General features: G+C 34.1%; 1 pseudogene; it reads right to left on the minus strand.

Annotated features, from left to right (window-relative positions):
• Positions 1-23,831: 23,831 nt before the first annotated feature.
• Positions 23,832-25,241, minus strand: LOC109455164 (putative elongation factor 1-alpha-like 3; annotated as a pseudogene).
• Positions 25,242-72,089: the final 46,848 nt, after the last annotated feature.

Below are 72,089 nucleotides of genomic sequence, written 5' to 3' on the forward strand. Positions count from 1 at the left end.
CACTCCCTTGGGCAGCAGATGTGTAATAAAATTGTTTATTACAAGGAAATGCAATTATTGTAAGAACATGGACTTTTTGGGAAAGATTCTGATAAGACAATTTATACTTCCTTTTTAATTCAACTGATACTGTCATGGGAACTGCACTTTTAGCAGTCATTATCAGATCCAGTTTCTATGGAAATTTTAGGCTGCTACCATGGGATAAAGTCAGTGATGCAAGGGGAACAACATTCTTGATAACAGAGTTTCTTCTCTGAAGACATGACTTGCTTTTTTTCTGAAATGTGACACAACCCACTGACGACTTAAAAATTCCTCCAGAGATATACACAATATGAAGTATCCATACTATAGTTCTCTTCAAAATTACTGTAAAGAAGGGACTTATATACCCAAATAATGATTTCTCAGTTTAAAGATGAAAGAAAAGGAAAATAACATAATAATATTAAGCACATATTGTCTTAACCTGAATTTAACCTTTAAAACCGCACATAATGAATAAGTGTGTTCCTTAAGTGGACTTTCCCTCCTTAAATACCTGAGGTGCCAAAAAAATGTATACACATGACTTGTATTCATCTTTTGTTATTGGTACCATGTTTCCCTGAAAATAAGACCTAGCCAGACAATTAGCTCTAACGCATCTTTTGGAGGAAAAATTATATATAAAACCCGGTATTATATTATATTATATCATATTATATTATAAGACCTGGTATTATAGTATATTATATTATACCCAGTATTATACCTAGTATTATATTACAGTATACTCAGTATTATATTATATTATATTACATTACATTATATTATATTATGTTATATTATATTACAAAGACCGGGTCTTATAGTAAAATAATACGGGGTCTTATATTAATTTTTGCTCCAAAAGACGCATTAGAGCTGATTGTCTGGCTAGGTCTTATTTTGGGGGAAAGAGTATATATTGAGTATGACAACTTTAATACTTTAAAAAGTGTATACATTTTTTTGGCACCCTCTGTATAAGATACATCCTCTCTGGGCAGAGAAACTCTTCCCTGTCTTTATATTTTTCCATATCACTTTGCCAATCTACCCTCACTGTCCAGATACCACAGTATTAAGAATCACAGCTGCTTGCAGACATCTGAGCCTCAATTTTCAAGTGAGCACTGCTTGGAGGGGTTACCAGAAGACAGAAACCATGCATGATGAAGGATGGGTGGAAAGAAGTATTTCCTTATCAAAATATTTGTTGTTCAACTTCAGCTAATACATGTTGGCTACTGAGTAAGTGCATTTTAAACAACTATTTTGAATTATTTTCCATATATTATCTATTTGTATAACCATGATTAATATGCAAATTGAATCAGTTCTTGGGTGTCTGAAAGTTGGTTCCCTGATGATACAAGGAGTCCTGGGGTATTCATAGCAATTGTCTTATAAATGTCCTCATCTATAGATGCCCTCAATAAAAAAAGGAGGAAGAGAGAGCCAAGGTGCTTAGCTGCAGTGGCCCCCAAGGCAAATGGAGTCCTATGGCTCTTGTTGTCCCCTCGGATCTCCATTTTTCTTGGTAGGAGAGGTATTTTTGTGGCAATTTAGTATTAACAAAAGATGTTAGGAAACATGTTTTAAAACACTGCACTGCAAAACACTGTTTTAACCTAGATGATAAATTTACTTGGGTATTTTTTTGGGGGGAGAAGGAGTATAAATGGATATTATGGAAAAGCTAAAACCCTTCAAGCCATCCCTTACTTAGTACAAATACTTCTTTGACCACCACATTCCCATTTTATAAGTTGGATCTCAGCTACATTTTTATCTGATTTTTAAAAATTAAAAATAAACTGTGTATGATTTAATTTTATTATTATGTGATATAAATGAAAAGAGGTGAATTAAACAAATCAATTTCTCATGAACATAACAAGACCTTTTATGTTTTGCTATTGAATCCAATGGAGCTCTTAGCATGCTTCAAATTGACTTGTGTAGTTACTTTCATGCCTGCCTGTCCCAAGAATTCTACTCCTGCAGGTGAGTATTTTTATTCCATTTTCCAATGTGAAGAAGCTCAAGGGAATAGAACTCCTTTGAGCAATTAATTAAAGTGTGGTGATCTCTCTCTTAAGCATTTGCATGGAAGACTGCTACCCAAAGGTGAATGTGCCATCCTGCCACGGGCCAGAGTGGGCTGTTCCACTCCAGTCAGGGGTTCATGAAGACCACGTTTATCATGGTCAAGGCAGATTATAGGACTCTGCCTTGGACTAAGGGAAGTTAGAAATCAAAAGGCTATTTGAATGCAAACACTGAGAGTCAGCAGTCTCTAGGTTTCTCCATCAAATTCTTTAGCTGTTCTTCAGAGGAAAATCAGTCTTAACTGACATTTGTTCTGTTTATTCTCAGACCTATTTTATTGGTTCTGTTCTTTTGGAGTTTTGCAGAACTTAGAGTTTTAGGCTAAAAACCTTCCTCAATTTTTTGTCAGAAGATAAAGCTATATTTGTTACTTAACAGAGTAGCATATGTGCTCTGGAGTTTCGGTTGATGCCATGGTAGAAATAAAGTTTTGTGTTTCTTCCAGCTGTCTTCACTGCCCCTGCCCTACCATATGAACATATATCTTGTTTAGGTTTCTTCTGTCTCCAAAGGGTATAAACAGTACATAGAGTCCAGTTAAAAGATCCTTCTCAATTTCTATCTGAGAAAGGGACAAATATGAATGAACAACAAAACCAGGATACAATCCTCCTGCAACTGCTGCCCAGAATTTAAACCGTAATATTTTTAGATGCTGCTTCATCAAAGCTGAACTGGCCTTGACATACAAACCTCCCTGGGCGTAGTCTTGGGCGGATAAAAAGGCTAATCATGCTGTACTTTTGAAAAGAAAAATGGAAGCTCTACGTAGTGCTAGTCCATGCATCAACACTGTTTTCAGGACAAGTGAAATGTCAAGGCTATAATACCCTCTAGCTATCAATAAAATAAGCCAGATACACAGTGAAGGCAGGGTTTTGAAATATTATTCAATTGGTTTTCCTCATCAGGAAAAACCAAAAAACATACATTTTTTTGCTCCACATTTATCAAAAAGTATACTGAATTAAAAGTAAAAATATGGCAACAATCTGGTATCCTGTCAAATGTAATCTATGTGCAATAGTTCAATCTACCTCACAAAAATGCATTGTACAGAAATTGGAAGGCTCTTTCAGTAAGATACTTGAGTTTTCTTCCTTAAAGTTTATCACTTTGTTTTGTATACTTTCATTATTGAAACAAGAGACACTGTTTAACATGCTCAGCTATTGCTAATCTTATAAATTAACTCCCTGTTCACAAAATGGAGAGCTACTGCAAATTAACGGTATTTTATTTCAATGTTTCCTGTTTTAATTAACTTTTAAAAATTTACATTCATGTGTACTATATAAAATTATGTAAATACAGAGGCATGCGTATATACGCGGTAAACTGCTTTTGACAAATTAATTGAACCCCAAATGTTAGTATTGTTTAAAAGGTGGTAAAATTATGAGTATTTCTTCTTCTTGACCTATGAGCCATGTTTACCACTATCACATTTATTTTTATGTTATTTTAATAAAGAAGAATAATGTGTCTATTGCGGCCCACATACATTTTGAACAGTGTTAATGCTCTATAATTGGAAATTATTTGAAATTATTAATTTTTCAATCAACATTTAATATGGATATTTGAAATTAGCTACTTATATAGATTTTGAGAACACAGTGAGAAATAACACATACATTCCCCCTCCACTGAACTTCAAATTTATTAGGATTAGTATAAAATTTTTTTAATGAAGACTTTTTATAAAGGCTCTCTTATAGTTTAAAAAGTCATTTGAAACCATTAGAAATTGGCACTAAGCAAATATAAAGACTTCAGCATAACTCTGAAGAATCATTCCATATATATTTACAGACATAAACAGCGGATACCAAGAATCAATCTTCATACTGACTGTGGGGAAGAAAATCCTGAAAAGATGTTCACAACGTATCAATGATACTCATACAGCCTCTACATTTACTAATATAACATTAAAAGGAAAAAACCCTGCTAACTTAGAGAATTGATTTATTACTTCTAGTTTCAAAGACACCATGTTAATAAGGTTCATTTAGTAGATCAAACTTTCAATTCCAAGAATTACAGGAGAGAAGACAAATGATGGGGATAGTTTCCTATTCTTCCTTCCTTCCTTCCTTTATTATTTGTTTGTTTGTTTGTTTGTTTGTTTGTTTATTCTCCATTATAAGATCCCCATCCTCTATTCATGATCTGGTGCTGGTATTCAGTAACTTGATTTAGAAAATACTTAAGAATATTACTATAAAACAAAAACAGATCTTATCACATTGAGACTTCTGAGAATAATCAACAACTATATTGCTTTGTGAAAAAATATACAGACCTAGATGTCAGGAAATAATCATGTAAATTAGGGTATTCAGATAAACTCACAAGGTTCATTTTCTTCTTTTACATTAACATGGAGTTCTTCTTATTCCAGAAGTGATGGGTTCTCCAACTAAAAATAGAACCTGTTCAGTTGGAAAGAACCTTAAAGATAATTTTCTCCAGTGCACACTTGCCTATGTTGTAATGAGGAAATTGAAATCCAGAGAGCTGAATGTCATATCTGGCAAAGCCCACCTAGTTTTTATTGTGATAATTTTTCCAGTAGACTTCATTCCTAATACTTGACTATAACATGTACAAGAATATTTAGCATGAACATATTGAAATTTAAGCTGCAAATTCTCTCACTCAAATAGGCTTCCCTCTAAGGATTTGTGTAAAGTGTAGCCATTTTGAATTAGTGAATTTTTAAAAATTGTATACAAAGTGTTTCTCCAAATTATATAAGTTTCAGGTTCCACAAAACTTGGATCTTTGGCTGCTGATAGATAAAGCACGAAGTTTCATATTGTTATAACTTATTAACTCTTTATGGGGGTTGACTAGGGTGAAGTAAATATTCTGGCAAAGTTCCAGCCAATTAAATAAGTCTAGACTGGATCATTAGGGACTTCTCTTTTTTTAAAGTGTCAATTGCATGGCATTCTCATCACTTATCAATCATAGTTTTGTCCTGTTCACAGAAACTCATTTCTCACCACCAGTCCAAAAAAAAAAAAAAAAAAAAAAAAAGCTCTCTAATATCAAAATAACTTCAGGATTCACATATTTCCAAGTTGATTTTAATAAAAACAATAATTTTAATATGTGTGGTAAGATGTAGATAATGAAGCTATATTTTAAGACTAAAGGTCTGTTTCATACTTAGCGATTTTTTTATCATATTGAGACAATATTTTGACTTATGCACAAAGGAGAATAACAGAGAAATTAGTTTTTCCCTCTTATTTCATTTTCTGGGTTTTTTTCACTGTTCATTGTTTACATGGCATAGAATCTAGAGGCCTTTGTTACTAAGGTAATCCTGAAATACTGTTCTATATCCAAGATGAAAATATTTATCTTCTCAACTGCCTATACTTAACATGTAATTTTAGATTCATGATTAATTGTATGAATTAATAATGAAACACTTCAACATTTAGCACATTGTGGCATGATCTATCAGCAAAAACAAAAATAACAAGAAAAATAGTAAATGTTGTTATAGCTTGATATAAATCTACAAGTAGAGAAGATGTCCTGACCACTTGATGAAGGAATATATATATATATATATAGAAATGCTCTCTCTCTCTCTCTCTCTCTCTCTCCATATATATATATACACACACACACACATAATGTTCTAAAGGAATATTACTTGAGGAAATCATTGAGATTTTTTTAAGGGGTTTGTCTAGCCCTTTGAATGCTTGGGAAAATATACCATATCTTAAGCACTGTAAACCAATTAAATCTAATTAGATATTATCAAGTTATCTGTTGCCTAGATGGAAGGATTCTAGAAAAATACACTACTTTTGTGGGAAATTAATATTTTAAGAGAAAAACAAAACTGAATGAAATGAAAAAATCAACTTAATTCCAAAATAAATCCAATATTGCTTTTGGGAAAAACTCAAACCCAATGGTCTGCAGTCACCCATTCCTCAAGACAAGGAGAATGGAACAGATGACTTTTCAGGAATAGTTTTTCAAAGCAGTCTAAGGTTCTTTATTATGTTCATAAATATTCCTGAGGAAGAGCATCTATGCCATTTAATTCTTAACACCCTAAATCCCTTCTTAGAGAGTTCTATAAAAGAACCAGAAATTTTGCAGTAAAGAAATACTTTACTTCTTTTAATCTAGGATTCTCCAAACATTTTTTTTTCCTTGAACTTATTTTCTCTGAACAGTAATGGTATTCAGTCCTACAGAATACAAGAAAAAAGAAATAGAAGGATCTCAAGAATTCTTTTACATTTCACAAAATAGATTCTCAATAAATATTTATTTCATAAAAAAAAAAAAGTCATCAAAATGGCGGCGTGAGGTGAGCATCTGTTAATCTCCGCTGGAATTTACAACTAATCGAACAACTATAACTCCACAAAGGACTCCTTGCACAGTAGACAGGTAAGAAGTAAAGGCCCACTACTGAATTCACCTAAAGGTAGGCAAATTACGCAAGCAGGGGAGGAGGGAAGGGAGAAGTGCAGGAATGGAGCCATGCGGGCGCAAGACGCAGACTTAGCTCAGTGCCCCGAGCTTGCTGTATCCCGGAACTACCGCAGATGCGGGAGAGGGAAGAACTCGGACTGCTAAGGCTCTGTTTATGGCCCACAGGGCTGAGGGGACAGCATATAACACGGTTGAACCCAACGCTCATGACAGAGACCTCGGAGCAAAGACTGATGGAAGAAGGCCAAAAACAGTGGTTTAAGCCCTCACTGCCAGCAGAGAACGAAGCCTTAGGCACTGAGACTAGCCGCCCCCTCCCTACCTTCCCAGAGCTCGCCCAGCCCCCACCTGCCCGGTGCTAGAAGTGGAACGGTAGCAGTGTCAGATCAAAAGAACAGAATATTTGCTGTTCTGAGAACTGTAGACCACAGACACAGAGTTGTAACCCAACTAGTTCTGGCAAAGAGGAGGGAGCTGTGGAAGCAGGACTGGCTGTGGCAAAGGTCTCGGCCACTGCTCTGGGCCAATTCTCACAACTCAACCTGCCCTTGTCCCCACCTATCTGGGCAGATCCCTGCAGGAGTAAACAGAACTGCTGAAAAACACACTCTCCGAATCTGGTGCAGGAACAGCTTGGGAACTTCAAAAGCGCTCCACATCCCCACATGGACACGGTGCCCTATGACCCAGGTGAACTATTAATAGAGGAGAAGCCCGTCTCCCAGGGAATCCCCCCATTGTGTGAGAAGCTGGAATAGTGCAGAGAAAAAATAGTACTACCGTGTGAGAGGGAAAAAAAAAAGGCTGCAGTCGGAGAAAAAATAAAACATTTTACCAACAAGTACTGGAGAACAAAAGAAAGACCTCTTCCTATCAACCTGTTGCAGAAGCCACTCCTGTAGGTGTTTAGGAAGAGAAATAATAAATCAGTAATTGCCATGAATAACCAAGGCAACAAGACAGCTCAGAAAGAAAGTGAAAGGTCTCCAGATAAGGAACTTAAAGATATGGAAGTATGTGACTTAAATGACAGAGAATTCAAGATTCCAGTTCTGAAAAAACTCAACGAGATACAAGAAAACACAGAAAGGCAGTTTAATGAACTCAGAAACACAATCAAAGAACAACATGAGCATTTTACGAAAGAGATTGAAATTTTAAAAAAGAACCAAATAGAATTTCTGGAGATTAAGAACTCAATAGAAGAAATTAAGAATGAAATTGCCAGCTTAGGCAGTAGAGTTGACCAGATGGAGGAAAGAATCAGTGACATCGAAGATAGAAACCTGGAAATGACACGGATGAAAGAAGAGACTTGAGACTTAAAAGAAATGAAAGAACTCTACAAGAACTTTCTGACTACATCAGAAAGAGCAATATAAGAATAATGGGCATACAAGAAGGAGAAGAAAGAGAGAAAGGGAACAGAGAATATATTCACATAAATTGTTGATGAGAACTTCCCAAACTTGTGAACAGAACTGGATCCTCGAATCCAAGAAGCAAATAGAACACCTAATTACCTAGATCCCAACAGGCCTTCTCCAAGGCACATTGTATTGAAGCTGTCTAAAATCAACGACAAAGAAAGAATCCTCAGGGCAGACAAGGAAAAGAAGATGGTAACCGACAAAGGAAAGCCCATTAGATTATCATCAGATTTTTCAGCAGAAACTCTACAAGCCAGGAGGGAGTGGAACCAAATATTCAAACTATTGAAAGAGAAAAATTATGAGTCAAGAATAATATATCCAGTAAAGATATCCTTTAGATATGAAGGAGGAATAAAGACCTTTCCAGACATACAGAAGCTGAGGAAATGTTCTAATACATGACCTGCACTACAAGAAATACTAAAGGAGGTTATTCGACCATCATCAACAGGGACAATATGTGGCAACTGAAACATATAAAGAGGGAGAGAAAGGCCTGAACCGGAATATGGGAATGGAGATAGTAAGCATGCTGAAGAAAATGGAATACTGTAAATATCAAACTTTCTTTTACATAAACTTAAGGGTAACCACTCAAAAACAACCCAGAACTGAAATATATACTGTAATAAAAGAAGAAACAGAGGGAAACATCATAGAATACCACCACACAGAAATAATAGACAACAAAAAGGCAAAGAAACAATGGAGACACAGCCTTACCAGAAAACTAAAGATAGAATGAGAAGAAATCCTCACATATCAATAATCACCCTAAACGTAAATGGACTGAACTCACCAATAAAAAGGCACAGAGTAGCAGATTGGATCAAAAAACTAAACCCAACCATATGCTGTCTCCAAGAGACACATCTCAGCTACAAGGACAAGCATAGACTCAAAGTGAAAGGGTGGAAATTGACACTCCAAGCAAATGGTACCCAGAGAAAATCAGGTGTAGCCATAATGATATCAGATGAAACAGACTTCAGGGTGAAAAAGATAACAAGAGACAAGGATGGACATTTCATAATGGTAAAGGGGACTATATAACAAGAAGACATAACAGTCATCAATATTTATGCCCCCAAACAGGGAGCACCGAAATATACCAAGCAACTACTAACAGAACTAAAGGGAGAAATTGACCAAAACACAATTATACTAGGGGATTTAAATACATCATTGACAGCTATGGATAGATCATCCAATCAGAAAATAAATAACAAAAATAGCAGCCCTAAATGACCCATTAGACAAAATGGACATAATTGACATTAGAGCACTTCATATTTGACATATAGAGCACTTCATCCTAAAACATCAGACTATACATTTTTGTCTAGTGTACATGGAACAATCTCAAGGATAGACCATATATTGGGACATAAAAATAACCTCAGCAAATTTAAGAAGATTGACATCATACCAAGCATATTCTCTGATCATAAGGATTTGAAATTGGATATCAACTGCAAAGGAAAGCAGGAAACACCACAAATACATGGAGATTAAACAACATACTTTTAAAGAATGACTGGGTCAAAGAAGAAATTAGAGGAGAGATCAAAAGATACAAGAAAAAAATGACAATGAAAATACATCCTACCAAATTTTTGGGACACAGCGAAAGCAGTTTTAAGAAGGAAATTTATATCATTACAGGCCTATCTCAAGAAACAAGAAAAATCCCAAATAAATAACCTCATATTACACCTTAAAGAACTAGAAAAAGAAGAACAAATGAAACCCAAGGTCAGCAGAAGAAAGGAAATAATAAAAATCAGAGCAGAACTAAATGAAATAGAGAACAAAAAGACAATAGAAAAAATTAATGTGACAAAGAGCTGGTTCTTTGAAAAGATTAACAAAATTGAAAAACCCTTGGCTAGTCTCACTGAGACAAAAAGTGAGAAGTCACTAATCAGCAAAATCAGAAATGAAAGAGGGGAAGTTATCACAGACACCACAGAAATACAAAGGATCATCCAAGAATACTATGAAGGACTATATGCCACCAAATTCAATAACCTAGAAGAAATGGACAAGTTCGTAGAAACATATAGCCTTCCTAGCCTGAACCATGAAGGACTGGAAAATCTAAACAGACCGATCACTAGTAAGGAAATTGAATCAGTCATCCAATACCTTCCCAAAAGCAAAAGTCCGGGACCAGATGGCTTCACTAGTGAATTCTACGAAACCTTCAAAGAGGATCTAATACTAATCCTGCTCAAACTCTTCCAAAAAATTGCAGAAGAGACACTAACTCATTTTATGAGGCCAGCATTACCCTGATACTAAAACCTAGTAAGGACAACACAAAAAAATAGAACTACAGACCAATATCTCTGATGAATACAGATGCAAAAATCCTAAACAAAATTGTAGCAAATAGAATGTAACAATCCATTGAAAAGATTATTCATCACGGTCAAATGGGGTTTATCCCAGGGGCACAAGGATGGTACAACATCCGCAAATCCATCAATGTGATACATCACATAAACAAAATAAAGGACAAAAATCATACAATTATATCAATTGATGCAGAAAAAGCATTTGACAAGATACAACATCCATTTATGATTAGAACACTTAATAAAATAGGTATAGAAGGAAAATACCTTACCATAATAAAGGCCATATATGACAAACCCTCAGCTAATCTCAATTAACAGTGAAAAACTGAAGCCCTTTACTCTACGTTCAGGAACACGACAGGGCTGTCCCCTATCACCTCTGATTTTCAATATAGTGTTAGAAGTCCTCATCAGAGCAATCAGGCAAGAGAAAGAAATAAAAGGCATCCAAATTGGGAATGAACAAGTCAAACTGTCACTCTTTGCAGATGACATGATGCTATATATTGAAAACCCTAAAGGTTCCACGAAAAAGCTATTAGAAACAATCAACGAATACAGTAAAGTTGCTGGCTACAAAATCAACGTACAAAAGTCCATTGCATTCCTATATACTAACAATGAAATCTCAGACAAAGAAATAAAAAAAACAAAAAACAATTCCTTTTGTAATTGTAGCAAAAAGAATAAAGTACCTAGGAATAAACTTAACCAAGGATGTGAAAGACCTATCTGCTGAAAACTACAAGACATTTATAAAAGAAATTGAAGAAGACACAAAGAAATGGAAAGACATTCCATGTTGATGGATTGGAAGAATCAATATAGTTAACATGGCCATATTACCCAAAGCAATATACAGATTTTATGCAATCCCCATCAAAATCCCAATGGCATTTTTTAAAGAAATAGAACAAAAAATCATCAGATTTGTTTGGAACCACAAAAGGCCCCGAATAGTTAAACCAATCTTAAGAAAAAAGAACAATGCTGGAGGTATCACACTCCCTGACTTTAGCTTGTACTACAGGGCAACAATAATCAAAACAACATGGTATTGGCAGAAAAACAGACACATAGACCAATGGAATAGAATTGAGACTCAGAAATAAAATCACATTAATATGGGCAGATAATTTTTGACAAAGAAGCAAAAAACATGCAATGGAGAAAAGACAGCCTCTTCAATAAATGGTGCTGGGAGAACTGGAAAGCCACGTGCAAAAGAATGAAACAGGACTGCTATGTGTCACCATGTACCAAAATTAATTCAAAACAGATGAAAGACTTAAGCATAAGACCTGAAAAAATAAACTGCATAGAAGAAAACATAGGTACTAAACTTATGGACCTTGGGTTCAAAGAGCATTTCATGAATTTGACTCCAAAGGCAAGGGAAGTAAAAGCTAAAATAAATGTATGAGACTATATCAAACTGAAAAGCTCCTGCACAGCAAAAGAAACCATTGACAAAATAAAGAGGCAACCAACTAAATGGGCAAAGATTTTTGCAAACAGTGCCTCCAATAAGGGGACAATATCCAAAATATACAAGGAACTCATGAAACTCAACAACAAAAAACAAACAACCCAATTGAAAAATGGGCAGACAACCTGAAGAGACATTTCTCCAAAGAGGACATACAGATGGCAAATTGACATATGAAAAAATGCTCAACATCACTAATCATCAGAGAAATGCAAACAAAAACCACAATGAGATATCACCTCACCCCAGTCAGAATGGCTATCATCAACAAGACAAATAGTAACAAGTGTTGGAGAGACTGGAGAAAAAGGAAGCCTCATAACATTGTTGATAGGAATGCAGACTGGTGTAGCTGCTATGGAAGGCAGTGTGGAGGTTCCTCAAAAATTACGAATAGAATTACCATATGACCCAGCAATCCCTCTCCTCGGTATCTACCCAAAAAAATCTGAAAACATTTATCCGTAAAGATACGTGTTCTCCAATGTTCATTGCAGCTTTATTCACGGTGGCCAAGACATGGAAACAACCAAAATGTCCTTCGATAGATGAATAGATAAAGAAGTTGTGGTATATATACACAATGGAATACTATTCGGCAGTAAGAAATGATGAAATAGGACCATTTGTGACAACATGGATGGATCTTGAGAGTATAATTATATGCGAAATAAGTCAGACAGAAAAAGCAGAGAACCATATGATTTCACTGATATGTGGTATATAAACCAAAAACAAGAAAAGAACAAGACAAACAAATGAGAAACAAAAACTCATAGACACAGACATTAGTTTAGTGGTTACCAGAGGGTAAGGGGGTCGGGGGGTGATATATGAGAGTAAAGGGGATCAAATATATGGTGATGGAAGGAGAACTGACTCTGGGTGGTGACCACACAATGGGATTCATGGATGATGTAATACAGAATTGAACACCTGAAATCTATGTAACTTTACTAATAATTGTCACCCCAATAAACTTGAATTAAAATAAAATAAAAATCAATGCCAAATATCCTGTTACAAACCAGCTTATACATTGTAAGAGTCTTTATTTCACTTATATTCTGTGTTCATATTTAACAGGAAAAGTATTGATAACATGGATATATTACATTTTTCTATTCTTTAACCAGGAGAGACACTGACCTTTTATCATTAGTAATAAATATGCACAATGCTAATTATATGTTCTGAAGGTATATTACTAAGAGAATACTAAATCTATCTAAAACCATGAATATTTTCATTATAATGCTCTTAAGGTCTTTTGCCAATTCTTAGATGATGGATTATCTAATCCTGCCCACAAATATTTGAAATTTCTCCAAACAATAAATTCAGAATTCTATGGGGCATATACCCTCATTTTGGAGTCAAATTTAAAGTTATTATGAACGTTTATCTCAGATTCTGGACCAGTGGATTAAAAAAAAATAATAATAATAATCCTTTTGTAATAATTAAATTCCACTTATATTGGATTCTGGCAAATATAAACAACATATTTCTCTGAGGCTCTTGCTCTTGATTTTGAGCTATTTTAAAATAAAAAGAAAGAGGGAGAGACTGATATAAATTGCTAGTGTCGTAAATTCTGCTTTTGACATTCAACAGTTTGTTTAAATGCTCCAAATTTGATAGTTCTGTATTGGATTTCAATGTAATAATGATAATGTAGTGTTATAACATTTATTTCCACGCAGCTCAGATCTCCGCCTTTTTTTTTTTTTTTGATGGACTATCTTTGCCTGTAAGTCAGGATTTTTTTATTTTGCTTTGATTAGGAAACTGAAGCTTAGGCAGGTTATCTTAGACCTAGTGGGTAAAGAAAACAACCACCACTGTAATAACTTAAAGAATGGCAATAAAAGTACAAACTCTGACTACGAATTAAAATGAGAGTATTTAGAATGGTCTGTTTAACTTAAAATGTGACACACATTTTATATTTTGTTAATATCTAAGTTTTGAAATAAGAAATTCATAATTAAGTCACCATTCTAAAGATAAATTATTGAAATTCTGTCCATATGAATTATTGAAGCATGGCTTCCCAAAGTTCAACTGGGCATGAATTTCATTTTCCCCAAAGTACAACACAATATGGTTTGTACAAGGATATTCCTGCAAATGAATAAGGCATCCATCCTGTGAAAACCAAGCCCTTTGAACTTTAGAGAAATATTAAATTATTTCCTATATCTAGTAGATGATAACAGCTACCATTTAATGAGAGCTAACTGTAGACTAGGTACTGTGATAAGATAAAACCTTCCAAATAAGTATTGTTTTATCATCACCATTTTATAGTTGAGGGGAAAGCTATTCAGTTGGGTTAAGTAATTTCAAATTTTAATAATCAATAAATGCCAGAGAATTGCATTTTCTAATTCTGGAGCTCAGATCACCTGACTTACCACAGCCTGGTGCTCACTGTGAAAAGTTCGAGCGGGGCAAAAGAGAGACGGATTGGGCCACCATGGCTATTGGGATGATGATGTGTCATGCGTGGGTACAAATTTGTAGATATGAGAAGCTGATGGAATTTGATGAGACTAGGGGTTACTGCCACCAAGGTCTTTCACAACCCAACCTTAGGCCAGGTCAGGCAAGTTCTCCCTTTCATTCCTGAAACCCACCTGTGGATAATTCTCCATGGGGATGAGGACAGAGTCTCTCTTCTACAGGCCAGTCAGTGGTAACTGCGGCAGTAAAATGGAGGCTAAAACTACTCCCAATCCCACCTCTAACTGAGTTATAACAAGGACAACTCTCAAATGGAAGACCAGTATTTACAGTAGGCTGAATAGGAGGTGGCACAAAGAAAACCTATGCCTAGATGATAGACATTTACACCCCTCACAAACTGATAACCCCAACTGGTCCACTACCCATATGACACCATATGTAGCTATTACCACACCATTGGCTATATTCCCCATGCTGTATTTTGCATCCCATGACTATATATTTTTAATTATAGTTGACATTTAATATTATTACATTGATATTAGTTTCAGGTGTACAGTGTAGTGGTTAGGCATTTATAAAATCTATGAAGTGATCCCCCCCAGCAAGTATAATGTAAAAAAATAAAACAAAACCAACAACCTATGCCTGGATGAATGTCTGACCATCTCAAAATCTCCAGATGCACCATGGGCTCAGACATACCATTTGCCCCTGGCTCAGTGGCCTGAAGTGAATACATTTTAAAAAAAAAGGTCTAACAAAAACACGCCAGATAGACATCCAAGGACTTCTACAAATATTTACTCAATGCTTTTAATCTTCATAATCATCCTATCAAGTAGAAACTATTATTATCCCCATTAATTATCATCCCCAAAGTTTATGAGCTATTAAGTGGCAGAGCCAGAACTCTAATCTTTGGAGTATAGTCCCAACCTATGTTCTTAACCACCATGCAATTCTGCCTTCCTTTCATTGCCTGAACAGTGTCAGCCCATTGATGGCTGTGGCACATTGACTGGTCTGGAAAACATGACAACCAATCTATACAACACAGATTAGACTCACCATACTAACGGCCCAGGTAGATTAATTATTTTAAGTACTGTCTGCTTCACACCGATTAAGATTTTAATGTATTTTGAACAAGTGTATTAGCAGAGGTTGAAAATAAAAGGCCTGACATAAGCAAGCCATAGGAATTCCTGAGGAGGATGAAAATAAAACCCCAGAGATAATCAGAGAAACAATAACCATGGTGTTTAAGAGCATGCACTTGAGGTCAGATTGCCTGGATTCAGATTCTAGTTCCACCTTTCTCTAGCTGTATGGCTTCACAAATTACTTTGACTTTTGGAATATTTGATTCTTCATCTTCAAAAGGAAGGTGAGTAATAATATCCCCCTAGTTGAGTTGCTGTAAACATTAAATGCAAAGCACTTACATGGAATATGACACTTACAAAGGGTTAAATAAGGGTTTACTATTAAACCTATTTCTGCCTTCCTTTCATTGCCTGAGGAAAGGAATTAAATAAATTTAATAGTAAACAAGAGTTTACTATTAAATCTATTTCCATAGAAAAGAAAGAGCAGAACCTGGACAGTACAAGAGAAATACAGACCTCATCATCACAAAGATATTTTCTGTAGTCATACTGGGTCAAGTGGTTCTATCAGTCCTTTAAGGAGAAGCAACTGGAAATCAATACCCATACTCAACTTTGTGCCTTTCTCAGAGTGCTGATTAAAATTATGTCCATGTTAAGTGTTCTCAACTAATTTTTGTCATCTATAGTTATTCCAAAATATGGCCACAAATTTCAACCAATCCAGTGTGTATCCTCTATAGTATGTGATTTTGCCTTTCTCTTTAGAAAGTGAGTCAATTTCCCCACTCTCTGAATCTGATTTGTCCAACAGAATGGAGCAAAAGTGAGGGTACAATACCTCCAATGCTAGATCTTAAGAAGTTTTGCAGCATTCTTCTCTTGGTTTTTTTTTTTTTTTTGGAATGCTGTCCTGAGACCACTATGTAAAGAAGCCAAGCTAGCCTACGAGAGAATTAGACCATGCAAAGAGAATGAAAGGGTCTTAGCCGATAGCAGGTACACCTGCCAGACATGTGAGTGATGCCATGTTATCCTCTCATCCATACCAGTCCTTAGCCAAAGGCAGCTGCGTGAATGATCCCAGCAAATACCATCAGAAGAACCAGTAAGAATTTTGAGATATAATAAATCATTCTTTTAAGCCACTAAGTGGTGGTGGTGGATCGGGCACAAGAACAAGTGATTAAAACAGCATCTTCTTGAAACTCCTGAATTAAAGAATGATTTTTAAAAATTCTGTCATTTCTAAGACTGAATGGACTGTATGTACTGATCCAACCAGATTTTGGAATCTAGATGAAGCAGAACAGACATTTTGAGGAATTGTCTTTGTCTGGTTTATTTCAGTCTGATTTGATGCCCTGGTAAGTATCACTTCTCTCTGAGATCCAGGACGGGCATTTTTCTGCATAGGGCATTAGACATACATCTTCATAATATTTATAGATTAGAGTACAAGTTTGGGAGCTAAATGGTCTAAAATCAACTCCTGACTTACTAGCAAGTGGCCTTAAAATGTGCACTAGCTGAGTGTAAGCAATTATAAGTATTGTATGTGTATGTGTCCAATACTTTGAATAAATAAGACTCATAAAATACAATCACGAAACAACTTAACTTTTATCTACCACTGTCCCCTTAAAAATTTATTTTTCATGGAATTCTTTCCTTGTCCATGAATAAAAACTAATTATAAAACCCACATCTTATTCTTCCTAGGTACACACCTAAATCATACAATTGCCAAATTGTTAGAAAAGAAAATTTAGTCTTATAAAACTAATTGAAGATAGAAAACAATGAATTAAAGATAGAAAACAGGGAAATAAGTATTAAAAATAGAACATATGAAATTAAAGAAGGAAAACCAAAATGAATATATAATAATAATTAATAATGTGTTTCAGTCTTTCATTTAAAGAGAAGACTTGTCATATTGGATTAACGAATAATACTGGACTATATACTTTTATGAAATACTCACTACTGCTAAGTGATACAGAAAGTTTTTGAAAAATAAGTATTAGTCATGACATGCCAGGTAGATAATAGTCAATATTTTAATAATAAAAATATCTGAATAGTTGTCAAAGAAACATCGTATGGCATATAGGACTTTTAAGAACAATGCAGTACACAATAAAATGAACTTTTATACCTTTATATGAAGATAATATAGCACTGAAATGTAGAAAGCAAAGACTGTTAGACAAGTAGAAAAAGACTCCTGAGTCTTATATTCTCAAAATAAGAGCCAAAGTACTAAAAATATAAAGGATTATATCAGTATCTGTCGCTATTATGGCATGGTTCTTGGCAATAGGGAGGCAGACAATAGGTCATGGAGTCTAACAATCAAAGGTTTATTGTCTCATATGAGGAGACAGCTCACATATTCATACAATAGTTAAGTAACATTGACATTGATTTTGAAATAACTGAAATAAACACTGAGAGCTGTAAGAGTTCCAGACAGAAGCACACCATTATGGGAGGGAGCAGAAAAGAAAAGAATCATGAAGAGGTGTAAATGAATTACAGCTTGACCTTGAAATGGAAATATGAGAAGTGTGCTGGGGGAAGATATATTTGAAATAAAATAAGTTTCTGCTTTGGAGGTCATTGCTTTTCATTGTGTTTATTGATTGAATGAATGAATAACCTCAGAAGTTTGCCTAGACTTCAAAAAATGTTACGGTGAATAGTTTATTGACGGTATCAGATTGATGGAAAGAAAGTGTAAAAAGAAAAAAAAATACATGAGGTCTAGTTTAGAAGAGCCTATGTGATGGCTTAGTTTCCTACAGAAACTGTATATCTGTGTGTACATAGAGTAGTACTTAGTAACACAATGACAGCAAAACCCATCCCTAAACAGTATGAACCATAACTGATCAGCTCTGTGGTAGAACAGAGAAAACTCACTCATTTTTATTGTATTACTCTGTAGTATCCAAATGGTTCAAATGTGAACTCTAGTCAAAAATGCTCTGTTGCTCCAGAGAGAAAAATATTAAAACACTAAGTAACGTGATTAATTTATTTGGCAGTGTAAATATTTTAGTTTATTCAGGGATCCCAACTTCCAAATTATTGATTATTAAACATGAATATTAAACAACACACTTCTAGGATATCAGGAACCATGTACAAAATGTTTGCTATTCTACTGTTAGGGTATATGTTGAACAAGTGAATCAATCAAAAGAATTAATTATCCCTTTCAATTATGTCCAGTCACTAACATTTGCTTAGTGAAAAGACAAGCTAGAGATAAAGGATTGCTTCTATGGGTCAAACCTATCTGCTCTGCTGTGGCTGTGGTATTTTCAACTCCTCATTTATTCATTCATTCATAATATTTTTTTCATGTCAGAATGTTTTGGTGAGGATACAGTAGAGAATAGAAAGGTAAAGTCTTTGGCTTCAATAATGTTTGTCTTCATATGAATGCCCCTAACAATCATAGTTCTGATTGGGGAAACAGACTATAAGCAGACAAATATATAATGTGTTAAATCCTAAAGAAAACAAAGAAGAGTAAGAAGGGTGTAGCCTCCTGGGATTTAGCCACAATATGTTTTGCCATCTTAATGACCACCAACTAATTGAAACCACAATTTTGAGTCCACTATTTCATTAATTCAGGAAATGCTCGTTGAGGGCCTAGCCTATGCTATGCACTAGAGAGGAAATAGCGAGCACGATCAGGTTTGTTCTGTGCATTCATGTAGGTTATAGGTGAGTGTGGAAGATGAATAATAACCCAACAATGGCTTTGATCTGTGCAAAAATTAATTAACTGCTACAAAATTTTTTTCAGTCCCTATCCATGTCAATCATGGTGACTCACACCTGTACACTATGTCCTGCAGATGGATAAAAGTGGCTCTGTTGTGCTTAGTGCTGTAACTCTTTAATCAATCACCTAGAATACACAAGACATTCTGAGTACATTGAAAGCAAACCTAACTCATTCCAGTGGCAAAACCTCAACTTAGGTCAGTAATCACACTAAATCTACTGTTACCGCAATAATACAGATCATTTCTTTGACTCGTCCCCTGCTTTAGTGCTTGGAACTTTACTGCTTGGAATAAAAATCAGATGTAGTCACTTCTTTAAAATGCATTGAAAAAAAAGGTATTTCTCATATATTATAAAAAGCTGGTTTAATTCCCCCACCCCTCAAAAAAATCAAAAGCAAAGGAAAAGTAAACATTTCCTTAAAAATCAAAACATATTATGATAACCCATGGCATATGCTGAGTTGTGGCATACCTAAAGTACACATTATGTTTCAAGTAAAATTGTGATTTTAGAAAATAAGATTTTACTAATAAAATTATGTTACCCCTTAAATTTTTTATTCTTGTCATTTGCTAAAATATAAACTAGTGTATATACCTGAGATTTTAGTTAATACACATATTTTAGCAGGTGGACATATGAGGTGTGATCAAACAGTACGGTGAATTTTTAAATAAAAAAATTATTATAGTAAAAGACACATTGCCATTAATCCCGCCCGAGATAATCCCTCTCACTTCAAACACACCTATCTTATTCTTGCCACTATCTGAAGTAGTGCTGGAAGTCTTCTTTCATGAGTGTCTTTAGTTGCACTGTCGTGGCTGCCTCAATGTCCTGAATAATTTTGACTTTGGAAAAGAGCCAGAAGTTGCATGGTGCCAGATTCGGTGAATAAGGTGGGTGAGGAAACACTGTAATGTTTTTGTTTGACAGAAATTGCCATATACCAGAAGCGATGTGTGACACAGAGTATTGTCATGATGGAGGATGATTCATGGCACACTTTAAAACACACCTTCTCTTAACCATAGCTCACACCCGGCTGGCTGCACCGAACAAGTTGAAACTTGTCATACACTGTTAATAAGGTTCAACATGCCACTTCCCATATTGAAGATCCTTGGCTGGATGGCACTTGGCAGCAGCATTCACCGTATTTTGTGATCACAATGGAAAGGCTCCGTGTCACACATGGTTTCTGGTATGGCAATTTCTGTCAAATAAAAACATTACGGTGTGTCCTCATCCACCTTATTCACCAAATCTGGCACCATGAGACTTCTGGCACTTCCCCAAAATCAAAATGACCATGGAAGGTAAACAATGTGAATCGATTCAGGACACTGAGGCAGCCATGACAGTGCAACTAAAGACACTCATTAAAGAGGACTTCCAGAATTGCTTCAGAAAGTGGCACGGATGATGGGATAAGTGTGTTCAAAGCAAGGGGGAATATTTTGAAGGGGATTAATGACAACGTGTCCTTTACCATGACAATTTTTTAAAATTTAAACATGCACTGTATTTCTTTGATCATACCTCATATATGAATTTGAGGAAAGAGAGGTTAGAGTCAAAGAGATGGGCTTTTATTTGGGAAACTGAAGATGATAGAAAAATTTTCAAGTTTACTTAGTGGACCACTGTGGTCCAAATGTTTATGTCCTGCCAAAATTCATATGTTGAAATCCTAAACCCCCAATGTGATGGGGTTTTTGTAGGTGATTAGTTCTTTATCAAAGAGACCTCAGAGCATTCTCTTGTGCCTTCTGCCATGGAGGACACAGAGGAGATACAGTTGTCTAGGAAGCAGACTCTCACCAGACCCCAACTCTGCCAGTGCCCTGATCGTTGACTTCCCAGTCTCCAGAACTATGAGAATTAAATGTTTGTTGCTTACAAGCCACTGCTTTAAGGTATTTTTATTATGTAGCCCACCAAAACTAAAACATAGACAGAATATGCGTGCTCTCTTTTGTTACTGATATGTGGTTAGCTGCTGTTCGCAAGAGATTACCATGTTAAATTTCCAAAAACAGAGATTAGCAAACAATTCCATTTTCATAATTTCAAGAGAAAAGCCATATTCAACTTCAAGGATATTATACCTTAATCTTTTAAAATTACTAGTCCTCCTAATTCATTTACAGTTACAATGTTCTAGGAATATATGCAAGCTATTCAATTACAGATGATTTTTACATAACAAAATTATGATTTTTAAAATTTTACTTTTATTTACTTAAGTTAAATATGTATCATCATTGTAAAATTTAAAAAAATCCAACACCACCAACAAAAAATACACTATATTTCCCTCTGTCTTCCACTTCCAACTTAAGTCTACTTGTGAAGAGGTAACCAATCTTGTGAGAGGTATTCAATCGTTTAATGATTAACATGTTTCTAGACTTTATTCTAGACATATATACCCAGGTACACATGCACAAATATATGATTTGTGTTAGCTTTTCTTGCATATAAATGATAGAAATGTACCATTTTGTAACTTTTCATTTAAATTATGTTTTTGTGATTTATACATAATAATAGATTCTATAGTGATGGGCAATTAGGTAGGCTACAATTTTTCACTTTTATAAGTAATGCTTCAATAAATTTCTTTGCACATGTTAGCTGCTCCCATGATTGAATATTTCTCTTCAGCGAATACCAAGAAGTGGAATTGGTAGATCATAGCTGCAGTATAAATTAGTTCTCCAACATTGTTTTCCAACAAGGTTATACCAATTTATACTACCACCAATGGTACAAAAGAGTCCTTCTTTTGTGCACCCACCTCAATTGATATAATTAAACTGTGAAATTATATACATGTTTAGTGTACCTAATTTTATTTTAATTTGCTTTTCCCAGATTATAAGTGAGCTTGAACAACTCAGTTTATGTCTATTGGCCTTTTATATTTCATCTTTAGTTACTTATTCATTTGTTTGGCCACTCTTGCCATTAGATTATGTATTTTAATTTTTATCTGTAGGTGATCTTCTTTATTTTGAATATAATGATCTATTTTAAATGTTTAAATACTCTTGCCAGTCTGTCAATTATTTTTAACTTTTTGTTTTGGTTATTTTTGTCCCTAAAAAGCTTAAGTTTGTAAGTAGTCAATTTATTAATCATTATCTTTATGACTACCATCTGTTGAGTATTTTAACAAAAGATCTTCCTGCACCAAAATTATATACACAATCTCCCAAAATTTCTTCCGAATATCTTTTTTTTCCCATTAGGTCCAAAATTCACCTAAAATTCATTTTTGGGAATTGTATAGTGAAGATATATAACCACGAATGTATAGCTATATGTTTTCACATAATGTATTGAACTGTCCATGAGATTGTTGCAATGTAGATGCATAACTCCAAATGTATAGCCAATTATTCCTAAACAATCTATTGAAGAGACTAACTTTTGCCTTTATTTGAAAAGCTACAATTCTTTTATAAATATATACATATGCGTATTTATAGACTAGCTAGTCTATTCTATTGATCTATTTGTTTATTTCAGTGATAATTTCCTACCAGCTATAGTTATATTATTTATAGTTATATTATTTCCTCTCAGGGTGTTCTGAACTGGCATTATTTTGGTCCCACTGTGTTATTATGCACATACTCACATATGCTTTTTTTTTCCTTTTTACAGAAAAGTTATAGTAAGTGAAAAGATTTACCAGTTTTGCAGTTTTCCATTGCTTCTTGAGTACCACAGTTATTTGTTTGTTTTATATTTTGCTAGACTGTGTCCCTCTGTAATTAATTCCAGGTGAGTTTATGGGTAATAACATTTCTAAGTTCTTGCAAATATAAACAAATGTCAATATTTCACTCTTACATATGAGTGTGTAATTCTATGAATAATTCTAAGATCAAAATTATTTTCCTTCAATTTTTTGCAAATTTTACTTTATTGGCTTTTTGTATCCCTTTTTGCCAGAAAAAGTATGATATGAATTGAATTTTCATTTCTTTTCTGTTTACTTTTTCTTGTGTAGAATCATTTATGGTTTTCTTTATCAATTAACTTTAGTATTTCACCACATATGTCTGGATGTAGTCTTTTTCATTCATTCTGTTGACCAAATTATCCTTCAGTGTGGGAATCAAAATTCAGGTCAGGGCTGGGTTTTCTTTTTGTATGACTGTTTTGTGTTATACTTTTCTTTATGTCATACTTTTGACTTGTCATATTTTTCTATACCTGTCAATCACATTTTTCCCCTCGATAATGTAGTATGTGGAAATTGAAAGCTCAAAATCCTTTTTTTTTCTCATTAAATTTTGTTTTAATGGGTCTCAAAATTTTGTGATGGATTTTGGTCAAGTTGTTTCCATTAAAAATTACTGATTTTAAAAATAACTTAAAAACTACCACATGAAAAATAAACCCAAGTGGTCTATTTTCCTTTCTTTCTGAAGGTTTTACGAAGCTTTACAATCACTAAGCAGTCTTTTACTACTAACCTTAAATGGCCAATTGAGACAAACAGCTCTGAGACCGTTCTCCCACCACTGATTAAGACTGGACTGGCAGGTATTGGGGATAATATTCATTGAGCCTTCTGAGCTTTCTGGGCAGACTTGTTGACCTTGCCAGCTCCAGCTGCCTTCTTGTCCACTGCTTTGATGACACCCACAGCAACTGGCTGTCTTGTGTCATGAACAGTAAAAAAACCCAGAGGAGGGTAGTCAGAGAAGTTCTCAATACACATGGGCTTGCAAGGAACCATATCTATGGCTGCATCACCAGATTTCAAAACTTCAGGTCATCTTCCAGCTTTTTCCCTGAACGATGATCAACCTTCTTCTTCAGCTCAGCAAAGCAGTGTGAGCCATGTGACAGTCCCGCACAGGTGTGCATCCGGCACTGATTTGGCCTGGATGGTTCAGGATAATCTCCTGAGTCATGAAGCCAGCTGCTTCCATTGGTGAATCATTTTTCGTGGTCACCAACCATACCAGCCACACTGTCACGACGAACATCTTTGACAGAAACATTCTTGACATTAAAGCCCACACTTTCCCCAGGAAGAGCTTCACTCAAAGCTTCATGGTGCATTTCAACAGATTTTACTTCAGTTCTAAGGTTGACTGGAACAAAGGTGGCCACCATGCCAGGTCTGAGAACACCAGTTTCCACTATGACCAATTTTGTAGACATCCTGGAGGGGCAGACCCAAAGGCTTGTCAGTTGGACAAGTTGGTTGCAGGATGCAATCAGAGCTTCAAGCAGCGTGGTTCCACTGGCATTGCCATCTTTATGGGTGACTTTCCACCCCTTGAACCCAGGCATGTTAGCACTTGGCTCCAGCATGTTGTCACTGTTCCAACCAGAAATTGGCACAAATGCGACTGTGTCAGGGTTGTAGCCAATTTTCTTAACGTAGGTGCTGACTCTCTTAATGATTTCCTCATGTTTCTTCTGGCTGTGAGGCGGCTGAGTAGAATCCATTTTAACACCAATGATTAGTTGTTTCACACCCTGTGTGTAAGCCACAGGGGCATGCTCACGGGTCTGCCCATTCTTGGAGACACTTGCTTCACATTCACCAACCCCAGCAGCAACAATCAGGGCTGCGCAGTCAGCCTGAGATGTGCCTGTAATCACGTTTTTGATAAAGTCTCTGTGTCCTGGGGCATCAATGGTGGTCACATAATACTTGCTGGTCTTGAATTTCCACAGGAAGATATCAATAGTGATACCACGCTGATGTTCAGCTTTTAGTTTATCCAAGACCCAGGCATGCTTGAAGAAGTCTTTTCATCTCAGCAGCCTCCTTCTCAAATTTTTTGATGGTTTTTTGGTTGATCCCACCACATTTGTAAACCAGATGACCTGTAGCAGTGGACTTGCCAAATTCTACATGTCCAATGATGATTATGTTGATATGTTTCTCTTCCTTTCCCATTTTGGCTTAGATTTAGTGATGTTTTTCACAACACATGTGTTCTGGCAGCAAACCCATTGTGAAAAACTCAAAATACTTTTTTTATTTAACTTTATTTTTGTCTTTTCAGCTATATTCTGAGAGATTCTCTTAGCTTAATCTTTTACCTTACTAATTCTCCCTTTATTTATGATCATTCTATTAGTCAGCAGATTCATTGATATTTTTATTTCAAAAATCATATTCTTTTATCTGCATGATTCCCGATTCTTTATTTTCAATGCTACAATATTTAAAATGTCTCTAAGAACATTAATTATACTTATTTTAATTATGGTTTTCTTCTTACTCTATTATATCTCTCTCCCTGGGTTTGAGTTCTTCTGCTTATTGAGTTTGGTGCCTCTATATTATGGTGTTAGCATTTTTCAAATGTTAGGTGAATCTTCTGTGTGTATTTGCCTTTATATTTGAGATGACCTGTTACTGATCTGTGGACAATCCAGGAATCTTGTGACAGTGGGAGAGAGTGGAAATTATTCCAGGAAAGGGGCTACTCTACTAGGAATAGGCGCTCCTGATTCTCCTGGACTTTGCCAATCACCCAAGGAATCTCCTCTTGGTGTCTAATACAGTTACAGAAGTATAAAAATTTAAATATATGTACATATATTTCTTTTCCTGTAATTTCCAGTGATTTGTCACAAGTTGGTGTCAGATTGCATATGTGTTCAGGTTATAATTTTTATTTTTTTATTTTTTTTTACTAATCATAGTTAGCTTTTTTTAAAATTTATTTTTTAAATTTATTGGGGTGACAATTGTTAGTAAAATTACATATATTTCAGGTGTACAATTCTGTATTACATCATCTGTAAATCCCATTGTGTGTTCACCACCCAGAGTTAGTTCTCCTTCCATCACGATATATTTGATCCCCCTTACCCTCATCTCCCACCCCCCACCCCCCTTACCCTCTGGTAACCACTAAACTATTGCCTGTGTCTATGAGTTTCTGTTTCTCATTTGTTTGTCTTGTTCTTTTGTTGTTTTTGGTTTATATACCACATATCAGTGAAATCACATGGTTCTCTGCTATCTGTATTCCAATTATGAATTAGGAAAGTTTATAAAACTAATGAGTGAATGTGGGTTAAAATGATAACCTGGTTCAGAAGGTTCAGCAGAGAACCAGGTTATCATTTTAACCCACATTCACTCATTAGTTTTATAAACTTTCCTAATTCATAATTAGAATACAGATATCATAGATTTTAAATGTAAATGTTATATTTAATATATGGAAAATAGTTTCTTGGAATTTAGTATAGAGTTAATAACGTTTGAAAGAGTTTGGTCCATTTTTTTCTACTCAGAATAAGTTATGTATGCCTCCAAATTTCAAGTAACAGTTTTGTTACATTTTTATATTATAAGGATACATGCTTGTTCAAACTTAAATTTGAGGTAACAAAAACTAGGTATTTCAAATTAGATACTTTTTTTTACCTTTATTTTAATGGTTAAGTAAATTACTACCTTCTCATTTTACAAAAACTGTATGTTATTTCAGAGATTATGTTTCTAATCCTAAATAATTTGAGCCTATTTTGGACACATTTTTAAAAATATCTAGAAGACAATTTTAAAATCTTCTCAGTCATTATCTTTGTAAGGCTAGATTCTGTATAATATTTTTTTTTTGTTTTCTTTTCTTTCTATATACTCAAAAATTTCTATAACAATGTACTTATTACTTTCAACACCAACAAAATTATTATTTAAGTATTCACCCCCCATAAACTCTAAGTTTTTAGAACTCCTTAGTACTTACTATGTTCCTCTGCAACATCTGGAAACAGTTATAAAACAGTTTCGCCATTCTCCAGGCCAAGTTGATTTGTTAGCTGTTCTGTCAGAATTGTTAGCAAAGTAAATTGACATCATAGTGGATGCAGCTTAGTGTGCACAGATTTCATCATTTCTCTGTTCTTAGTTTTTATCTGTCTTATTCTTTGGCCATAGTTATCAGATGAAAAACCCCCAGTGCTAGTTGGCTTTGTATCTGAAGCTGAGTCATTAAGCAATAAGAGCAGTGATGAATAACTTTCATCAGAGTCTACTCACAGAGAACTGTAGGTCTCCACTGTGCCGATAGCACTTTGCAGGGTCTACTGCACTGCTCGTGATTCAGGACAAAGACTCTGGTCTTATATTCAAATATGTTTCTTGTACAAAAGAAATTCCCTTCTCTAATGCCATACAGCAAAATGCTAAGAGACTTTGAGATTATAGCTTTTATCTCAACATTCTTTTATATTTGAATTTCTAAGAACATAAAAATTTAAAAATCTTATTATATAGTTAGTGTCTTATTCATCTTCCATATCTCTCCTCTCCGAATCCAATATGCCATCAAGTCCAATTGCCTACTCTCCTGAAATATTATCTAAATCTATTTCATCTTCTCTATTCCTAGTGACACTGCTTTTGTTCAGCATTATATCACATTTCAGTTACCTTAACTATTTCAACAGTCTCTTCAATAATTTCTTTAATTTTAATATCCTTCTCCTTTTACTTTTTATATGTTTTGCAAAAGTTGTATCACTCAAACCACGATGTGATATGGTAATGATCTTAATGTAAATTATGTGACTCATGTGACTCCCCATTTTATGAGGATTAAAACCTCACTACTTGAAAGGAAAGTCAATAATCCCAACAAATTTGCATCCATTTGTTGTTTCTAATCTTTACCTCTCCCTCTTCCCCAAATTGATTTATTCTGTATGGCAACCACAAAGCATAATAGGTCTACCTGCTGGTTCTTAAACATCTTTGATTTTAATGTTTTTACTATCAAAAGTATAATAAAAACATTTTCAAAGGCAATTTTAGTATTTAACCACAACGAAAATATGCTCAAATTAGAAAAAGACTGCAACCATTTTTTTCTATTGTGCAAGAAGACGTTATTATTATTATTATTATTATTATTATTATTTTATCCCCAATATCTTTAAGTAAAATGTCTAGCATAGTTGGAGATTCAGTCCTTACTCAAAACAAGACTTCTATTTCTGGTTATGATTGAATACCTAGTAACAGAAAAGCTCTCCATTTTAAAACAACTACAAATTGGGCTTTTTTTTTTTTTTTAATCTACTACTTAGAGGCATCAGGAAAAAATCAACCCCAAATGAGTGAGGCCAAGATCCTGTAAAGAAGGAAATACATTGAGGTAAAAGCAACATTTCTGTTGATTTGTCCCTCAAGGCATTTGTTGATTTCCCACCTGAGCTGGGTAAGAAATCAAGAAATCAGGCTACAAAATTAAGCAGCACTCATGGCAGTCTCACAGTGTTATGGCCTAAAAATTATAGTGGACCCGAGGGGGAATGGCCTCAGAAACACCCTAGGTTTTCAGCTGACACTCTTGTAAAGCTATGATGTAGAATAAGGACAAACTTTAGTCCTCACAAACTGAAACTCAACCTTAGCCATAAATCAACTCAGTCTCTGAACAGAACAAGGTTACCTGTCCAATGATAACTTCTGCAAGAAAATTTAAGAATATAATATCATCTACAATCTCTTCAATTTTTTTTATATATAATGTCTACCATGCAATCTAACACTACCAGGCATACCAGGAGATAGAAAAAGAATGTACCAAAATACAAATAGATAATAGAAACTATTCCTTAGGCAAACCAGATATTGCTTTAAAACAACTGTGATTAATAGGACCAAGAAAATATATGATCAACTGGACAATTTTACCAAAAACAAGCAAATGGAAACAGAACTATAACACACAGAATCAGATTAATTAATAACCATATGAATTGGCAATCTAACCCAGTATCAAACTTCACTAAATAGTGTCGAGGATAGAAGTGATCCAAAGGCTTAGACAAAGAGAAGAAGCTTCTGGGACATCAATTATGATTCTCACAGGTCCTCCGTTCCTATACAGATTTGAATCTCTGGTTCAGAATAGATGGAACCTCTAAGTGATATTCATGGGTTCCTCACACAATCAGAAGCATTTCAAATTGTATACATTTCCATTTAGTACTCTAGGGAGTTGTATAATTTATGTGACCTTCCGTAGGAAGCCATGTTTCATATTCTGGATTCCATTTTATATAGTTTATTCTTAGCTAGAGAGAGCCAAGTAAGGGCATTTTAGACATGAAGTCTTTTTTGTCTAGTAACTATCATTAGGTCTTTTACATGCATACCCAGTTTATAAGGTTAGACTATGTTACGTTATCTGCTTTCTCTCTTTTCTCCATAGGCATTCCAGTAAAGGAAGTGAATAAATCACAGGACAGATGCTTTACTCCTTCACCCCAATTTTTAAAAATAACAACTGAAATAAAAGCTCAATAGATGCATTTGACACTAAATTAGACACAATAGTGAAGTAGATTCAGAGTCTGGAGAATTACAAAGATGGTCAGCATATATCACATATCCAGACTAAAGATCATAGAGAGAAAAATACAGAGGAGAACAGAAAACAAACAAACATGTGGCACACAATGAAAAGTTCAGAAACACATTTTACTGGTGTCCTGGAAAGAGAGAAGAAATAGAGAATGAACAAAATCCATATTTGAAGGGATATTGGCAGACTCTGATTTGGGGTAGAATGTCATCATTGTAACAATGTGGCTTCATTGCAACAAACTGTCATTCCTGCAAACAATTCAAGGCCTTAAAAAGCTTGGAAACAATAGAACTAAATTGACTAAAATTCCAGAGAGTTGAGAAAAATTTAGAAGTATGTTGAGGAGCAACAGCTCTTTTTCCCTAGGGACATTTATTAATGACAAACATGGGCTACAGTCTGAGGATCAATTCTTTGCCTTAGCCAAGGCAAAGGGCAAACAATAGGAGATTTCAGTGGTTGCATGGGGCTGAAGTAACAAAACTGGAACTGTGAAGTGTCCTCAAATAGTTGGTCTATCTTACCTTCTAAGCATGACAAATTTTGTAATTGCAGAAGACAGGAAGCTAAACAGATAAGCCAAAATCTTCTGAAGGGCAGAATTAAGTTCCCTAAAGTCCTCTATAATTGAGTATAAAACAGCCTAGGAACAAGTGTGAATCAGATATAAACTGAGGCTTACTAAAATTTCATCCAGGTTTTGTGAATAATGCTGCAATGAACATAGGAATAAATATATCTTTACAAATAAATGTTTTCAAATTTTTGGGTAAATATCCAGAGGAGGGATTGCTAGGACATGAAAATAACATATGTGTCCTCCAGGGGATAATTGTATAAAGAAGATGTGATACACATATACAATGGAATACTACTCAGCCATAAGAAAAGATGAAATACTGCCATTTACAATAACATGGGTCCTGAGAGCATCATGCTAAGCGAAATATGTAAGACAGAAAAGGACAAGAACCATATGATTTCACACACATGTGCTATAAAACAGAAAGCAAAAAATGAACAAACTCATAGACACAGACAATAGTATGGAGGTTACCAGAGCAGAACAGGGGTGGGAGGAGGATGAAGAAGGTAAAAGGGGTCAAATATATGGTGACAGAAACACTAAAATTTGGGTGGTGAGCACATAATGCAATATACAGATGATGCATTATAGAATTATACACTTGAAACTTATATAAAGCGACTTATATAAACATATTAAGCAATGCCACACCAATATAATTTTAAAAATTTAAACAAGCTTTGACTTAACTCAGTCCTTGTTGGATTGAATTGGCCTGCTGTAAAACCTCACTCAATATCACAACTTCATACTTTTAGTGGAGGATAAAGTAACTGCTCTCCAGTAGAAGATTTTATCATATAAAGCTCTATATTTCTTTCATACATAATGTCCAGAATCCAATAAAAGAATTATGAGTTATGAGTAGAGGCAAGGCAATGTGGTCATTTACTAAGAGGAAAAAAAGAAACAATAGAAACAGACCCACAAATGATCCATATGTTTCTCATTTTGAAATAACTATGATTAATAAGTTCATGGAAATGGATACAAGATGGATGAAATGAATGAAAGAATGAAAAATTTAAGGAAGAACACTGGAATTTACAAAGAAGATTATTGTAGTATTTAAAAATATAATACCTAAAATTAAAAACTTGATGGATAAGTTTAATAGTATATCAGACACAGCAAAGAACAGGATTAGTGAATTCAGAAACATATCATAATATCCACATGATCACAAAAAGGAAGAATGGCAGGATGTGTATAGCAGAACAGAGTATAGCAGGAATGTGGGATTCAGTCAAATAGCTTAATATATAACTAATTGGAGTTCTAGAAAGAAAGGAAGAAGAAAATGGGACTGAAGCAATGGTGTGGTTGAGAATTCTCCCAAACAGATGGAAGATATCTACCCACAGATTCAAGAAATCTGGCATATTCCAAACAATATAAAAGCAAAGCATAGCAAACATAAACCAATTCTGGTAAAACCGTTAAAAAACACAAATAAAAAGACAGTCTTAAAAACAACTAGAGAAGAAAAGAAAAGGTGTATCACCTTCAAAAGAGCAATAATAAGACTGAGTTAAGCAAACAACAGAAATGAGGAAAGTGAAAAGACATTCCATTGTCTGTTAGTATCGCATCTTTAATATGAGAAAATAGAATAAATGCCAAATAACATTTCTATTCCCAGGGAAAGTATTCTTGAAATATGAAGATAAAATTAACTTAAGACCACAAAAATTAATTTCTTGTTACATGAAAGCCTCTACTAAAAGAAATAAAGAGAGTTCTCAAGGCAGAAGGAAAATGATCCAGTTTGGAAATATGGAAATGGAACATGGAATAAAGAACACAAAAGACAGTAAATGTATAAGTAAATATGACAAATACTGGTCACACAAAATAATGATTATAATAACTTATTGTATTTTAAACATATGTAGAACCAAAACAGGCAAAACAGAGTGCAGAAGGAAGTAAATGAGTTAGTGTTTTCTATGGTTTTGGAATTATTGGTAAAAGGATAAATATAAAGCATTTTAATTGGTTGAAATAGTTATATATGTATGTTGTAACCTCTAGGAAAACCACTAAGAAAATAGTAGATTAATTAATAAGCAACACATTTATAAATGGAAATAAAATATAATTTAAAAATTAAGTATTTCAAAACAGAGCAATTAAAGAAAATAAAAGAATATAATGCAGGTGTATTAAATTTAAAACAATTAGCAAAGACAGTGGTTATAAACTTAAATGATAACAATAAATATACAAATGGATGAAATAATACAAGTAAAAATCTAAGGTCTACAGGATAAAAAAAACTTTAAGTATAAAAACACAGAAATATGAAAATAGAGCATGGAAAACATGTACCAGTTGTATTATCTATTGTTGTATAACAACTCCCAAATTTGGCAGCTTGAAACAACAAACATTTATTATCTCACAGCCTCTGTGGGTTAGGAATATGGGAGAGTTTAGCTGGGTGGTTCTGACTCCAGGTCTCTTATGAGCCTGCAATCAAGGTTGAGCTGGGGCTATCGTCAATCTCAAGGCTCAGTTCAGAGTATCTGCTCATAAGCTCTTCACTGGTCATCTCCACAGGGCCACTTCACAGCATAACTAGCTTCCCCTAGAGCATGTGGTTCTAGAGAGAGAGAGAGACTGCACACCACAGTCTTTTTATAACTTTATATTGTAATCGGCATCCCATCACTTTTGCTGCATTCCATTCCTTAGAAATCACTAAATCCAGTCCACAATCAGGGGCAAAAATTACACGAAGGTATTAATTTTAAAATACTACAGTAGATTCTAATAAATTAAGTACTCATGTTGAATCTCACAGGAGAACCTTACAAGGAGTCTGTGCAGTGACATTATGTTCACACAAATATTAAGATATTATTTGATTTTTTTGCTCTCATTTTGACACATGAGTTTTCAGAGGTGACATGGCATGTGATATCCTCACTTTGATGACTAATGTGATACCTGCTTGTACATTCCCCGTGTTTTACAACTTTCTTAGTTTTAATTTGTGGTAAATATCAAAATACGTAGCCTATATTATCCAAAAGTCTTTGGGATCCTCAGTAATTTTTAAGAATATAAAAAAATCCTGGCATGTGTTTAAGACTAATATTTAGGGTTAAATCACTAAATGAATGTAAAGGAAAAACAACAAAAAATACAAAAAAAATAGACAATAATTTTTAAATGCTTGATCACTCAACAAGTCAAGAATGACAAAAAAATCAATTCATAGAAATATTAAGTTTTTTAATTCCAAATATGTCAGCCGTTACAAGTGTTAAAAATCTCATATAAACATAATGTTAAGTAAAAGAAAGAAAATAGAACCTAAGCTATGGTTCCACTTACAGGAAGCAAAATTCATCTTTTATATTGGAAGCCAGAATAATTTCTGCCATTGGGGTGAGCAACAATTGGCACAGGGCTCTGGAGAAGATTCTGTAGTAACTGTAATATTTAATTTTCTTATTCCTAGTGGTTGACTATATGGGTATATTCACTCTGTAAAATTTCATTAAGCTGCAAACTTTGTTGTATACACTTTTCTGTATCATAATTTTTCATACATAAAATAATTTACTTAAAGAAATAAGAAGGATCCTCGACCTGGTTCACTGCCTCTAACACATGCCCACGGCTATACCTCTGTGCAATGCAAAGCTGTGTTCTTTCAACTGTGGTATTGCTTCAGGTACCAGTTAGGAACTGTTATGTACACTGAGTCAGAAAAAATATTTGAAAAATGAATTATACTTCTAATAAATTTCCTTTAACTTCCATTTAATTTCATCAGCCAAATTCAAATTGCACTCACACCATAGTGTAGTGTAGTGTAGCACAGCCTTACTTAAGTTCCCAAGGCAAATTTGCAGAGAGATTGTCTACTATTTGTTCAAATTTTTATCATCCATTCAAAAGCACTTTTTTATACTAAAATTCGTAGGGATCTCAGTGGTCACTTAGATAGAAAATCTTGCTTTTATAAGAGGAAACTGAGGCCCAGAAAATTTAAGGAAATTGTTTAGGGCCACACATCTAGTCATTTTTCCCCCATGAATTTTTTGATCAACTTGATCCAGTTTCCCTTTATCTGAATTACATAAGCACAGAGTACCTATACCTTTGGAAAGATTTCCATAAGTAGTGGCTTTATATTACTAGATTTTATTGTGGACATTGTATCTGTTTCAATTACTTTATGTGTTCTTTTGGGTCAGTGACTGTGTCTTTTTTTAAAAAATAATTCTGGGGACCTATCATTGTTTTTCCACTCTAATAATTCATAAACATTCATTCATACATACATTCATCCATTCAACAAATATTTGTTGAGTACCTACTACTCATATATATCAAATATATTAAAATGTCTCTCCCCTTACACACTTTAGATCCCAACATAAATTAATTAAGTTAAAAAATCAAATATTGTACGTAGCATGTTATATGGTAATTAATGCTCTGGAGAAAATCAGCCCATGGATTAACCTTCAAATTTTTCATGCTGCTGTGAAATCTCTGGGCTTACAGTGGAGATCCCTTTGAAACTGCTGGAGTGAAAGGTAGTTCAACCCCCGACATCCCCAATCTAGCTTCTTTCACACCATGTGCTTTTATAATTTTTACATAAAACGTTGCCACATAAAATTCCACTTGAAGAAAAGAAAATGACATGGAAACTATTAAATAGAGTATTCACTTTCAAAAACATTTCAGCCTTTCAAAGGGACAAATGGTGTTTCTGGTTATAGACCACTTATCAGTGAAATTCATTTTGTATTTTATATTTCTGTCTATAATTATAGGATGTATATAAACTGGTAAATTTATCGTGTTGAGAAGGATAGTATAACCCTCTTTACTTGACTCTGATGACTGTGGAGTGACTTTTATAAAGATAACAGGGTGCCCTGTGTGCCTCTGTCTATATATAAGTAATTAAGAGAATGCCTGTTCAGTGATGATTTGCTTTTGTACACCACCACACCGGTTAGTCATGTGGAAACAGGTTAGTAGTCTCATGCTGAACCCAACACTTACTTTCATCAGTAGGTGCTAGCTAATTTCAATTAACTTCTCTGTCACTAATTTGAAAGTACCATTAGAGGTATGAAAGAAACATAAAATTTACTTGAAAGAGAACAAATCAAATGTACTTTAAAAAGGGAAGCCATCGGGGTTGAACAGCAACTAGAGACATAAGAGAACATCCTTTTTTAATCTATGTCTAATTGAATCAGAGCTAAGAACAGCTTCAGTGATTGATGATAATGATGTCAGTGATGGTGATGGAGAGGTTAAGTGTCCTCAGCATCTAGAAGTCAGGCAGCACATGCTGCATTAACTCAAAATGGATCGAAGATCTAAATATAGGACCTGAATCAATAAACTGCATAGAAGAAAATATAGGTACTAAACTTATGGACCTTGGGTTCAAAGAGGATTTTATGAATTAGACCTCAAAGGCAAGGGAAGTAAAAGCAAAAATAAATGAATGGGACTATATCAAACTAAAAAGCTTCTGCACAGCAAAAGAGACTATAGACAAAATAAAGAGGCAACCGACTGAATGGGAGAAGATATTGGCAAACAACACTTCCAATAAGCAGCTAATATCCAAAATATATAAAGAACTCTTACACCTGAACTACAAAAAGATAAATAATCCAATTACAAAATGGGCAGACGGCATGAACAGAAACTTCTCTCAAGAAGACATACAAACGGCCAACACACATATGAAAAAATGCTCAGCTTCACCTGCTATTAGGGAAATGCAAATCAAAACCACAATGAGATATCACCTCACACCTGTTCAAATGGCTATTATCAACAAGACAAGTAATAACAAGTGTTGGCGAGGCTGTGGAGTAAAAGAAACCCTCATAACACTGTTGGTGTGAATCTAAATTGGTACAGCTGCTATGGAAAACAGTATCGAGGTTCCTCAAAAAATTAAGAATAGAATTACTATATGGCCCAGCAATCCCTCTCCTGGGTATCTACACAAAAGAATCTGAAAACATTTCTTCGTAAAGATATATGTGTTCTTATGTTCATTGTAGCATTATTTATGGCTGCCAAGACATGGAAATAACCAAAGTGTCCTCCGATAGATGATTGGATAAAGAAGATGTGGTATATATGCACAATGGAATGTTACTCTTCCATAAGAAAAGATGAAATACTGCCATTTGTGACAACATGGATGGAAATTGATACTATTATGCTAAGCGAAATAAGTTGGACAGAAAAAGCCTAGAACCATATGACTTTACTCACGTGGGATATAAAACTGAAAGCAACAAAGAAGCAAGACAAATAAAGAAACAAAACCTCATAGACTCAGACAGTAGTATAGTAGTTACCAGAGGGTAAGGGGAGAAGGGGATGGTATTAATAGTAGACGGTAAAGGGAGTCAAATATATGGTGATGGAAGGAGAACTGACTCTGTGTGATGAACACACAATGTGATCTATAGATGATGTATTACAGAATTGTACACTTGAAACCTATGTAATTTTACTAACCATTGTCACCCCAATAAATTTAATTTTAAAAAAAGAAAGAAAATATCTTTACCATAAGAGATTTTTACCTTCTAAAAATAGATAGGAAAGACTATGACATATGCATGTACACATTCATAAACAATGTACGGGAATATCTTCCTTTTTTGGCAAAGATTGAATTGTTAGAAATAGATAGTGAAAAAGATAAGGACAGATAAAGAAAAAAGAATGTAGTGTATACTTGGAAAACACATTTAGGAATGGGAGGGGATAGTAATTCAAGTACAGATAACAAAAAACATATTTGAATATGTCTTAACTTTTTTATAAAACACTTCTGTCTACCATAAATTAAATAATCAGTTCAGTCCATACATCATTATCCTTTATTTGAATAAAACATGTAAGGATTTTGAATGAGTACTAGGGGAAGCATCAATGTTTTTGCTCTATTTTATGTTTTTTTGAAAAGGTAAATCACCCTTATTTTTCAGAAATGTTAACATAATCTAGTCCAATTCTTAAGTTTCAAAAGAAACTATGCATATGAAAGAGGTACAGATACAGAGATGAGGTTTTTCATTTGAGCTACATTTCATACATAAGCATGAAATATTATTAATTTGAGGTACAGATCTGGAAATCTAAAATTTAATCTGAAAAATATTACCTTTATTTCTAACTTGTTAAAAATTATGATTTCTATATTCCATTTCTGTTAGTGCCAAGAGCACTGATCTGAATTACTAAATATTTCTGAACAATTTCAAAGCTTAAAAACTAGGGGGGGGGCGTTGTGGGGGTGAGGAGACAAGACATAGTAAAAAAAAGGAATTAAATTTAGCAACCATGTTATTGAGATTTGTACTTCAAGGGGATACAGACAGAAGTCAGATAGTTGATTTAAATTTCAAGAAATTGTCAGAAAGATTTTGCTAAAAAGGTATTTGGAAGACACAAGTCTGTTGACCTTTAAATTATTTGGTCAATTCTGTGGATGTGCAATGGATTAAACTTGACCTAGAGCAGTTAGTGTTCCTCAGGTGTGCTCCCCATACCAACAACATTGCATCACCTGGGGACTTGTTGGAAATGCAAATTCTTAGACCCCATCCTATGAATCCAAAAGTCTGAGGTTGAGGCCCAACAATCTGTGCTTTTTCAAGCCCTCAAAGTGATTCTAAACGCATGCTTAATTTTTAGCCTCTATAACAGACTGTGGGCTACAGCTCACTCTAGTAACATAAAAAGTGTCTTGAAGAAACAAGTCCTGCTCTGAATCTTCATGATGTCTCCAGATTCAATCAATTGTATATTCACCTTGCTCTTCAACTGAGAATATTTTCTGGAAAACGGGTTAACTCTGTTTTCTCTATCTTCCATAGTATAATCAAGACCTTAAATGTAATCAATTTTTAAGACTTTAAACAACCAAATCTTCGAATATGTTGGAGGGAGGGGTAAGGCGGTACAAGAATTTTAATAATATTCAGTGATATCTTTGGGGGGAATGTGGCAGAACCTCTTTCTCTGGGTTATGCAAACTAGAATGGTGTTTAGAACTTTGCTTTTCAACTTCTGTCAGTTACCAATACTTTGAAACCCAACACCTCATCAACAAAATGTAATGTTCAAATCAAATAATAACTCATTGAAATGCTCTCACCTTTTATTTTATGAGACTTGGTATTTTTATGAGAAGATTTGCTTAGGTTAACATGCAACCCTTATCAAATTTCCTAGGGCAATGCTGATGGAAAATAGTGGCAAGTTGGGAATTTAGCTTTCTTTAGTGTGTGCTACTATGTATGTAGTGTTATGGCGGAAAATTGGAACTCTGTAGTGTATTCTTGCTTTCCTCAGTTTTTCCAGAGCCTGGTTCCAGGAGATTGAACCAAAATTGTTTTAGCACTTTGATTCATACAGATTGTGTGAAATTCCTTTCCCTTTTGTCCTGTATAATATAGGCTGAGTTATCGATATGATAGCAGGACTACCACTACACTGCCACCATTGATGACAGAGAGAGAACCAAGAAGGGAGATTACTGCAATTACATAGTCAAGGGATTAGTGCAGGTATATAAATAGAAGCTAATTTCTTAATGCATATTTGTAACATTCATAAAGCAAATACATCTAATAGATTTTAACTGTGATTATTTAAGTGACATATTTTCAATGGGTTTTAGAATTAATCTCTAATGAATTAAAGTAATCAATTAAATCTCATGATAATAACGAAGGCTGTGAGGGAATGGTGAGTCATGCATTCTGAAATTACTTTTTAAGCAAAAAAGGCTTTAATATACTGACAAACATATCATGCTGAAATTAACTTGGACCAATCTTGAAAATGTTGAAAAATTAAAGTTTTAACGTTGAATTTTATACATTGAAAGTAGTCATTTCAGATTTTAAGCTAAACAAAGAAACCTCACAGAAATGTAAAATAGAAATGGCAGTCTTAATATTTCCCTTGAGAACAGGAAAGTCTTTTTTCCCAAAAGTTTTGTTTCTTCTTGATTTGACTGTGAATAGGTTAATTAGTAATCAGACATCCACAGAAGCTTTGTTCTTTCACTAATTACATTTTCCTGATCAAGCAACTCTACCAGGGAAAGGCTCTTGCCTCATTATATGAGGCCTTCTCATTTTCTCATCTCTGGGCCTCTGCATTATTGTAAATCACTTGAACTACTTTCTTGGGTGAATCTCTACTGATATTTATAAAACATCCAAATAATGTCACAAGCATCAGTGGAAATTAAATTGTATTTTTTAAAGGACTGAGTAAATTTTAATTTATATAAGAAAATTCTCTGCATGCGTCTGCTAAATAGTTTTTTTCAATTAATGTATACTTGTAAAGGATCATCATATCCTGCCTCAACCTTTTGAAAAAAGAGCTTAGTTTTTATGTGAGGGAAATGTGACCGGCAGCATGAGGTGTTCAAGTTACAGAGTATTTTAGTTCATAAATTTGGGTTCTAATCATATAAACTGCATCTCAATGGTTCATTTAATACAAATCAATATTTAATTAATAACCATTAAGTATATAAATAGCTTTATCTTAAATGATAAAACTACAATACATATTCTACACTCTAGAAACATGTAATTCACATAAAAACATCTCATATACATTGATTGATTAGCAGCATAAATGAAGGAGGAAAGATGTGTTTTAAATAATTTTACTTGAGGGTACTAAATGTATTTTGATCCCCAACAGTTGATGATTATGAGTTATTAACTAACTTCACTCTTACAGTTAATAATGCTAATGCTGATTGAGAGTAAATCTAACCATCATAATAATGACCTGAAAGAAAAGGAAATTTATTATCTATATAGTCCCTACAATATGCCAGACATTAGGTTACAGCATTCCCATAGATATTGTTTAATCTCTACACAGTACTTTGTTCCTATAATTGCTGTACCCATACGATTGGGTAAACAGCTCCCCTTACGTTAAAAGGTCTCTGTAATCTTGACCTACATTACTTTTCAAACTTTTTACCTCATCATGTGCGGCTGCCTCCAGCCTCATTGTCCCACACCACAGTTACAAGTACCGTCATGACTCAACACACGATTTCCCTCCTGGAATCATTACTTAAATACTTCCTAGCCACTCAAAAGGCCACTGCAGTCAATCCTTATCCCAATTAATTGTTTTATACAAATTCATAAGGTGTCTCAGTATTTCTATATAGTGCCTGGTGGTGGTCATTTTCAACACTAGATTTCATTATTTAGCACCAAATAGTAAAAGATGGAATGAAATTATTTTTATTACGTACTTAAAATCAGCTTTCTAAAAAAATTAATAAACTTTCTTAGAGCAGTTTTAGGGTTACAGTAAATTGAGCAGATGGTATGGTACAGAGTTTCCATATACCACTGCTTCACCTCTCTCAGTTTCCCCTATTATTAATATTTTGCATTAGTCCCGTACATTTGTTGCAATTGCTGAACTAATTGATGCATTACTAATATTGATGTGTTATTTTTAACTGAAGTCCACAGTTTACATTAGGATTCTCTCTTTGTGTTGTACAGTACTATTGCTTTTAACAAATGTATAATTCATGTATTCACCATTACAGTGTTATACAGAATTAATTTCATTGCCCTAAAATCCCCTCTACTCCACCTAGTCACCCTCCCCCACTTCCCTGAACCCCTGGTCACCGCTGATTTTTTACTGTCTCTACAATTTTGCCGGTTCCAGAGTGTCATATAGTTGTAATCATGTAATATGCAGTCTTTTCACACTGCCTTCTTTTATTTAGCAATATGCATTTTGTTCAAGTTTCCTCCATGTATTTTTAGGGCTTGATACCTATTTTTTTAAATTTCTGAAATAATATTCCATTGTGTGGGTGAACCACGGTTTACCTATCCATGCACTTAATGAAGGGTGTGTTGGTTTCTTCAAGCTTTTTGGCAATTACAAATAAAGCTGCTATAAACATTTGTGTGTAGTTTGGTTGTGTGGTTATCATGTGGAACTAACTTTTAAACTCACTTGAGTAGATGCCTGGAAGTGCTGGATTCTATGATAAAAAAGAGGATGATTAGTTTTTTAAGAAACTTCCAAACTGTCTTCCAAAGTGGCTGTACAATTTTGCATTCCCACCAGGTGTAAATAAAAGTTCTTTTTGCTCTGAATCCTCACAAGCATTTGGTACTGTCTGTTCTTTGGATTTTAGCCACTATAATAGAAATGTAGTGGTGCCTCATTGTTTTACTTTGCAATCCCCTAGTGAGCAACTTTCCATATGCTTACCTGCCATCTGTACATCTGCTTTAGTGAGGTGTCTAATCAGATCTTATATGCTTATTTAAAAATTGAGTTATTTGTTATATTATTGAGTTTTAAGAGTTTTACGTGTTCTTTGTATATTTTGAACACAAAATCTGTATCAGATTTTTTTTTGGTAAATATTTTCTCCCAGTATGTGGCTGTCTTTTTATTTTCTTAAAAGTGACTTTCACAGAGCAAACCCTTTTTTTTTTTTTTTTTTTAATTTTAATGAAGTCCGACTTATCAATTTTTTTTTTTCATGGATCATACTAATTGCAGCATATCTAAAAACACATCATCAAATTCAAGGTCACCTAGATTTTATCTTATGTTATCTTCCAGTAATTTCACAGTTTTGAATTGACATTTAGGCGTATGATCAATTTTGAGTTACTTTTTGTCAAAGATGTCAGATCTGTGTTTAGATTGCTATTGTTGTTGTTTTACATGTGAATGATGGACGTCCAAGTGACCCAGCATCCTTTGTTTAAAAGACTATCCTTTCTCCATGAAATTGCTATTATTCTTCTGTCAAAAAACAGTTGAGTATATTTGGTGGTTGTCTCTCTAGTCTGCCGTTTTCTTCCATTGATTTGTGTGTCTATTCTTATAGCAATACCATGCTGTCTTGATTATAACAGCTTTATAGTAAATCTTGAAGACAGATAATATCAGCCCTTTGACTTTAGCCTTTCCATATAATCTTTAGAATCAGTTGGTCAATATTCACAAAATAACTTCCCATAATTTTAATTGCAATGGCATTTAATCAGTACATCAAGCTGGAAGGAACTGATGTCTTAACAATGTTGAGTCTTCCTAACCATGAACACGAAATATCTCCCTATTTAATTAGGTCTTTGATTTCTTTCATCAGAGCTCTGTAGTTTTTCACAAATAGATCTTGTACGTATTTTATTAGATTAGTATCTAAACATTTAATTTTTTGGTGCTAATTTAAATGGTATTGTGTCTTTAATATCAAATTCTAATTGTTTATTGCTGGCACATGGGAAAGCAATAGTCTTTTGTACATTAACTTTTTATTCTGCAACCATGCTAGTCACTTATTAGTTCCAGTATTTTTCGTAAATTCTTTGTATTTTCCACATAGACAACCATGTTGTCTGTTCACAGTTTTATTACTTCTAACCCAATCTATATCATTTATGTCCCATCGTGTATTACTGCATTCTCTCACTGAGTTAGTTAGAACATGCAGTTGAATACGAGCAGTGAGAGGAGACATCTTTGTCCTGTTCCCAATCTTAGAGGGAAAACACATATTTTCTCATAATTAAATATAATTTTAGCTGAATGTTTTTGTCTTATTTTTGTAAATGAAACATTCTTTATCAAGTTGAAGACGTTTCTCTATATTCCTAGTTTGCTGAGAGTTTTCAATCATGAATGTACAATATGTTGGGCTTTGTCTAACTTTTATTTTTATTTCTTGCAGCTATTGATGATCATAGGACCTTTTTTGGTCTGTTAATTACACTAATTTTTAATTAATTGATTTTTGAATGTTGAATTAGGCTTGTATTCCTGGTGAAGTCTATCTAACCTTTACAGGAGAAATGATATAAATTTTCTTTCTGAAAATAGATGCAAAAGGAAAACTTCCTAATTCATTTGGGAAACAGAATTAACATCTTAGTCTCATAACCTTAAAACCAAAGCATTCTTCAACTCTCCCATTATTTTCTTGCCAAACTTCAACACTTCATATACCATATTGACAAAGTCACTCAACCCTCTTATATTGAAAGCCAATGCTAAGTCTTTTACTTCTACCTCCAGATGTCTCTGCTTCCATCCCCTTCTTTCCATTCTCATTTCATCTGTGATGGAGAACTAACCCTGGGTGCTGAGCCCACAGTGTGATATATAGATGATGTATTATAGAATTGTACATTTGAAACCTCTGTAATTTTACTAACCATCGTCATCCCAACAAATTTAACTAAAAAAAATATTTTGCAATAGCCACTTGGAGGTCTTCGTCGAGTCTCTTGACTCCTCCAAGTATCCTTCCAGTATCAAAGTAAAAATGCCTTAACGCACAGCTCTAATCATGTCACTTTCTCTTTTAAATGCTTCCACAGAAATAGGAATAAAAACTAGACTCATTTGCCTGATATTCATGGCTTTTTACAAACTAGGCAGGAGTTATATTTCCAGACCCTGCTAATTTCTCTGTCCAAAGAGCTATTTCCCAACCATTCTTTCAAGTCCCAGTTTAATTAATACTACCTTTTCCAGAAAACTTTCTGACAATGAATACATGAATGAATGGATGAATGAATGAATGAATGAATGAATGAATGAATGAATAGCAATAGTGAAAAGTAGTATTTCTATCCTCAAAATATTTTGTCTCCTCTTATGGCACATCTCCCTTTCTTTTGTGAATTAAAATTTTTAAAAATATATTATGTTTTCTAGTAGACTGTGAAATTCTTTGGATAGGTTCACTTCTGCTATGACTAGTAATTGTTAGAAGCAACCAGGGTAATTGTTAGAAGCTCAGTGAATGTAAATGTTGTATGTGCTCACTAGCCTTTTCAATATTACTTCAGGCATAGGATGGGTCCAAACTTTATTTCAGGAGATCTCTCCTACTTCTCCAGCCACATAATTAAAGAAGCAACCTTTCTCCCACCTCAGTTCTGGTTACTTTCTATTCCATTCCCTGTCTTCATTTCCTTCATAGACTTACCCCTACTTGAAATCATCTAATTTGTTTACTAGCTTAAATTCTCTTCCTCTTGCTCTATACTGAGAGCTCCTCGAGCAAGGGTTTTTGTCATGTGTTCCACTGCCATGTGCCCCATTGTCTCATTCAATGCCAAATACATAGCTGCCACTCAGTAACTATTGAATGAATGAATAACTGAATGAATATCTGACTATCTATTCTATTGCATTCTAATTAGAAAATAAAAAAAAACAATAAAAATAAACGACAAAGAAGGCAACCTTTTAAATATGGTGAATAAAAGATGGTTCTGTTACAGGGTGAAGGGTACTGAAGAGCTGATCTTCCTGCACCATGGAAAGTAACTAGTCTGAGCATGGCACACTGCAGTGCTAACCCTTTTCTAAGAGGCCAATAAGCCCTAGAGGTGACATGCTGTGCCATGGCTCCTCTTCATTTTCCCTGCTGGTGTCATCTCTTCTCAGCTTAAGACACAATGTGAGCAGCTACTGTTAGCAAACGAAATCCAGCTGAGGCAAACCTATGGGAAATGGCTTGAAAAAGAAGATGACAGGAATAAGTAGGAATAAGAAACCCCAGGTATATGAGGGAAAGGGTATGAAGGCTGTTTAATTCCCATAAAAGGATTTATTACTGAAATAATATATTGATTCCATTGCCAGAATTGCTATTTCATAAGAAAAACAGAAACAATGCTAGGCAACCTTTATTATCCAATTGACTCTAAACTGCATAGTCTTATTTCCATACAATTCATATCCTAATAAACCAGTGGTCCTCAAATTTTGGTAGCACACCTAGGGAGCTTTCAAAAAATAAGCATATGAATGTGTGTGAGTGTGTGCGGTTATATATGTCCCAGTAATAGGCATACATGGAGTAGACGTATAGTTATTTAGACATATTTAGAACTCAGCAAGTTATATGCAATCGTCATTGTTTGTGGTAATCATGTTCTACAAAGTCATCACAAACCCAGAACAGCCCAGAGGTCAGCCCAGAAGACTGTGTCAACTCCAGAGCAGACATAGTTAAAAAAAAAAAAATATATATATATATATAAGTATATATATATATATATATATAATTCCCAAATAAGGAAAGTGAGTCAGGGAAGGACAGTAATTATAAATTTTCACATTTTTCGATATGGATAGACACTTTTATTTGTTTAGCCCAAATGTGTTTGTTGAAAAAGCATGATTAACTGTAAGCATCCATGTTTTTAATCAGTAGAACTTAGACTTGATAACCCAGAGGGAAGGCTGGTGGACCTGTCTGAAAGAGACATTATCAGAATAAGCTAAATATTTTTATATAGATTATATGCTACATATCCACAAAATAGCAATGTTTATAATATTTCTTTTGTTTATGTTTTAGGATGATTGAGAAAATCTTAATTCATCTGACTTTCTATGAGATGAATATTATGAGATCCTCAAAGTAGAGTTTTGCCATCCACTTGTGCACAATTGTCTGGTAATTTGCAGTTTCTTCATCTGTAATACTGGAGAAAAATCTAAACTAATGTATACATTTTTTTAAAGCATTTAGAAAGATAATGAATATAAATTTTTTAACACAGTACCCAGGGCTACATAAGACTTTTTTTTTTAATTTATATTTTGCAAATGTGCCTTCTGTGCATCTCACAAAGCTGAGATAGGCAGTTCTGGAAAAGCAGAGCAGTTGAGTGTAGAGACAGAGCGTTTGATCCCAAGTTTCCCTAATGTTACCTATTGCAATTTTTTAGAGAATATTAAAAATTAAAGTTATGGCCACTAGAGGAGGTTGCTGTGGCTTCTAGAACTCCTCACATAAAGCAAAATGAAACTAAATATATATATATTTTTTAAATCACTGATATTTCCAACTAACCCTGAATGTTTCCATGGTTCTTTAGAGAAACCGTTGATGAGTTCAAGCATAGCTCATGACTGACTCCAGAAGCTCCTTCTCCTAGGACTGAAATGGCATGGCATTGGCACCAAGAGTTTTGCCATTCTTTCATTTCAAAAGCATTTCACTACCATTGATACCTTCAGCATCTTGAAAGAAAGCAATTACTTTCTCCACCTCTCACCATCAGAACATTTAGTGTCAATAATGTCTCTGAACCTTCAAAAAGAGCTCAGCTTCCAATAAGAAGCTGCCCAGAGCAAGTCCTCGTAGATCTCAGTAGAGAGCAAATGCCCCTTCTCTGGTTTTTGCTTTGAATATCTCCAGTTGTCTGGTTGATCCAGTCTTTCTTAATCCCATTTTTAGGGCTTTGCATGACCCAATAATATTTACTTTTCCAATGCCTTCATTTTAACACTCCATATTGCTTAGTCTCTTATTATACACAAATCCTAAATAAGAGATGCTCCCATAGTCAGTTCCTATGGCAAAGTCCCTGGCCTCCTAAGCAGGAAAAGGTATCCAGATAAAGATGAAAAAAATAGAGAGTAAAAAGGATAAACATCAATGCAGGCTGGAACAAAGTAAAGATCAGAGAAGAGGGGATAGAAAGCATTAGACACAAAGAGTAGAGGACTTACATTTGTTGAGTCTTATATGCTGCCAAAATCAGTGCCAGGTACTTTGTATGTGTGTTGTATATGTGTATATACATTGTGAGTATATATTATCTCCTTCAGCCCTCATAATAGCCCAATAGAAAATATTTTACCTTCTTTTAGATAAACAGAGATTCAAAAAGATTAAAATATCTACCCAAGATTATATATCTACCAAGTTAAAGGACTAGAATTTCAAAACAGACATAACAGATTTTCCACTGAAGTACAATGCTCACACATCATTTTTTCCAATGATACATGTCTTAGGTGGAGTCCCTGAGAAGGAATCTGGGACATTGATTTGGATAAAGGGATTGATGGACGGAGTGCTCTCAGTAGAAAAAGACTGAGGGAGGCAGGATGGGACAAGTGAAGGAACTAAAAAAAGATAGGTTCTTAGCTGGGCTCTAGCTATAGCTTGATTCCATGGACAGGTATGGAGCATTAATTAAGCCAAAGTTGGTTTCACCTTGAGGCAAGGAGGCTGACCTTTTGTAGCCTCATGTCAGTCAGTGCTTGACTGTGGTTTATGAAGAGGGAAGCACTATGAGCAATTAGCAGCAAGTAACCACAGCACCTGAGGGTTGGGTGCACTGACTATAGGGAATTAGGGCACAAACAATGAACTCTCAAGAAGACATACATAGTTGAAAATAGTTCATATAAATACAAGTTCTTACATTTTCCTTCTGAAATATGGATAGAAAATCTCAAAGTGAATTTATCCTAGATAATTCAGAAAATTATATTTGTGAAACCAGGAAATAAATGTCACAATGATTCAACCTTAAAGTGATAGGATAAACCCTTGTAAATTAGAAAATTCTATCTATTTTATTTTATTTTGTTTTACTTTATTTTGTTTTATGGTGGAAGAAACCAAGATTCAAATGGTTTAAATATCTGGGATTGCAGAAAAAATAAGTAGCAAAGCCAAAATTTGAGCCCAATTTACCTGACTCTAAAGTTATTTTTCATTATCATCCACTTATCAGTAAACTATAGGTTTCCATTAAAATAATATACTGAAAAATTAGCTTTCAACTGGCTAAATAAAAATACTGATTTTTCTAGCTAAGATCTTTATTTCAGACCTTGGACCCAAATCATAGCTGATTCATATTATTTGATTTGTTTTCCAAAATGGAATATCAGGACATATATTAACTAAGTGTTTTAAAAAATGCTGAAACTCTGTATTTAAAATAATAGTTAATTTTTTTCTTTCTATATTTGCTAGATAGCAACATTATTAATACTCTAGCTTCAGTGCCCAATTAGGTCTTCAGCTCAATCTTGCTCATTATAAGCAAATAAATTGTTATGAAAGGTAGAATGTGATATGACATATATAGTTTCTTTAGTGAAGAGAATCATCTTCTGGATAGTTAGATTTCAAATGGCCTGGCAAGACAGAAAGTCAATGAAGTACAATAAATAGGCCCAGTGGAAACATTTTCCTTGAATAGCACCATCTAAAACACTCATTCTTCAGATCATGTCAAGATTGGATTAGCCTGGTTAGGAGTCAGATTTTCTAAATGAAAATTTGCAGGTAAAATGCCAAAGTTTCTACCATGCTATTATCCCTTTGAGAAAAATACCAAGCAGACAATTCTCTCTTTTCTGGATACATGCTGGGAGTAGCAGATCATCAAAAAGTTATTGAAGAATAAAAGATAAATATTGTTGTCTCAATCGCAACCCTGCATAGGCTTCTATATTGAATATATTTTCTATTCAAACTTTATAACACTGATATGGAAAGACACTATAGAAAAACAACTCAATAAACCAGTAGATGAACACTTCTACACCTCCCCACCTCATACATGCACTGAAGCCACAGTCCAGTGAGTCCACTACTTACCTATATCTTCAGGCCCCAATAGGTAAGGGCAAGGCCAGAAATATTGATCTATGGGCTTTCTGTACCCCAACATTGTGCTTCAGGAAAGAAATGAACATGGAATGGTATAACCCCAATTTTATGCTGACTTGTTAAGTCTTATAAATTGTTTGATTCTAGATTGTTATTGGTGAGGGTCTGTTTTAAAGAAACTGCGATCAATATTGTGAAATAATCTTCCCAAAGTGAAAGAAACCAGCAGCTTTTCTAAAAGATAAAATGAAAATGTGAGACCTCTGATAATATTTAAATAGAAATTGTATTTATTGCACTACCCCAGGCAAAGTAGAAACAAAAGGTGAGATAAGAACAAGATAATTTCTTTCATGTTTTCACCATCTCTCTCCTCATGCCACATCTATGTCACAATTAGATTTTTATTTTTATTTTTATTTATTTATTTATTTTTTATTAAATTTATTGAGGTGACAACTGTTAGTAAAATTACATAGATTTCAGGTGTACAATTCTGTATTACATCATCTATAAATCCCATTGTGTATTCATCACCCAGAGTCAGTTCTCCTTCCATCACCATATATTCGATCCCCCTTACCCTCATCTCCCACCCCCCACCCCCCACCCCCCTTACCCTCTGGCAACCACCAAACCATTGTCTGTGTCTATGAGTTTCTGTTTCTCACAATTAGATTTTTAGAATCCAGTTCCAAAGCTGCCTTGTCCATGAAGTTCTCCCTAAACTCTTCAGTCTGAAGTAATCTCTCATTACAATATGGGATCCTTATTCCATACTGTCTCTTCTGCTATACAACCAACTTCTTAAAATCTGGGATAATATCTCAATTCATCTTTACATCCCAGCACCCATGCAAATAGGTAATAGTTGCCCTTTCACAGGAATTTGTAGAAGCAAACCATATTACAGAAACAATGCATATAAAGTTTCAATTTGACATATTAGTATATACTCTCTCTTTCAGAGTGGGGTGGAGATCAGTATGATAATGACCAAAAGTTACTGGTAAATGCATAAAACTCCAAAGAATACACTATGGCAGTGATATTATCATTATCACCATTATGCTCCCCATTGAGTCAGAACAATAATTCTAAATATATTATAAAAAGAATCAAGCTGCCCTGAAAAGAGAAGTTTAAAGTATCATTTTTGAAGTAACATTTGATCATCAAGAGACACTGCTATTTAATTATTTCTAATATGCATCTTTTATCATAAAATATAGTAAAGAGATTTCCTTGAAGTAACATCAAGGGACATGCTTACCATCTCAAATTAATTCAATTTTACAGTTGTAGGCTATTTCACAGAGTGCAGCAGCCATTTCTCACACTATTTGATAGAGGAGACTGTACTACAGGAGAATCAGAATTGAGCTAAGTGACAGGACTCCAAATTTCTAGTTCGAGCTTTTAACTAATACACTATAAGTTCGTTTGATTTTACTGCTAAAGGCTTCAGTTCATCCTTTTCTAAAATGAGATCTTTACATCATTTTCAATGTTTAACATCTAAGGTTCTCAATGATTAATTGAAGTATGCTGTGTGTATGAAGCCTGATGTAGTAGAAACACTGGATGGATGGTCAGAAAGAGGTACACAATTTCTATTTTTAAGGAATTTGAAAATATTAGGGGACACAGATAGAACACATACACACACGTACATACACATAAACAAACATATACACACAACGAACTTAAGTGTAAGCAGGGATAAGAGGTTTTAAAGGCATAGTGGATCAATGGTGATTTACTGAAGGTATAGTACAAATGCAAGAGAGTTGGGAATGCAGAGATTAAAGAGTTTGGGTCAATTAATCAAAAATAAGTAAAATACGTAAACTGTGGACTTTGGATAATTATGATGTGTCAGTGTAGGTTCATCAATTGTAACAAATGCACCCCTCTGGTGGTGGGTGTTCCTAACAGGGGAGGCAGTACACGTGTGGGGGCAGGGGTCTATGGAAAATCTTTGTACCTTCCCTCAATTTTGCTATAAACATAAAACTCTAAAAAAAAAAGTCTTCATAAAAACAAACAAGCAGGTAGAATGTGTCTTCAAAAGCTTATCTGAGGAGAAACAGGAGAAGAGTTTGAAAGTTATTTAGGTTTGATACTGAATTTTATCCAATATGCAAAGGTATAAGGATGTGATATTTTGCATTACAGGAAGATTTGACTAAGTACCAACTTCCCTTGTTTATTTAATCATGACTTGTTTTTACTGATGTTTTTCAAAGGTATTGAAAAACATCTCCCACAAAGAGTGCAACAGATACAGACTTTCAGGATAATTTCTGGATTTTTTTATTCATCTTTGTTTTTAATTAAAATTTATTGGGGTGACAATGGTTAGTAGGAACAAGACAAATAAAGAAACAAAAACTATTTTTTTTAAAGATAAAGATTTGGCTCTATCAAACAATTTTTCTTAAAACACAAGCATAATAATTATAATTATTTATTCTTAATTATAAATATATATTAAAATTTTGCAATTACTATAAATTATGGTCATTTAGAAATGTTTATTGGGAAGTCAACATGGTAGTGCAGAAAAAATACTACTCAAGTACTTTATTCTCATCACTTATTTGCTGAGTGACAATGAGAAAATTAAATTTTCTTAGCCTCAGTTTTCTCTCCTAATTATTAATTAATTAATTCATTCATTCATTCACTGTCTTCTTTTCTCTCTTTTGTCTTTCCTTGATTTCTTTCCACAGTTATATTTATAAAATTTCAGGTATCATCTGGAAATACAGAGATAAAAGAGTCATTCATGGCCCTAAGAAAATTATTTGCTGCTTAGAAGAAGAGTAATCAAATTAATAAAGTACGGAAGGTTCATTTGAACTAAAATTTAAGAACAAATAGGAATTAACCAGTTATTCTTATATGCTTTAGTAGAAACGGCTACTGATTACCCTGGACGCACACACAGCAACGGATTCCTAATTAAAGATGGACAAAGAGAGGTGCATCGAGAATTTCAGCAACACCTTTGTGGGAAAAGTAGTATTTGAGATTGAAGTAACAGTAAGAATTAAATAAGCATAGGGTTGAGATTAGGGATGAAAAAATCTCTAAAGATGTGAGGAATATGTGGAATAGTTTTAAAATGAAACTGAGCATGGCATTGCTGGAGTGAAAGGTAAGGATGAGAGATAAGTCTATGACTTATCATTTGCCATATGATCGCTAGAATGATCTTTTTTAAGAGGAAAAATAATTGACTCACTCTAGTATTACCATCCTTCATGAATATTAAGGATTGGAACATTAGAAGGGTGAGACATTAGAAGAAGGCCAGATTATCAGCGCCGGTGTTTGTTAAATAATTTGGATTTTATAGTGATGGTTTGCTTATGGGTGGTTCATGAAGGATTGTAAATACTAGAATGTCAAATATTTTTCCTCTTTAAAAAGATCATTCTAGCGATCATATGGCAAATGACTTGATAGAGGGCTATACTAAAGCCACGGAAATCAGTAACAAAATATACAATAGCTCAATCAAGAGATGATAAGGATATGAGGTCACAGAGTGAGAGTTATGAGATATTGAGAAAACTGAAGAGTAACATTTAGGTATTGTTCCCTGTGACTGTCAACAGAGGAAGGAGAGTCAGGGACGGCTGCCATTCTCTCATTTGGACATTGTATGAGTTGGCTTTGGCTAAATAACAACCACCAAATCTCACTGGCATACAACAATACACAATTATTTCTTGTTCATACGAATGCTGCCATAGCCTGAGCACAACTGGGCTTGACTCTAAAGTACAGATTGGGTCCAAGTCTGTTCTGCATGTCTCTCAACTCCCTTGGACTAACACCTACCTGAATTATCTTCTTATCATGAAATGAGGAAGTCATAAGGAAGTTAGCCCAATGGCTTTTAAGCCTTTCATTGTATCATATATACCACCATTGCATTGGCCAAAGCAAGTCATGTGCTGAAGGGCACAGTCAATGAGTGGTAAAGTAACTGCACCCACCATTAAGCCAAGGCTAGGGTGTGTGTCCATAAATCTAATTCAGGGAAGTGAAGATCAGAGACCAATAATTCAAGTTACCACAAGCCCATGTTGGATGGTAGGGGAGTTCCTAAAATAAAGAATTAAAGATGAAAGAGCATGGTATGGACATAAAAAATAGAATTTGAGTTTGGGCATATTGAGATGCCTCTAGCACTTCAAATCACTGATATTTAGTAGGTAGTTTGGTACACAGATTGGGCTGTTAGGAGAATTAATCTGTGCTGGGAACACAGATGAGAATTGTTGGTACTGATATTCTGAAGACATTGCACACTGAATAATAGAGAGACTTTATGGGAAAGAAGCACAACAATGTAGCAACGAGCAATAGCAGAAGACTCATAAAGGAAAATCAGATAAATGATAGAGATAGAAAACCAAAGGAGATGGTGATATTTTTGTGCTAACAGCTACCCACTATCGGGGGTCCAGGAAGGAAAGGACTCAGAATTCTTAATTGGATTTAAAATTTAAAAGAGAATTAGTGGCCTTTACCGGAACCATTTCAAAAGCATGATGAAGTCATAATCCAGATTCATCTCAGGAAAGACTACTATTATCTTTCCAGCTGTTCCAGCATCATATCCTTTCCTAACTCCTATCATTCACTTTCCTCTCCCTTCAATACAAGAGCAACTCTGTCTCTTAAACATGCCCTGTGTTGGTGCAATTCTCTACATCTCGTCTCAGACCACTACAAGAGCTACCACACCCTACAAGAGCTTCCTAGTAAGTCTCGCCCCCACCAAAATTCATTTTGACATCACAAATAGATTAATCTTTAGTAATAAAAATCAGATAATCATAGTATACATTTCCCTATGTAAAATCTACTCCCACCAGTAATATCTTGGCATGGGAATCCTGCATAGTTTGACCTCTGACAAGCTCTTCTACTACTGTTCTCCAGGCCAATATATTTCACCCAAATTGTCCTTTACATATCTCAATCACCTCAAAGTCATTCCTTACTTAGGAGGTCTTTGTTCTAGCTATTCCCTAGTTCTACTGTGTCTCCTCTGCTAGATAACCAACTTCTTAATATCTGGAATTATGTTACCTGGAATTCTCTTTCCATTGATTTCGTATTGCTATACCTTCTAATAATTGATATTTTAGCTTAAATTAAGCCTTACTTGAATACTAAAATGAGTAGCCTTTTAGTCACTTTCTATTGCAAAAATTTTAATTCTCTACATTGTTCTTGTCCTTAAATGATTTTTAAAAAATTATTTTCTACCTCCAAACATTAGTACAGATATATTGCCCTATTTACAAGTCACTTCCATCATCTCCCAGGCATGAAACCTGGACCTCAGAATTAATAGATATTAGTAACTGTTTGTTAAATAAATGCATAATATTTTCGATCAACTACAGTGAGTTGAAAAACAAAAGGTGGAAAGAACTAGAAGACTCGAGGGTAAAAAACAAATTCCAAATCTTGACCAAGAGATGATGCACTACTTAGAAGGAACAGGCTTTATTAATTTGCTTGTTTATATATGTATGTGTTTCACTGCAGTGATTTTAGCTATGGGGGTAGAAGTTGTGAGAACAGATAGAGCAGAAGGCAGCGTAAATAATGAAGGAGAGCAATTCCTGATGAAGTGGACGCTGGTATGTTCAGAGGATGAGTGGAATTATTAGCCATTGATAGACAAAGACACACTTCTTCCACTTAAACTAGAAAGAAGTATGGTGGATATAAACGGCTATTTTTTTCTCCTTTCTCAAAATTACTATACCTACCAATATCTAACCTCTTACCATTTGATACCTCATACATAATTTCCTCTCATTAGAGATTCTAATACAGTATGACTTCTATTTGCCTTGTCAGTGCTCTTAATAAGAAGTTACCATGCTTACTTAACGAGTTATTTTTTTTTTTATTTGACACTAGGAACTTTGCTTCCACTTGTGTATTATTATAAATCGGATTGCAACAAACTGTACGTGGGTATGTCTTTAAATAGTTCTATGGCAAAAATTCCTAGAGTTAATGTATTTAGAGAGTTTTATCTTATAAAACATACTGCAAAATTGGTTTTCAAAATTCTTTCTACCCCCAATTTTATTTCCTTCTACTCTCACGAGCAATAGATATCATCTATTCAAAATTTTGACAATTTGAGAGGTGAAAAATTGAAGCTTCTTTTAAGGCACATTTCTTTGATTTCTAGGACAGTTGAAATTTTGGTACATATATTTTTCATTTAGATTTCTTATGCGAGTAAGTTGTTCATGTCAGCTGTATAATTTTAATGGGACTTTTGTCTTTTATTCATGATTTCTGATAGCTCTGTGTTTGTATGATATTTACGGGAAGCATAAAATAAATTATTATGCTTCATAGATTCCAACTTATCATGGTTACCTGTATACATCATTATATTATATAGAACAAGCAGTAATGTATATATTATATCATGTATATTATGCATGGCAGGAAAAATTCCTGTTAATTAGATAACATAGTATCAAATTGAAAAATTTTTAAAACTTGTCTCATTGCAGGGATGTTAAATTGGCATGGTGGTGGCAAACAGTGCATGGTTGTAGGCTGCAGATTAATGACCTTTGAAGATGCCCATGCCCTTATCCCTAGAAAAATGTGAATGTTATGCTACCGTGGAATTAGGGATTTTGCACAAGTAATTAAGGTCACTGAGATTATCCTGAATTATATAGGTGAGCCTAAACTAATAATATGAGCCCTTAAAAGCAAAGAAATTTCTCTGGCTGGCTACAAATGGTATGTGGCAGAAAAAGACACCAAAGGGATTCCAATGATGAGAAAATGTTATGTGCCATTACTGGTATATAAAGCCCATGTGCAATGATAAGCGAGAGACCTCTAGGAGCTAAGGATGGATCCCAGCTGACAGCGTAGGAGGGAATGAGGATTACAGTCCTCCAACTGCAAGCAACTGAATTCTGCCAACACTGAATGAGTCTGGGAGGAAATTCTGCCCCACAGCCTCTGCGTAAGAGCCCAGGCTGGCTAATGCCTTGATTTTGGCCTTGTAAGTTCTAGGTCAGAGACAACAGCTAAGCCCAGACCTCTGACTTACAGAATTGTGAGACAATAAATGTATGTATTGTTTTAAATCAGTAAGTTTGTGGCAATTTGTGACAATAGCAATTGAAAACTAATACCATCAAAAATAACAAAATAAGGTATATGAATTCAGGAGGATAGCTGAGTTCTAAAATCTAAAGTTCACCAGATGTAGAACTATCTAATTTCATGAAACAAGAGCTACGATAGAACAAATACTACATTAAAGTAAATAAGGAAAACTTACGGAGTTTTAAAATCAAACATAATATTGTCAACTGTAAAGTTTTAATTTTAGAATTAAGTTAGGCTCAAACTACATTGGAAGCTTAAAACATGTATATTCTTTATATTTCTTTTTTTTGTTTGTTTTTCACTAATGTTGAAAATTGTCCAATGATGCCTATAAAATATATTTCAGTGGTGAACACATATTTCTGATGATCTAAATTAATAAGTAAAAGGCTGTATTATTTGCTTCACTGAATGAAACACAGGTAAAACTTAGAAAGTAAATTTATTTCTGATACAAAATTCTAAGGAGATAATGAAAACAACCAGCCACTACCGTAAACTTTTTTCTAGGTTCTAACTTTTAAGATGTAGGAGAATTATTCTAACATTGTCAACCAAATAAAAAAGTGCTTATACAAATATGAATATATGAGTATCTAACTTGATTAACAGACCCAAGGAGTAAAAAAAATTTCCAAATATTATTGCATCCTACCATTTAATAGCTGCATCATTCAACTCACGAAGTTACAAAATATTTTTTCCCTCTCTTGTTTTCTCTCCACAGTCTTAGGTAAATAGTATGATTTTAAAAGTGCACTCCTCATCCCATGGTGTCTCATTTTTTATGGTAACCTAAAGACATCTTATTGTGTTCTTATTGGAAGTTATGCTCAATATTCCTGAATTGAGCATTAAAATGCATTGTGAAAGGTCCAAATTGGCAAGAGACAAGAACATCACCCATTAATGTGGGATTAATTTGAAAAAGAAAGTCCATACACATAAGGACAATGATTCTAAACTAGAAAATGGTGTAAGGATCATGTTCTTTCACAAGCTTTAATTTGATCATCATTTCTAAGGACCTACCAATAAGGTGAACCTCTACATATTGGTTAAGTATGCATTTTACAGTTTCCACTCTTGTCTTGTACTTTTCTCTCAGGGGAAGTTCAGAAATGTAAATCTGAGCACGGAGTAACGGAGTGCCCTGCCCTGCCCTGCCCTGCTGTGCCGTGCCTGCCATCTGCCTCCCTTCCTTCCTTCCTTCCTTCCTTCCTTCCTTCCTTCCTTCCTTCCTTCCTTCCTTCCTTCCTTCCTTCCTTCCTTCTATCCTCTCTTAAATTTAAGGCTCGGAGCTGGCAACTTTGACAAATACAGTTGGAAATTACTACTACTAAGTGTAGTGTTAACAGAGATATTAATGGATTAAGGAGGTCAGTGGTTCTCTCAGATAATTTGTTTAACAAAATACAATATTGTCTAGAGATGATCTGACATTATCTTATAACCAAAATATAAGATTTCTGAAATGCAAACTCATCGAAGTAAATTTCTTTCAGCCAAAAGATTTGCCAAAATACTTGAATACTTGAAATATTTCTCTGGTAATGATACTTAGAGTAAAGATGTAGGAAATTTATTTTAATAACAGCCTATATGGTTTTAAATTAATATAGTATTATTTCCTTCTTAGTTGATAACTTACTAATCATTTTATCACTAACACTTAAAAATAATATCATATGAGATGACTGACACATGACTGTTCAAAAAATGAATGAATGAATGAATTACTATAGCTCTCCCTATATTTAAGGAAATAAATTCTATCAGCAATAGAAGTAGCAGAAAATACCATGTTGGATAGATCAGGTCTTACACTGTTGACTTTTCGGACTTACAACTGGAAAATGAACCAGAGATGAGAATAAAAGCAAAGGAAAGTACTCAAACAGGAGCAATATATGACAAGGTCACAGAGTTTCTGTTGGAAGTCTGAACTGATTTTCATTTCCTTCTCTGCCACTTATCTCAGGGTGTTCTTGGGCAAGTAATTTAGCTCCTCAAGATTTATTTTCCTCATTTGTAAATGGTGATAATACTCAATTTATAAGACTGCTGTGAAGATTAAATGAAATAATATCACTGCCTTGCACTCCATCTAGTATTCAAGTCCAAAATAAATGATTACTATTATTATGAATATTTTGAACTAAAGTAGCAAAAATAGTTTTTAGCTTAGTTATTTTAGAACGAATATTTTAGAAGCTATCTTTCATTTATTTTCTTTGTTAAGTGGAAATCTTTCATTAATTTCTCTTGGATCCTCACTGATTTTGCATTGTCTCACTAATACAAGATGAAACCAACCATCACTGATTGCATTATGATTAACTGCTAGTTTGTCATTTTTAAACAGTAAAGAATGTCATGGCAATGATCTTCCTTAATTTGTTAAACATCTCTCATTTATAAATTGGAAAAGATATGTCTCAATGAATTTAAAAGTGCTTTGACCCAAAGAAGCTAATTCTCTTGTTTGTGGATGTGAGTTGTTTAAAACTGCATTTAATAGGGGGTTATCAGGTCAGGCAGAATTACAACTTTCCTCAAAGGCAGACCAAATAGTTCAATGAAAAGGCTATGTCTGTACCTATGGTCCGAATTGCTAGGTCAATGGCAAAGTAAAAGAGAGAGTAAAGAAAGATTCATATGAAAATTGGGAAATCTCATCACATTTCAAATAGCTAAATTATGCTATGAGTCTTCATTCTATTTCCCTCACTCTTTTCTCCGCAGATGCAATAGAATGCTTTAAATAGAATTGCACCACTCTATTCTTAGATAATTCTGTCTTACATTAGTCTCAAAACTGCTTTCATGAAGCATCTTAGATTATTTAATGCTTAGACAATAGCATAATATAAAAAAATCAAATTAAATCAGTATCATAAAATAATAGAAAACTTTGTCAGTGTTAAAATAACACCTACACCAAGTTTCCTTGAGATAAATGTATTATAAGATACATTTTAATATGTGAAAGAATGCAATTGGTTTTACATCTTAAAACTAAGACATAGACAAAATTATATGAAAACTGTTAGGCAATCTAAATCTTGAGGTTTTGGAAAAACTTGTTATTGTCTTTTTCATGCATCACATATCTGATCCCATTGAATACAAGAGCTCAAATATCTGTTTAATCAGTCCCGCAGGATTCTGATTTGTGCATGAAGTGTATACAGCATGATTAGGGCTGTGTCAAGTGAGATTACTACTTAAGAGTTCGTCAGACTAATTCCATGAATTTATTCATCAAGTTGGCTGTGTTATCAATGTCTGTGTACCTTGGCCTCCATTTTGTAGAGATTGAAACGTGTTTACTTTTCCATCACAAAACTAAAATAATTACGTGAATATGCATTCCTATCTAAACTTCATCTCCTTAGAATAGAGATATATTTTTCTGAAACTTTTGACTAGACTGAAATGAGGAATTTCAGTACAGTACTAGCATTTAATGAGGATTTATTGGAGAATTTAATCTTGAATTAAGGTGCAATTTATCTACAATTTATTGAAAAACTTAAATCAGGTTGGAAGCAAATGTCATAACCTGAGAAGTAATTTGCAAAGCACAGACTTTAATTTATAAAAACAATATGTGATGTTATTTTAGTATATATTTTAAGAGGTGACGTATGAAAAGATGTAAAAAAGATTTTACCTGTCAGGACAATAAGGAATTTGTTGCAGCAACATGTCTCCTCATGGCTTATTTGAAAATTTTAAATCACTCCCTTTTATCTGTAATAATTTAATCATGTTCACAAAAATTAATTATTTAAGGATCATTAAAAAGAGAATTTGAGAAGAGACTGACATATTTAAAAGGTCTTAACTATTAATGAGGTGTTTCCTGCTTTTCTAATGAAGCCCCATAGACCATTTGAATTGATGTGTAAAATACCTATTGGTAAATTACCTCAATGCTTCTTACAAAGAACTAGCTGAAACTAAAAGACGTTATTAGCAATCCCAAAAAACTGTTGCCTGAGACAAATGTAAATTCTTAGGAATATATTGTCCATTCTTTGAATGGCTGGTAAAGTTGGAGAGACTTATAGTTAAAAGGTATTAAAAGAGCAGTTTATCAACCTTCATACATAAGACTGGGACTTATATTAATTTTTGCTCCAAAAGACGCATTGGACCTGATTATTCAGCTAGGTCTTATTTTTGGGGAAACACGGTATGTGTATATATGTATATATGTAAATACGTATATATGTATATATGTAAAGATCTATTTCCATAAATATTTGTCTGTAATCATTTACATATGTATATAAATATATGTATTTATATATAATATGAAGCTAATTGTGACTCATTGATGTTTCTCACTCTATTCCATTATCATGCAGATCATTCTAGTTTGCTTCCCTTTTTTATCTGTAACCTGTCACTCCAACAGTGAGAATCCTGGCTCCATCCATTGTCAAACATTTATTTAACTGTTCAATTCCATAATGCATATATAATAGAATGAAAATTGTTTAACCATATCCCTGTAGGAAAGTTTCAACAACTAGGATGCAATGTTTATGTACATTTTCTTTTGCTTTTAATCTTATATGCTCCAGTCATTTCTAAAATTACTTGGATCAGCATATTTTCTCTTACTCCCCTCAGTGAGCTTGTTTCATACATAGGTAGATTATTTTGTGCAATTCTGTGTCCTTTTCTGAGATTCTCGAACCTCCAAAATGATTTTCTAAATTTTCATACATTAAGGATCACTCTTTGTGCTGTAAATTCCTATGGGCTTTAACTAATGTATAATGTCCTATATTTATCATTATAGTGTCCAACAAAACAGTTTCATCACCTTAATAAATCCCTTGAGCTTTAATCATTAACTTTCTTCCCAAGCCTCCAGTAATCACACATCCTTTTAATGCATCTGTACTTTTGTCTTTTTCAGAATGTCATATAATTTAAATTATGTAGTATGTAGCCTTTATAAATTGGGTTCTGTCATTCATAATGAGTGATTTTATAGTAATCTTGTACCTAAGATTAATTTTTTTTTTCTGTGTGCACAGATAACAGTTAGAGTCTCTATTGATGCTGATACAAGTCAGATTGCCTGGAAGAAGTTATACTAGATAAAAATAGTATTGGGTAGATTGACAGGAGTCATTTTAAACTAGTGGGCTATCTCCCTCAGAATCTTTAGACAAGAAGGGTGGAATGAGAATGAGTGAAATAAAGAGCAAGGCAAAGACAGGAGAGAGAGAGAGAGAGAGAGAGAGAGAGAGAGAGAGAGAGAGAGAGATTCAACTTAATAAGTACTAAAAGTAAGTTGTGCTCTATAATCCAACCTCTTCAACACTCACCAGTGTGCATAAGTTGTTTTATTGTTCTGTTAGTGCATAAATGAAAATATTCATAGGTATAACAATGTGATCACATGCCTATATGTTCAATTAAAATGCTAGCAATGAGCTGTGACAGAACAATTATTTCGACGATATTTCCATCTGTAAGTAAAATATATTAACACTGCATAAAAAGGATAAAGGGGTGAGAGGGGTGGAAAGAGGCTGCCACCAGTGAGGTCTGACCTTTTCTATAGGTAAAAATGGGATCATCCCAGAGAGGGTGATCACAAATATATATATATTATTGACAACATTCATGAAATCTCATCATTAGTGTCACTTCATAACAATCTTTAATAAACTTATGTTTAAGGATAGTACCCTTTTTCCTTCTATTCCTGAAAATCATGCAAAAGTAATGAAGAAAATGAGAAATAAAAAATTAACTCCATTTTGATAAAACTAGGAGACAGATAAAAATCACAAAAAAGAAAATAGGTGTAATGGCTACAAAAATCCAGTAAAGATTAATTAGGTATTTTAGGTGAAAACAGAGAAAGAAAGCTGTGGTTTCAAAACACAGAAAAGGCCAGAAAGTATACTATTTAAAGGTGAGGAGCATATCCTAAGGGGTAAAACTAAATCTTTTCTACAGGAAGAGAGTGTACAGATTGGCCACAGGAGAGTTTCTAGAACAAGTTTTGTTCTAAGAAACAAAGATGGGAAATCATCCAGAAAAGTCATATTTACAGGAAGCATTCTGTCTAGGAGTTGGTGAGGGAGAAAAGAAAATTTAAAACCCTACAGGTCTCTGATTTCATTGGTGAGACAGAGAAAGTTAAAAGAACTCATATAAAATTAGGTTATAAGACAAATTCCTTCTGGAACAATACACCTTGATTTTTCCCACATATAAACCATGAAAATAGTTTAGAAAAAATTTTGCTCCATCACAAATGAGAAATCAAAAAATATATATATATTATCCTAAGATCTATACAGAAATAATACAAAAAATTGAACAAAACAAAAAATAGCAGAAGAAAATATTAATAAGAAAATGGAGTCATGGAACAGGTAAAGTCTTAGATCAAATATTTCACTATGATTATTATGAAAAAGCAACTTACTCCATTAATCATACATACAAAGAGATTTTTAAAATCTATGCAGTAAATGAAAAGATGAGCCTAGAAAGAAATAGAAGAAAACAACATAATTATATAAATAAAGGCAATATTAAAGGAGCACAAAGAAAATTAGCATTTCTTAAAACAGAGGAAGATACATAGGGAATATAATTAGGAAAGTGAATAAAAATTATATAAAAATAAATAGCACATGAAGAACAATTGAAGGATGGAAGGAGAAAACTTCTGAATGACAACATGAGTGGCTCTGCCAGACCCTCTCCCCAGTGAAACATAACTGGTGAAAATTATTTAAAAACAAACAACCATTTAAAGTCTCAGGAAATTGTCTTAAAGGCACACAGAAAATTAAGAAACATTTATTAAAAAAAAAAAAAAAAAAGTAACACATCAAATCTCTGTAAGAATGGTAAGATTCTCTGGCACTTGAGCCAGAACATGTTAGTCCCTGCACCATCTCAGTGGGACAAGATTTACTCGGCTGGTGGTGCCAAGAGGATAGGGATCTCTTGTCCCAGTTCCCAGTCAAGGACTGGGATAGATCCCCAGAAGGGGAAGATCACCAGCATTTTTTGCCCTCCCTCCAAGCTCTGTATTGTGAGTATACTCCACCCAGACTCCATTTGTAAAGTGAAGGTTACTGTACTTTAGCCCAGAAGTTACTTTGGCCCAGATAAACCAGGCCAGAAATACTGAAGACCAGATCACCCTCCCCTCAGCTGGGTCAGAGCATGGTGGTTCCAAGTCAGGAAAGGCAAGCCAGGAAGACCAGAGCCTACTGCCTCAGTCTTTGCTTTGCTCGAAAAGAAGAGGTATTATTGTCCCTGCTTCTATCTCTGAGGAAGGGGGCAAAAATCATGCCCAGGAAGAGTGACAGGCTATAAGAACAGAGAACTCCAAAGCTCTCCCCAAGGGAACTGACTTGTCTCCAAGGAAAAATTTACTCCTGAGATTTTAAAAGGCTGTTGGGCATTGTTTTTGTTTTTTTTATAATTTTCCCAGGATGTAGGGAAATTCAAGCCTAAGGAAACTTTCAAAATTATGGAGATGAAGGTTTTCTTCTGTTAAGTAACAGAAGTCCAGAAGTAGGAATGAAGTGTTGTTATGGTTGCCTCAAGAAGTTGTCAGGAATCCACGCTAATTCTATCTTTCTGCTCAATCTTATTTAATAAATAACTTCCATTCTCAAGATCACCTCATGGTCCACAAAGGCTACTGAAGCTCTTGTCATCATGACTGCTTCCCAGATGGAAGGAAGAAATAAAAAGTGAAGGGCAAAGAGGCACTAGAAGTGAGTTAGCTCCTTTAAGGTAATCATAAAGTCTCATGATTACATTTCACTCACAATAATTTAGTCACATGGCTACACTTTGCTGCATAGGAGCAAGGAAGATAATATATTATATATTTAGCTGGATATATGTCAGTAATTCTTTGTAAATCAAGTGAGTCAAAACCCAGAAATCTGGAAAAGACATAAATTTGATTAAATAAAAATAATCTTCTGTAGGGCAAACACAACTCTCAGTTAAAATCAGAAATAAACAACAAACTGAGAAACTACATTTTAACTCATACCCCAGACAAGGAAACAATTCAGGAATATATAGAAAGCATTTCCAAAATCATACAAAAAAATGTAACTGATTCAATTTTAAAAATCAGCAAATTATATAAACTGTTGACAGGAATATATAGAATTGTCTTTTAAATGTAAGAAGCATGCTTAAATTGACTTTAAAGAAAATATAAATATAAATTACAACTATACTGAGATACCATCTTCCATTTATAGTATCGGCCATAACCAAAAAGATTGATTTTTTTTAAAAAGTATTGCCATAAAAGACATGCTAATCGCCAACAGATACATGAAAAGATGTTCAACATTACAAATCATCAAGGAAATGCAAGTCAAATATCAATGAGATATCACCTCCCACCTGTTAGAATGGAGATCATCAAAGACAAGAAAATAAATGTAGTGAGGATGTGGAGAAAAGGGAACACGTGTACACATTTGGTAGGGATGTAAATGGTACAGCCACTGTGGAAAATATTATGGTGGTTCCTCAAAAAATTAAATCCATGTAATCCACCAATTCTACTCTTAGGTATTTATCTGAAGGAAACAAAATCACGACCTTTAAAAGAAATCTGTATGCTTATGTTCATTGCAGCATTATGTGCAATAGCCAAGACATGGAAACAACTTAAGTGTCTATCAATGGATGAAAGGATAAAGAAAATGTTACACAGACACACACACACACACACACACACACACACACACACACACACAAAATGGAGTTTTATTCAGCCATAAAAAAGGAAATTCTGCTATTTGTGACAACATAGATAGACCTGGAGGGCATTACACTAAGTGAAATAAGTCAGAGAAAGACAAATACTGCATGATTACACTTATATGTGAAATCTTAAAAAAAAAAACAAAAAACTCATACATACAAAGAATAGATTGGTGGTTGCCAGAAGCAAGGAGTGTGGGGCACAAAATGAGAAAAGGTGATCAAAAATACAAACTTCCAGTTATAAGGTGAATCAGTACTGGGGATGTCATGTTTAGCATGATGACAATAGTTAATAATACTGTATTGTATATTTGAAAGTTGCTAAGAGACTAGAGTTAAAAGTTGTCATCACAAGAAAAATTGTAATTATGTCTGGTGACAAATGTTAACTAAACTTATTGTGGTAATTACTTTGCAATAAATGCATATATCAAATCATTATGTTATACATATAAAATTAATACAGTGTTAAATGTCAATTATATATCAATAAAAAAGACTTACAAAACTAAGTTTTTAAAAAACTGAGTGCACGGGGTGTGGGGAGCATGCAGTCTATACATTGTGGGAGTGTCAATTGGTACAAACCCTATTGAAAGCAATTTGGAAATGCCTATGAACATTACAAAAGCACATAACTTTTTATGCAACAATTCTTCTAAGCAATCATCCTACATGTATACACAAACATTTGTAAACTGACATACATACAATGTTATTCACTTCAGTGTGAAATAACAAAGATTGGAAACAGTACAATTCATATTTTAATGGAGTCGGACAAAGAAGTAATGCTGAATAACCAGTGGAGTACAATACAGCAGTAAAAAGGAGAATTAGATGGTCTTTGTGTAGAGTATACCAATGTTTGTGTAAGGAAGGGGGACTATATGCATATGAGCATATATAAAAATGAGGGAAAAAATCTCTTGAAAAATGCATCCAAAGCTGGTAACATGCATTGCCTCTGACTGGATGTAAGGTGAGGAGAAGGAGCAAGAGTTTTTACTGTATGTTTTATATACCTTTTGCATTTTGAACAATGTGAATATATCACTGTGATTGTTAATGTTATGTGTCAACTTGATTGGGCCACAGGGTGCACAGATATTTAATTAAACATAATTTCTGGGTGTGTCTATGAGGGTGATTTGGATGAAATCAGTATCTGAATTGGTATACTGAGTAAAGCAGTTTGACCTCCCTAATGTGGGTGGGCTTTGTCCAACCTGTTGAAGGCCTGAACAAAATAAAAAAGAATCAGTAAGAAAGAATTCACTCTTTCAGCTGGTCTTTGAGCTGGGACACTCTTCTCCTGCCGTTGGAGTTGGACTTCACTGGAAGCCACATTATCGGCTCTCCTGGTTCTCAGACCTTCAGACTCAGACTGGACCTATATCATCAGCTCTCCTAGGTCACCAGCTTGCTGAACTGAAGATCTTGGGACTTCTCAGCTTCCATAATCACATGAGACTATTTCTTGTAATAAGTCATATCTATATCCATAGACATATATACATATATGTATATATCCATAGACATATATACATATAAATATTTATATATATATATATTCTATTTCTCTGAAGAATTCAGTCTAATATAATTTTTTATTGAAAAATAAAATAATTTTAAACTATGAATATTAACATAACATTATCAGTTGTGGTAGATCCTTGAAAAAAAATACGCTTTAGAGGTCTGAATCCTTCTGACACTCCCTATAAATCTTATATTATCTTTCTCTGCTTCATGAAAAAAACGCAAAGTTAACAAATTTGACTAGAGGCAAGTTATACTAAAACCTGCATTTACTTTCTAAGAAAGATAAATTATACTTGTTACAGTAAATGCAACATGACGTGCTACAGAATTCTTATAATACATCTGCCAAAGTGTTATGGTATATTGCAATTTTAAGTTTTTCCTAAAAATTAAACAAAAATGGTGACAACAAACAAAAAAGCAGAGTCATTTCCACATTGAACATGCCTCCAACAAAGTAACGGAATTCAAACTGACTATAATTCATTCCTTAGGAATAGTATAAAATGGATTAGAATATTTTCCTCCTTTCACATAATAATGTGTGTCTACCCCTAAAAATATTGAGGGTAGGACTCAAATATGCTCAGTATTTTGAAAAATGAAAATCCCCATTAAGCAGAAAGCTGAGTGAGATCTGAATATCTTCTAAATGATTAACATAAAGAATAAGAGGGACTTCTCGAAACATTCCGTTGCCAGATATTTATCTCTCAGCTTTCTGAACCTCTATCTTGTTATGAAAAGTCAATTCATTAATGATAAGCTGAAAGAAAAAAGGGAGTCATCTCAATCCAGGAAAGCGTTCTAAAAATATAGTTGTATTTTCTTTATTATAGTTTATCTAAATAATTTATTTAATTACTTTTCTTAGAGGACAAACTGTGGAATTGAATGTTGGTAAATTTTGTCAGGTAAAAGGAGGTTGGGGATTAGTGGAAAGTGTAAGTATTACCTGTGAAACTCTAATATCTGGTCTTCCTTAAATGATAGGTTATTTCTCAAGAATATAGTCAGATGGATTTTCCTGGAAAGTGGCTTTCTATAAGGGATTCAATATCCTTCCACATATAAGTTCCTCTGTCTTCAAGATATAGCTTCCAGTGTTGTCAAAGGAAAGACCATGGAAGTTCACATGTAAGAGCCCACCCAGGAAGTGAAGCAAGTCATTTTGCTTACATTCTATTGGCTGGAGCTCAGTCATATAGGCACACCTAACTGCAAAGGAGACTGAGGTATATAATCTAGAGGAAGCAGGCTTGTTGTTGGTAGTAGTCTTTACAGCAACCATCGAGGCATGACAATAAGAACCACTGACCCTAAAGCAGGGAGGTGGCAGCATGGTGCTTTGGGTACCATTAAGAGTTGGATGAAGGAGAGAAATATGAGCTAAAAGGTGAAGTCAAGAAGCAAAATTCATACCTTGGCCATAGACAAATTCCTCATTAAGACAGGCTAGAAAGCCTGGATCCAGTTACAAACTTATGTGAGAATCATTTCTCTCTATTGCCAGCATGGTACACATACAAAGGCATATAGCAAATCCTACGCTCCAAGATGGACTTCCCAAAACTCTAAGATTCTCCTAAGGTATGCTTTTATTTCCTCATATAAATTTGAAAATTGCTGTGACTTGAAATTAGGTAGGTAAATTTTGTAGAAAGTTGATGAAAGTGTTGTTTTTGGATTAATCCAGTACATGATAATTTAGAGGTTTCTAGGGGAAAAAAGTCACATGGAGGTATGAAAAAAGGAGGCCACTTTTGAAGAAGCTAGAAATGTTCTAGGACAAAGGGTTAAGGTCATTTTTATTGAAGAAATGGATACAAAAAACTGAAGAAAAAGAATGGAAGGAACTATGTCTTCTCATTGGTTTTGGCGGGGTAGATTTTTTAAAAATCAGTACTCTACTGAAAATAAATCTGTAGTGCTGTAGGAAAACACTGTTGATGTTTTGTTCTTTCTAACGTGTTTCTATACAGTATGGTTTAACATTCTTGTTATTCAAAGTTCTAAATTAGTTGCATATTTTAACATATTATTACCATAACTATTCAAAAGAATAGTCTCAGTCTCATGATAATAAACTTTGATTACAGGGAGAAAATCAAGAGAAAAAAAAAGAAGAGTATCTAATAATAAACAACTTAATCTGAAGGAGGGCAATATTCTTTGACACAGAGGAGGATGCTTCATAATTAAAAGTCCAACCACTGAGCTGACAGAGATTAAAATTTTATGTAGCTACTTCTCTCTATTTATTTATTAAAAACCATGAATGCTAATGAGAAAATTCAATTCTTTATAAAACACCATGAAATGTAAGTTTAGCTTGCTAATTAGATCTAAACTCTAGATGGTCTTTGCAACTTTGTACGAATGAAATTATTATGTTTTCACTTTAAAATCACTAGGTTTATGTGGAAATACAATATTGCACATGTATGACCTGAGATGAAACAGAAATGTTTCCCTGGAATACTGCACAGGTCAGCTAAATTCATTATGATGTTTGATGGGCGACAGGTGGGGAGCATAACCTTCTTCCCATTCCCCTGCAGTTCCTTGGTTCAAAAGACGAAGTTCGGAGTTAGGTTTTTTGGAAGTTATGGCTGAGAGCACTTATAAGGGGCTTTATTCCATTGGAGGGGTCAATATTTGGAGACCAACTCTGGGGTGCCCCAGGGTGAGAAGTAAAAAGCAGTGGCCTACAGACATTTTTTTTCTTTAAGAAAAGTCAACATTGCCCCTCCGCAAAGTTGGGAGGATCCCCAGTGTTCCGGATCTCCCATTACTCACAAGATGCCAAGAAGGAAAGATGACTTGACTTCTCTCTTTATAGGAAAAACATAAGAAGTGGGGAGAGCAGGAAAACTTCCACCAAGTGCCTAAGCAAACACCCAGAACCTGTCTGCTTCTATAGCTGCAGTCTGTCATGCCAAAATTGTTTTCCACCATCTTCCACCACTGGTTAGGAGATCACCTCCTAGGGTGCTCTGGCAACTGCAGCTGAGCCTCAGGAAGCCAGCAAAGATAAATACCATCTATCTCTGGGTGCCCAGGAGCTAATAAAAGAAGAACATTTAGAACACAAAATAGAGCTTTTGTATGATAACTTTCGTTTTAAAGGGGTGATACATTTAAGGAAATTCAAGTATACTCCTATCTCACAAAAATAAAAATAAAACCTTTCTGGATCTTAAAAGGACATGGATTCCCAAATAATTCAATAAATTAAAGAAGAGCACAAACTTGCTGGACAAACTGAATTATCCAGTGAAAACAAACAAACAAACAAAGACCCACAACATTTTATAAAAAAGAGAAAATGATTGATATAGCAAACGAGAGTAAAAAGATAAATGGTTGAAAGAATGAGAGCTAGCACATAAATAATAACAGGTTTGGAAGCTGGAGGAGAGTCATGAATGTATGCAAAAGTACACAGAACATCAAAATTAACAAGAAAACAATTTAAGTGTATAATAATTAATAAAATCAACAACAATAAGAAAAAAGTGAACCAAAAACTACAATGTAAAATAAATAGCAAACTCACAATAAAGAAGAAGAGATCAAACATATCAGTCATTACCCTAAAAGTGAAGCATTTGAATTCTTCAATTAAAATGCAAAGATCATCAGATTATGTTTTTTAAAATGCCCAGCTATTTAATGTTCAAAGAAACATTTAAAACCAAGGGATAAAGAGCAAATGCAAATTCAAATAGAACCAGACAAGGTGGAATTTGAGGTTTAAAAAAACCGAAGCTAAAACTGGAGAATATTTAATAACCAAATTCCCAATTTATGAAAGAAGATAATATATTCATTTAAACTGAATGTGCCAAACAGATAAATACACGAAGCAAAAGCTATCAAAAATGCAAATAAAATAAAACAAAATAAAATAAAAAATAAAACCTTGATTAAAGGTAAAGTACAGAACTAAAATATTCCTCTTCCTGACTTGAACATGTCTAATAGGCAAAATTTAGTAAGGGTTATTATAACCTGAATGTTTCTGTCTCCCAGAAATTCAAATGATGAAATCCTAATGCCCAATTTGATAGTATTAGAAGGTGAGGACTTTGGGAAGAGATTAGGTCATGAGGACAGAGCCCTCATGAATGAGATCAATGTCCTTATAAAAGAAGCCAAGAGAGCTCCCCAACACATGCGACCTTGAGTGGACACAGGGAGAACTTGGTAGTCTGCAGTCTGGAAGGGGACCCTCACTTGACCATGCTGGCACTGTGATGTCAGACTTCCACCTTCTGGAACTGTGAGACATACATTTCTATTGTTTAGAAACTGCCTAGTCTATAGTATTTTATTATAGTAGTTGGAATGGACTAAGAGAAGGGTATATAAGAATTGAATTTAAAAAACAATAATCTTGAACACATACCCACAGCCATGCACATATATAAAACCTTGTATCCCTCGAATGGAAAAATCTATGCTTATTTTTTTATGTTCATGAAACACACACAAAAAAACCTAGTAATTTTCTTGAGCACATAGAAATTACAAAAATTAAAAAGTGGAAAACTACAGCTCCAGATCATTTACTGGATCAGAATCCAATAAAATTTTGACTTAATAATAAAAAAAATGACAAACCTTAATTCATTAGAAACTAAGAAACAGACTCTAGAACAAAGAGGAAATCAATAGAGAACTATAGAACAACTCAAAAGTCATTGAAAAAATAATACTTCATACTGACAAACTAAGGGTCACAGTAAAACCTGAGCTCAGAAAACATACATTAAATTATTTTAATATTAAAGAAGAAAGATTAAAAATAAAAACAATGGAGTTTTGTACGTTGATTTTATAGCCAGCAACTTTATTGTTCTAACAAGTTTTTGGCGGAGTCTTTAGGGTTTTCTATATATAGCATCATATCATCTGCAAAGAGTGACAATTTAACTTCTTCATTCCCAATCTGGATGCCTTTTATTTCTTTCTCTTGCCTGATTGCTCTGGCAAGGACTTCCAACACTATGTTGAAAAGCAGAGGTGATAGGGGACAGCCCTGTCGTGTACCTGAACGTAGAGCAAAGGGTTTCAGTTTTTCACCTTCAATTATGATATTAGCTGAGGGTTTGTCATATATGGCCTATATTATGTTAAGGTATTTTCCTTCTATACCTATTTTATTAAGTGTTCTAATCATAAATGGATGTTGTATCTTGTCAAATGCTTTTTTCTGCATCAATTGATATAATTGTATGAATTTTGTCCTTTATTTTGTTTATGTGATGTATCAAATTGATGGATTTGTGTATGTTGAACCATTCTTGTGACCCTGGGATGAACCTCACTTGGTTGTGATGAATGATCTTTTTAATGCAGTGTAGTATTCTATTTGCTAGAATTTTGTTCAGGATTTCTGCATCTGTATTCATCAGAGATACTGGTCTGTAGTTCTCTTTTTTATATAAAGTTGCTGGCTACAAAATCAACGTACAAAAGTCCATTGCATTCCTATTGACTAACAGTGAAATCTCAGAAAAAGAAATTAAAAAGAAAAAAAAACAATTACTTTTGCAATTGCAGAAAAAAGAATAAAATACCTAGGAATAAACTTAACCAAGGATGTGAAAGACCTATATGCTGAAAACTATAAGACATTTTTAAAAGAAATTGAAGAAGACACAAAGAAATGGAAAGCCATTCTGTGCTCATGGATTGGAAGAATCAACATAGTTAAAATGGACATATTACCCAAAGTAATATACAGATTTAATGTAATCCCCATTAAAATCACAATGGCATTTTTTA

Source organism: Rhinolophus sinicus, linkage group LG03 (assembly GCF_036562045.2).
Source record: "Rhinolophus sinicus isolate RSC01 linkage group LG03, ASM3656204v1, whole genome shotgun sequence".
In the NCBI taxonomy this organism is placed as follows: domain Eukaryota; kingdom Metazoa; phylum Chordata; class Mammalia; order Chiroptera; family Rhinolophidae; genus Rhinolophus; species Rhinolophus sinicus.